This window comes from Hirundo rustica (assembly GCF_015227805.2).
Source record: "Hirundo rustica isolate bHirRus1 chromosome W unlocalized genomic scaffold, bHirRus1.pri.v3 SUPER_W_unloc_1, whole genome shotgun sequence".
Taxonomy (NCBI): Eukaryota; Metazoa; Chordata; class Aves; order Passeriformes; family Hirundinidae; genus Hirundo; species Hirundo rustica.
The window spans coordinates 480,293-552,381 of record NW_026690191.1 but is presented as its reverse complement, the minus strand read 5'-3'; positions in this window follow the sequence as shown (position 1 = coordinate 552,381).

Genomic DNA, 72,089 nt, shown 5'->3' with positions numbered 1-72,089 from the left:
CATATATTTGGCATTCCTTACTCTCCTACGAGTCAAGGAATGATAGAAAGAACACATCAAACTCTAAAACGCATTTTAGATCAACAGAAAGGGGGAGAAGACCAGGCTTCACCTCAAAGGAGGTTGAATAAAGCCCTGTATGTTTATAATTTTCTGAACAGCTCTGCAGAAGAGCCTGATCCCCCCCATTTACAGACATTTCTTAAACAATAAGAAAGCAAAACTGAAAGAGCACTCCCCAGTTTTGATTAAAAATTTAGATTCAGGACAAATAGAAGGACCATACAATCTTATAACATGGGGGAAGGGGTTTGCGTGTGTCTCCACAGAAGTAGGACTCAAGTGGGTCTCAGCGAAGAACGTGAAGCCCTACCATGCATCGAAGCCTGCTGAGACCCCCACATCAGCCAGTACTTCTGCAAGCCAAGAAGCAAGCACCCAGACCTGAGCTGCGCAGAATCATCAGGAGAAAATGATCTGCCAGGAACAGCCCAAGAAAAGACTGGAGTTTTATTGTTTGGGCACGTGCATGCTACTTTTGTTCTTTTGTTTTAGTTTTTGTAGTGAAGCTTTACCTGTAAGTCAACCAAAGACAAATGTCTAGGTTGCTTTAGCCAAGTCTGCAGGCTCTGATACCATCTGTCTATCAGGCACAAGCCCTGACAAACCTTTTCCAACCTGTTTAGTTGGAGTACCTTTTCCAGAAGATTTTGAAGGTTTATGCTGTATGAATTTATCTGATCATTCTGTTTTTATTCATAAACAGTTACAAGATTTGAGAGATTTAGCTAACCAAATTACAACAGATGACCCATCTTGGCTAGACAATTTGTTTGATGGTTTGAGCTTTGCACCTTGGCTAAAGGAATTTTGTAAGATTGGCTTGATTATTCTAATAGCAGTAATTGTAGTTTTAGTAGCGGTACCCTGCATACTTCAGTGTGCGCAAAAAATAATGAATAAGACAGTGTCTAGCATTTTAGTTGTTAATAAGAACGGGGGAGATGTTGGGGAGCATGAAGCTAGAAAGCCTTATAAATATGACTGCTTGGATTCTGAGAATGTGAAACCTATAGGTGGGATAGAATTGAAAGCAAATTTTGATGTTTGAGATGTCCTAGCTACTGGATGTCTGGGAAAACAGTTATATGGCCAGCCAAAGGTCAAATGGAATGTTCTGTCTCACCCCCCAACATATGGTCCATCCCACATCTGTAACCCTCCCCTGAAGTATCAGGCATCTGTAACCCCATTGGCCCAAGTCTTGCTCCAGCCCACCTTGAAGCCCCCTGATAAGGGGTCCCCAGGGGGCTGGACTCCCTCTTTGCCTGGCACCCTTCCCTGAGGACTTTTCCTCTTGGAATTTCCTCTCCCTACATCTCCCTTCCCCCACTCCATACCTCTCCCTTCCCCCACTCCCTAGGCCTTGCCACGAGTTGCGCCTGGCAGCTCAAAGCAAGGCCTCACATCCTTTACAATAAACCTCATCTTCTAAAACTCAACTTCGGAGATCTCTCGTCTACATTCATCCACACCATCCCGGAGTCTGCAGCGAAGCAATATCTACACTGGCCCATCTAGCCCTCTGCTCTGAGTTCCAGCCACATGTTTTTCAGTTTCTCTGAGTTGTTTACCTAAGGCTATCATATAAGCAGTCAGCCTTTCTTCCCCAATTTGGGAAGATATCCCTTTCTGCACACCATATGGTCTCCTGTAAAGCATTTCGAAGGGGCTCAGCTTTTCTTTAGTTCTGGGCTTAGTCCGAATTTGCAGCAATGCTAACAGGAGGGACTGGGGCCAAGGCAAATTAACCTCTTGTCCTAGCCTCACAATTTGTTGCTTAATCAAATGATTCATTTTCTCAACTTGACCGCTTGACTGGGGATGGTATGGTGTGTGAAGTTCCCAGTCTATGCCCAGATATTGACTGATCTGTTGAGCTATTTTTGAAATAAAATGTGGTTCCCTATCTGAAGATATTGTGGCTGGAACTCCAAAGAGTGGTATTATTTCTTGCAACAACACCTTGGTTACCTCCTGGGCTTTGGCAGTCCTGGCGGGGAAAGCCTCTGGTCATGCTGAAAAGGTATATGTTAATACCAACAAATATCGATACCCCCTTTTCTTGGTGATTTTGAAAAATCAATTTGCCACTGCTGACCGGGTCCATGGCCTTTTCCAATTTGGCCAAGGTTTGGTCTAGGGGTATTCTTTGTAGAAGATGACAGTTTCAGAAGGATGTGGGACATCAGGCAGCTCTTTAAGGTGCTGTTTATTGCTTAGATGGTATAACAGCAGTCCTGGGTCATGGGGTGACAGAGCCTAGCCCTCAACTGCCAGCCCCAGATGATAGGCAAGCCTGAAGCCACATTAATTCTGGTTACAAAGCATTATATATTTTCTTTACAGAGCATCAATACATACAACCAATCAGCAACATACACAGTACCTATACCATAACTTCTAACCTATCATAGCTATTAGCATCACTATACTGGAGTTACTACTATCCAGTCACCTGACTTAGTATGTTACAGTTTTAACTTAAGGTGGTCTTTTTGTCTTCTTGCAGTGGAAAAATCCTAAACCTTTTCTCTTCTTGCTACATCAGCATGTGTGTTTAGCTATTGTATCTTCTGCTTCTCCTGAGATTTATCTTTACTTGGTATTTGTTTGTGGTTAAGAAACCTTAGCTCTAGCCGAAACCCTAGACTCAGCCTTTGTTTCATTAGGTTATTCAGTAACTTCTGCTTCAGCAGTTTTTTAGCTTGAAATGTCTTTTATTCTTCTATATCAAAACTAGCTTTCATTTCTAGAGAGCCTTCTGCTAAACATTCATATCTGTAGGATTTTTCTGCTAAGTTTTCATCCTCTCCAACAATTCTTGGGGTTAGTCTGGAGGCAAAGTTCATACTGCCTGGCCACTTGAGTGATAGTGGCATATAAGTTCCTGTCAGTGATTTTTCCAATCAAGTAGTTATACAAAGCATCAATTACCCAGTGTGTTTTCTGATGTTCCTCTCTTAGTAATGGCCATAGTAAATGGGAGGGGATAACCAGTTTTCCTTCTGCTGTAACAGCCCATCCCTCCTGTTTATATGTTCTCTTTTGATCTTCAATTAGTTTTCTGTCCTTTTTATCATACACTTACCTTCTAGGGAGATTTGGCCATCGATAATCAAGGCTCCTTCTACTGTCACCTCACCTTTTGCTGCTTCTTTTGCCTCTCTGTCCACCAGCTGGTTTCCCTCTTCTAATTCTGAGCTCACCTTCTGATGTTCCCTAATGCGCATGATTGCCACTTTTTCAGGCAATTGGACCGCTTCCAGCAGTTGTATTATTTCTCGTGCATGTTTAATGATCTTCCTTTGTGAATTTAACAGTCCTCTTTCTTTCCAGATAGCTCCATGAGCGTGCACTACCCCATGAGCGTGCACTACCCCAAATGCATATCTTGAATCTGTAAAAATGTTTATTCTCTTTCCTTTTAATAATTCTAATGCATGGGTTAGGGCAATTATTTCTGCCTTCTGTGCAGAGGTACCTGCTGGTAATGGTCCTGATTCAATCTCTCATGTGGTAACTGCATACCCAGCATGTTGTTTTCCATTGATGACATAGCTGCTTCCATTGGTGAACTAGGTTTCCGCATCATCTAAAGGGGTGTCCTTCAGGTCTGAGAGGCTGGAGTAAGTAGCTTCAATGGTCTCCAGGCAATGGTGATGAATTGGCTTTCCTTGATTCCTACTAAGGAAAGAAGCTTGGTTGACAATGTTAGTTACCACTCTCTCTACATCATCTTGTTCTACCATGATAGCTTGGTATTTTAGGAACCATTATGGGGAAAACCAGTGGCCTCCCTTTATTTCCAGTACTGAGGATACCGTATGTGACACTATCACAGTCATTTTCTGGCCCAGGGTGAACTTACAGGCTTCCTGAATGTTCAGCACAACTGTGGCTACTGCCCTGAGGAACCCTGGCCATCCTTTAGCTGCTGCACCCAGCTGCTTAGAAAGATAAGCAACTGCCCTTCTATATGGGCCCAGGTCTTGTGCCAGTATTCCCAGGGCAATTCCTTGTTTCTCATGAGAGAGGAGGAAGAATGGTTTACTTACATCTGGAAGTCCTAAAGCTGGAGCTGACATGAGGGCCTTTTTCAGTTGCCCAAAGACCTGTGTGGCTTCCTTTGTTCCACTGGAGGTCTCTGCTCCCATTTGCAATGAGAAAATACAGAGGTTTCAAGAGTAATCCGCAGTTGTAAATCCATAATCTGCACCATCCTGTCATTCCCAGAAAGGTTCTCAGTTCTTTTATTATCTGGGGTTTCAGGGTTTGGCATACTGATTCTATGTGCTCTTTCCCTAAAGTCCGTTGCTCAGCACTGATCTCATAGCCAAGGTAGATCACCTTTTGTTTTACCACTTGAGCTTTCTTCTTTGTCACTCTGTACCCCTGAAGCCCCAAAAAGTTTAAAAGGCTTACCATCCAGTCCATGCACCCTTCTTCTGTCGGGGTAGCTATTAGGATGTCATCCACATACTGCAACAGTTTTCCTTCTCCTGGTGGAGCTTCCCAGGATTCCAAATCCTTTGCAAGTTGTTCTCCAAACAGAGTGGGGCTATTTTTGTACCCTTGGGGAAGAACGGTCCATGTGAGCTGAGCTTTGTGTTCACTTTTGGGATTCTCCCACTCAAATGCAAAAATTTTCTGGCTGGCTTCATGGAGAGGGAGGCAAAAGAAGGCATCCTTCAAATCTAAAACAGTAAAACAAGTTAGCTCTGGTGTTAAACACTTTAACAAGGTGTATGGGTTAGCCACCACAGGGTAGAGATCTTCAGTTATCTTGTTAACAGCCCGTAAATCCTGCAATACCCGGTATGACCCATCGGGTTTGCAGACAGGCAGGATAGGAGCATTAAAATCAGATTGGCACTCCTTCAGAAACCCCAGCTGTAAGAAATTTTCAATTATCAGGCTAATTCCTTCTCTGTCTACCTTTCTTAAGGGATACTGCCTGATTCTGACTGGTTTTTTCCTTCCTTGAGCTTAATTTGTATTGGAAATGCATTTCTCGCCCTTCCTGGAAGGAACACTGGAAGCCCATACTCCTGGAAACACTTGGTTCAGTATCTCCTCACTGATTTCCTCTTTAGCCTTGGTAGCTGTCAGTATTAAACTCAATACTTCTATATATTTCTGATCATTCACCTCCAGAGTAACTTCTCCATTTTTAAACTAAATGATTGCCTCTAGTTTCTCCAATAGATCTCTCCCTAGGAGTGAATCCAGGGAGTTGGGCACATATAGAAATTTACGGATGCCCCACTGTTTTCCATATTTGTATTTGAGTGGCTTGCAAAAAGATGCTATTTCAGATTGGCCAGTTGCTCCCCTCACCCTAACATAATCGTTCCCCACCGGCACCAAAGCTTTATTTAAAACTGAAAATGTTGCCCCTGTGTCCACCATAACGTCGGGGGCTCCTTTTCCCTGGAGTTTAACTTCCCCAGCATTCAGGTGGTTTTAGAGTTCTGGCCCTCTGCAAAGCTCTGTGCCAAACGCAGGAAAAGACGGAGTCTTCAAGGTTACATGCTTCGTTTATTAGTTCTTATCTTACAATTTTCTCAGTGTCCAAAAGATGTTTGCCGCGGCTCGGACATCTGGTGACTCCCCCTGTCTCTGGGCTGTCCTTATCTTTTATACTAATTGCTACATATTCTTTATTTACTATTTATTACCAATGTCTATCACTATTACTAAAAAGGTCATCTTTACTCTGACCCAATCCTCACTAACTACTTTGTGCCAACGTCACTGCAGAAATGGAGTGAGGGAACAAGAAGGAAGAAGAAAGAGACAACGCCCTAAATTCTCCATCTTGCCCCATTCACTTCAATGCCAAGAATCCCAAACTCACTGTTTTTTCACCCTGTGATATACTAAACTACTATTTTTCACACTCTTGTGGCCTGCAATGCTTCCTGCAGTGCAAGAAGCCTCTCCCATGGACTGAAATCAAATCTAGTGTCTCTCTGAGCTCTGGGCTCTGGGCTGGGGTCCCAGACCCCCCTGCCCAGGTCCCTGACCCTCCAGGGCAACCAAAGGAATGCCCTGGACTCCAACATCTCCCCCTCCTGTTTGAACCAAGAATACCTCCTTGGCCATTCTGTCTATGGTTTGCCGTATACATGGAAACAAACACGGCAAAATCACGAGAAGGATTACAAGCCCTACTAAAATATATATAACTATCTTCAAAATTTCCTTCCACAATGGTGAAAGGTTAAACAAATTGAAAACTCCATCCATCCATGTCCCAGTTACCTCTTCAAGTTTGTTCACATTCTCCTGTAATTGCCTGATGTTCTCATGAATGGATTTGGAATGATCTGACAAATTCATGCAGCACATTCCCTCAAATTTCTCACACCCATGCCCGTGGGTCAGCAAAAGATCATCAATCGCTGCCCTGTTTTGGAGACTTGCTCATCTTACACTGTCAATGTGTAACAACATGTCACTCAGTGCAAGAGAGACAGCTCGGGCATGTTTGCTCAGCCAACAACCCACATGATCCAATTGTGTCAAGGCTGCTCCTGATGCTGCCTGTGGTGAAAAAATTGCAACTGCAATTCTCTGAGCCTTGCTCCATGTGTGAACTTCATCACCACAATTTGGATCATACATTTGAACCCGATCTTTTCCCTCTATATTTTTGTTCTCTCATCAGTGTCATGTCGGGTGTTAGCAATGAAAGCATTCCACTGCTGCATGGATCACCCGTGGCATTTGCAGGGATTGCGGGCCAAATTTTGTCCCCACAAATGAAAAAGTTTCCCTCGGCAACTGAGATGGAACACGATTGGATGTTTTTTCCAACATCTTAGTGTAATTACACCAAGACGATGAATTTCTATAAAAACTGAGGTTTGGAGTGACGTCTGTAGTTTTATTTTGTGCCACTCCAGAAAGGCCGAATTTCACACAGAATTGCATTTGGACTGATCCAAGAATTTCCAGTTCCTGGGGTTCAAAAGGAGCCACAGGAAGGAACTTCATCCAAACATCCCATTGGCCCACTGGATCTACAATGGACTTTGAAATCTTTGGAGGGATGTTTTCAGGAATCGGTCATTTGCTCACTGGCAACTCCACCAAACATGTTGAAAAAGGTTTCCTCTGGCTTTGAGTGTGTCAGGCAGATGGTATCCAAGCCTGATGCATTGCCTAGAGTTTCCCAAACATTCTCTTTTGGTTGAGCCATGGGCAAAACTGCCGCATTGCTCAAGGCAACCAAGGAGAGAATGAGGCACAAGGATAGTTCTTTCATTTCCAATGCCCTCTTTTCCCTGGGAATTCCTAAAAATGCAACACCACCCAAGCCCCAAAGAAAACTCAGGTCCCAGAGTCTCTTTTGAACGTAGAACGAAGGGATGTCTGCTGTCTTGACATCGGCTCCCGTCTGAGTGCCCACTTCTCTTCCTCCAGTCTTGGGGTCTGTCTCTGCTGTCTGGACTTGGTACGGTTTCACGTGCTTTGCTGCCAGTCCAACTGCTGTGAAGACACAAGCAAATCCCTTGCCCCAAGTTATTAATTTGAACGGCCCTTCAATTTGCCCTGTTTCTGGGTTTCTGATCAGAACCAAAGGATTTTCCTTCAGTTTTGCTCTTGGATTGACCGCTCCCTTGAATGCAGAAGGCTGCACAAGCTCACAATCTGGACAAGCACTAATGATTTCCTTTGCCTGACTTTTGGAAATGTGAAAACTTCCCATTAGTGCTTGAGCATTCTGATGAAAGAATGCATGATTCAATTTTGCTTGTTCGAAAATGTTTGGTAAAGTCCTTGAAACTGTCATGGTCAATTTGTCTGCGTGTGCATTGCCTTCCACCAAAAATCCCAGGAGGGATGAATGTGCCCTCATGTCAGAGATAAAGTATTTATGTTTTCTGTTTTGCAACAATGTCCTCATGCACAGCAAATATGAATACAAATTTTCACTGTCAACCCCTCTCAAAAGTGAATCTCCAAGTCTCCCGACTACACCAGCTACACAAGCTGAGTTTGTGATCAAACCAAAAGGTTGCTGAAACAGCTCAAAAGCTCTGACCACTCCTGCTAATTCCACTATTTGTGGTGACCCTTGTACTATTCTTATATCTGATTTCCATTCCCCTGTGATGTCATCCTTTGGCTTTTCCCTGAAACTTATTTTTGCCTTCAACAATCTGTGACTTGGGAAATGAATAGTACAAACACCAGAGTGATCTAACAATGCAATCTGCAAGTTCTCTGATTTCTGCAATGCCCAATCAAAATATTCTTTTTTCAAAGGCAGGTAAATTGTTGTAAAATCTTTGCCTGCCATTGTTTGCAGCCTGGTCCTAGCTTTGATGATGATCTGAGCTATCATCTCCAGACTTGAGAGGACCGTCCTCGGAGACCTGTAAGATAAAAAATTCCACTCTAAAATCAACAATGGGTCTTTTTGTGATGAATCACACTGAAAAATCAACCCATACAACAGTATTTTTTCCCCCAACACTGCAAGAAAGAATGGCAATGATGTTACAAAACAATCCCCTTTCAAGAGATTCATCAGATCCCTGACAACTTCACTGTTACCTCCGCTGAGGCATAGCGACCTGGTTCAGGAACGACACGGCAGCCACACCCAGGCTGCTCGGACCACCAGCTCACAGACACCAGTGTGGTGGACGGCTAATGGCGTTTATTAACTGGTTACATGGAGTTATAAAACCTCTGTTTGCTACATCACTTCCGTCTGCTTACGTTACAAGTTACGTGTTGCTTACCTTATCAAGGACACTAACCAACTAAGAATTGAGGGAGGGGTTGTGTCTGCCCGTACAACACGATATCTTCCGACCGCCTGTCCCTAATCTCCCACACTTCACGATCCAAACTCTTCCATCTCGGGTTTACATTCTGTATACCATAATTCACTGGCATATCCATGCCCTTTGCACCCATTGAACATTTCTTTATGTCTGCCTCTGAAACTGTCTCCTTTGTTTGTGGCTTTGCTGCCGCTTCATCCCCTCCAGGATGTTTTGGAAGCTGCACGTCATTTGGTCCTGTTTCTTTTTCTTTTTCCTTTTCTTTTTCTTTCTCTTTCTCCGGCTGAACAGGAACCAGAGTTTGCTGAGCATCCTCAAATTTTTCTGCAGCTTCTTTCCTTGGAAATACCTGGAAAATCTGAGATATTTTTGGATGTGCCCCCGTCCGTAACATCCCTGCAGCTGTCCCTGATTCTCCATAAGCAGGAGATTCAGAAACAGGCAAACTGCCAGTGGGCGGGGTCTGGCTCCGCAGCCTGTGCTGCCTGGGGGTGGTACCTTCGAGGCTCTCCCCGCCTCGGCCACGCCCCGTCCCTACCAGCTCCGTCACCGCCCGTTCCACCCCTGCCCGCTCCGGCCCGGCGGTCTCCGGCGGGATATCCCGCCCCCTTTCATGCTCAGAACTCGTCCTCCCTGCTTCGTCATTTGAATCTGCCCCCCTCTGAACAGAATTGTGCCTTGGGCCTTTCCCTGCCCCTGCCACGCCTGCGTTTGAACATGCCGCATGGCTTTCTGGGGTTTGTAGTTCTCGACTCTGTACTTCCGTGTTCGGCAGCCCTCTCCCGGCGCTTTGCGACGCGAATGTGTTTTGAGCTATGTGTCCCCTAGCTTGCGTCATCAGCGTGCGCCAAGTCGCCTGCTCGGTTCTCGGGTCTCCCCCCGCTCCAGCTCCGTTGCTCGCTGTTTCACACCCCCCACGCTGCGCAAACCGACCTCCCCCGCGGTCCGCCTCTATCCCGCCCGACGCATCCTCCGTCCGCGCTTCCCCGCGCCCCGACGCGCTCTGACGAGATGAGTTAGGACCGGCTTCCTGCACACGCCGCTTCCCCAGCGTCTCGGCCGCCCCACCTTCCCCCCCCGCGCTCCGTCCCTCCATGGAGAGGGAAAGGAACGGCGAAATGATGTCGCGCGGTGTCTTTGGGTGTGCAAAGGGACTCCGCGGCGGGTTTCTCCCTCCCCCCTCTTGGGAAGGATGTGGGGTGAGCTTTGGAACTGCCTCAAACAAAAGCATGTCCAATTTCCCCTGTTCTTTTGGGTGAATTAAAAGCTTCCCTTTTCCTGGAATTAATTTTGGGGTTTTTGACGAATTTCCTGACGAATCTTGAAATGCATGAGAGTTCCCCCTCCTCCATACCCCGGAGGAGCTATTGACCTTGCAGATAGCATTCCTCTGTCTCCTGGCACTCCCTGCCCCACAGATAAACCTCTGCTATCTTGCTTTTCGCTGCTATTTTCTGTTATAACTTCTAATTTAATTTTCCCCGCTGCGGTTACAAACCTCGCAGCTATCCTGCCTTTTTTCTGTCTAGAAATCTTTTCTTGTGAAATGTTTGACCACATGGTGTGTGTTTTCTAAATCTCACTGTCTCACCAAAGCCGAAAGGCTTGCTGCAGCTGTGTCCAGTCCGCCTCAGGGTGTGTCCTGATCACTGCCCGCAAATCTCAGGGTGACGGGTTCCAGGGCCCCTTGGAAAACCGTCGTCTGGGACGAATTGAAAATGAGCTGTTCTTCCTGGCCAGATAGGTGTTTTTTCTCTGGAGTTGTCTTGGTTTGGCTTTGATCTTCTGAGAGCTCTGATGTTGCGGCAGATGTCTTATTTTTCTCGTTCAGAGATGCCAGATGTCGTGCACCCAGAGATGCCAGTGGCTTCTGTCCCATCTGGGTCGCCAGTTGTTTCCTGTCCCATCTGGGGTGCCAGTTGTTTCTGCCCACTCAGGGACGGCAGTTGTCGGGGGCTCCTTTTCCCTGGAGTTTAACTTCCCCGGCATTCAGGTGGTTTTAGAGTTCTGGCCCTCTGCAAAGCTCTGTGCCAAACACAGGAAAAGATGGAGTCTTCAAGGTTACATGCTTCATTTATTAGTTCTTATCTTACAATCTCCAACACCATAAGTTCCACCTCTTTCCCTTCCTTCCTGTCCTAGGGTGACTTTGTGATGTTTGTATCCCCAATTGTCTGTTCTGTTTGTGCTGTATATTGAGTTCTGTGCTTTTAAGACTGGTTCTAAGAGCAAGGAGAAGAACAGCATTTGTTTTGAGAAAACGGTCTAACTCCTACACATTCTTCTCCGGACGGGGTGTTCGGCGGAGGCTTGGAGAGACTGCAGGACAGAGATCTTTTTGCTTTTAGTTAGTTTCAGCTAGCTAGGGCAGAGAAGTTCCCTGGACTGGTTTTTTTTCCTTTTTTCTTGGAACTGTTTAAACCTGCTCTGGACTGAAAAACCCAGGGGAGCACTGGGGGCTTGCACCTGCAGCCCACCAGGGCCTGGACCTTGGCATTTTCCAGCAGCGCCAGAGGGACTGGAACTGATGAGAGACAGAGAGAGCCGAGCTACATCCATGGCAAGAACTTTCTCAATTTGCCATCTCACTCCAGAATGAGAGGTTTTATTATTTCATATTATTCATTCTTTATACTTGTATGCACTTTGTTAAGTAAAATAGTTTTTTCAACTTTTCTCCGAAGAAGTTTTTTACTGGACCAGTTAGAAGGAAAAGCCATTTGAGGTTACTTCCCAGAGGGATCCCATTCAGGGGTTTTTGCCCAAATTTGTCCCTAAACCAGAACACTTCCCCAGTTTCATTTTTATAACCAGTAGATCTCCTGGGGTAAAATCCTCCTGTCCCCTTCAGTCACTTTTTGTGTGAGCCAACACCACATCCCTTCCTTGGTTCCCTTTCCCATTTTTCTTTGTTCAGGACACTCATTTTTCCAGTGTCCAAATTTTCTGCAATTTGCACACTGATCTCTGCCCAGCCGGGGTGGTCCTTGTCTAGGCAGTTCTTGTCCCCGCCTCCCTTTCCCTTCTTCTTTTACTATTGCCATTAGTTTTCTCATCCCTTGCTTATATCCTTCTTCTCAATTGCTGAAAACCCTCCATGCCTCATCTAATAAGGCCTCTAAATTCCTTCCCTCTGGTCCCCAGAGCTCCTGAAGTTTCCTCCTGCTATCTCCCGTAGATTGCCCTAAAAATAAATTTACTAGCTGCTGTATCCCTATCTTAGATCTGTGATCTAATGGTGTATGGCAACGCATCACATCTCTCAGGTGATCTAGAAACTCAGAAGGAGTTTCAGAGGGAGCCTGCTTAATTGCATACAAAGTGGACCAATTTATAGTTTTGGGGATGGTCTGTTCCATCCCCTTTGTTACCCATTCTTGATAATTTTGTATTTTTACTAAGTGCTCTTCATTATTTGGATTCCAATTCTGATCCTGGAGAGGAAAAACATCCTTAACATCCTCTTGTGTTGTCCTGGAAAAGTTTTCTGCTAAATCCCCTGCTGTTTTCAAAACTAGCTATTTTTCCATCTCTATTAATGCCTCCAGTAATAACTGCAGATAGGACCAGTTGGGTTTATGCTGCTTGATCATATATCTTAACCTTTTAGCTGTTCCTATTGGGTCAGTCCTATAATTCTTGGCAACTTCTTCCCAGCCTTCTAGGTCAATTGTAGAGAAAGGGACTTTAACTAACACCATTTCCCCACTGCTTCCCATAAAGGTGCTTGTATTACTTCCTTTGTTTGCTTTCTAGTCCAAGATGCTATGGGACTGCTTGTGCTCTTGGAAGGTTCCTCATCATCACTATCACTGTCAGGCAATGGGGGATACAATGTTGTTTGTAAGTCAGAGGTACGTGGAGGAACAGATGGTCCAGCTTGTCTCCTTTCTAAGGAAACTGAATCTGCTCCCCTTTGTCCCCTTTGCCTCTCACGGGGTGGCTCAAATAAATCCAGTAACTCTTGCGTGTGTGTGTCTCTGCTTGGTAAACCTTGTCATGAGGAGTGCAATGCTGGTTTATTGAGCAAATACTAAAACATCATTTAGGCCTCCTTCTATTAGCTTTGTTTTCCTTTTCAAGGGCTAATACCAGGGGATCAGAGGGGGCTCTGATCCCACAATCCCTCTGTCATTCAGGGTGATTTTGGAGGGAAGAAAACATATCCGCATATGAGACTTCAGACCATTTTCCCTCACGCCTGAGGAAAAGCATAAGCTGCAATAATGTGTCATATTCTAAACTGCCATTTTGTGGCCACTTGGTTCCACCTTCTAGCCGATATAGGGGCCACCACTGGCTGCAGTACTTCACAAGGGTGCATTTGGATTCTGTACCTCCCGAGCCTGCAATTTCCTTCCAGTGAGCTAGAATACAGCCCAGTTGGCTTGCCCTAGGGATTCCCTTACTTTCTCCCGATCCCATTATTTTCCTCTCTTGTTTTGTTTTCACCCAAATCTCTTCTTACACTCTCGTACAGTCTTTTCCCAATCTTTCCTTTTACACTCCAAATCCCTGGGACTACATGTGATCCTCCATAAAAATACTCTAAAATATCTCATTCAGAGTCCTCTTCACCCTGTTACCCCACACTGAGCACAAGCACTGTCTTCTACTCAAGGAACGACACCACCACTCTCCACAGGACCCACAATTAACCAATGCCCACGCTAAATGCCTGCCCTTGCTTGCAAAAAACAGATGGTCCCACTCCTGTTCGTCTGGGTATTCAGGTCTCTTTTTGGTGCAGGCTGCTTCCAGTCTAATGCAACCACATTCCCTGCAAGACTTATATAGTCCTAAATAAACTTGCTGGTGTCCCCCCTATCACGCAATTACTTTCAGGGGTTACAAACTCCCAAGAGTCGAGCCCAAACCACTGGGGGAGAGGGACTCATTCCAGTCCTCTTGCAATGGTCAGAATGATCGTCACCAATGCACTATCTACGGCAAGGCACACTAAACAAAAAGCAATACAGCAAAAACATTAAAACAAACAGCAGTAACAAAGAAAATACACTTTATCAAATAAACCTTAAATACAATACTCACAAGAAACAATCCCTATAGAAAGCACTCCATCAAAGTAGAATGCAAAAACCCTTAAGAACAGAACTCCTGGCAAGCAACACTAAACAAGCCCTAAAGCAACATGCCGTAAAGAGAAAATATTGAAAAATAAATCTCAAAGAGTTCAAAGAGTTCCCTCGTTCACACGGTAAGGGATATATAAGCGGTAGTTTGATGCAATTATGGCTTTTGACACGAGATGGCAGTATTACCTCAGAAATACACCACAGCTCCCAAAACCATGGTCACCTCACACAAACTTTCAGGCACGCACAGAACTAAACACAAAACACATCCGAACTTTTAAAACTCACACACACAACCAAATAGCAGCAATAAAACAGGAATTCGTTCGATTCTCCCCCAGAACGGCTAGTGGCAGATCCACGGTCAACGAACCCCTCCCTGCTGCCTTTCCTTCGGTCAGTGGTCCATCCTGCTAGCTGCACATTTGGCCAACGATTGCTTGCAAGCCTAAAACCCACCAAGACTCTCTGTGAGACTTATCAGTGGTCTCTAGGGGGCCCCCTTTCTAAAGAAATACATACCGTTTCTCTGCTGTTTAAGAGGTCGTTGTCTGTCCCTGCAGTGAGCGACCTGAGAAGCAGAATTCCTTCCAGAGAAAATACTGGGGATGCCTTAGGAAGTCCACCCTTCAGTTATTCCTATGGCTGGGCAGAGAAAGTCCCATCTGGGGTGCCAAAATGACACATAGAAAGACTCTAAAAAAGACTCTAAAACTCAGAGACAAATTATGTTTTAAAGTAGGTTGTCCTAAGCTACAATGTAAGATGTGTCCAAAGCATGTATTCTATCACCATCTACATGAGCTGTTGAAACTAGGTTGGGCAGTGTTTCCCTTGCCCCCTCCCTCCAGACTATCTTCTGTTAATGGCCCATCAATGCCCTGCTGCATGACTCATAGATAACTCCCTCCAGGAGCTATCTCTGTTTAATGGGCAATCAAGGACCCATTGCAAGAGTGATAAAATGATATCAGCTCATTGTGAGATGCTCCGCCCAGGGGGAGGAGCCAAGCATTCCCACCTGGATATAATCTGGGATTTGGGACAGCACAGGCAGTCATACCCACTGGATTCCCAGAGGACAAGAGCTACCAGACCTTTCTACAAGATCACTGCTTCAACAAGACCACTTCATCTAGACGGTTGCCACCACAGTGTCAGGTTGTATTCTGACTCTGTCAGTGATCTTTTGTACTATTGCATTTGTTTTATTTTATTTTATTTTACTTTGTTTTTTTCTCTCCTATTAAATTGTTTTTTTCTGACTTGGAGTCTCTTGCTGGTTTTGCCTTCAAGCCAGCACACCATCGAAATATAAACTTGGGAAACAATGGGGAATTCACAGGTTTTTATATATGCCCAATGCTTCATCAGCACTTTTGGGTAGGGATCTATTGGAACTATTAGAGGTAAAAAAAAAAAAAAAAAATTTGAGAGATTACTTTGGAGGTTGAGGACCAACAATATGCGGAATTGTTAAGCTTGATGTAGATAACGAATGCAGCTAATGTTGAAAGTGAAGGTGAGATTTACAGGAAAATAATAGATCAGGTATTTTCTAGGGTTTGAGCTTCTAACATACCAGGAGAGCAAAGAATGCACCCCCAGTGCAAGTTAAGTTTAAAACAAAAGAAAACAACTAGTTAGAGTTAAGCAATACCCCCTGAAAAAAAGAAAAGTTAAGGGATTAACCCAGAGATTGAATTTTTTTTTTTTACCTGTTAAAAAGCCTGATGGATCATAGCTGTTAATAGGATAACTGAGGATTTATACCCAGTGGTTGCCAACCCTTACACTTTGTTAACTTGTTTAACACCTGAACTAACATGGTTTATTGTTTTAGATTCAAAGGATGCTTTATTTTGCCTTCGTCTCCATGAAGCCAGCCAGAAAATTTTTGCGTTTGAATAAAAAACTCAACTCACATGGACAGTGCTTCTGCAGGAGTTAAAAAAATTGCCCACCTTGTTTGGAGAACAACTAGCAAAAGATCTGGAATCCTGGGAAGCTCCATCAGGAGAAGGACAGCTGTTACAGTGTGTGGACGACCTCCTGATAGCTACCAAAACTCAAGAGGCACGTCTGGAGTGGATGGTAAGCCTCCTAAACTTTTTGGGCCTACAGGGGTATCACATATCCCAGAAGAAAGCCCAGATGGTGAAGCAAACAGTTATTTATTTGGGCTATGAGGTTAGTACTGGACAAAGAACCTTAGGACAGGATCACAAGGAAGCAATATGCCAGACCCCAAAACCCCAGACAGTAAAAGAACTGAGAAATTTTCTAGGCATGACAGGGTGGTGCAGACTGTGGATTTATAACTATGGGTTACTTGTTAAACCTCTGTATGCCTTGATCATGGAAGGGAACAGGGATCTCCAAAAGAAGCAACGCGAGCCTTCGACCAGCTAAAGAAGGCCCTCATGTCAGCTCCAGCCCTGGAACTTCCAGATGTGAGTAATGTGGGAGATTAGGGACAGGCGGTCGGAAGATATCGCGCTGTACGGGCAGACAGAACCCCTCCCTCAACTCTTAGTTGGTCAGTGTCCTTGATAAGATAAGCAATACCTAACCTGTAACGTAAGCAGACGGATGTGATGTAGCAAACAGAGGTTTTATAACCCCATGTAACCAGTTAATAAACGCCATTAGCCGTCCACCACACTGGTGTCTGTGAGCTGATGGACCGAGCAGCCTGGGTATGGCTGCCGTGTCGTTCCTGAACCAGGTCGCTACACCTCAGCGGAGGTAACAAGTGGTGCTGAAACCCGGGAGTCGCCCTGGACATTGGGAGTCGCCCTGGACATCGGGAGTCGCCTGGACGGGTGAACGACGGCCGAGCGGCTGGTCCAGCTCGGCGGGAGGGACGCCTCCGGACCCACGCAGAGGATGGAAGCTCTCGTGAAGGTCGTTTCTCAGATTCATAAGCAGTGGGGAATTGATTGTAAAGCAAAAGATTTTACCCTCGCAGTGACGAGGCTTTTGCAACTTAGTATTATTGATCGTCTGGTGGATATCCTCCACCCAGATGTTTGGGATCAATGTACTAAAGCTCTTGCCGAAGACACAATGTCTTCCAGCTCAGGGAAAAATCTTAAAGCATGGGGGAGGGTCGTAAAATCTTTACAGAAGGCGTTGCATGAACAGGACACCTGGAGAGCTGCGCGAAATTGTTTAAAGGTTTCCCCCCAATTAGGTATCGCAGCAGCAACGCAAACTTTCTCAGAGGGAACTGTTGTTGAGAATTTTCAGAATGTAAAAGAATGTACTCAGAATGTTAGTAATAATGCTCAAAGTGTTGATGAAGTCAGTTTGGCTGAATGTATGGGCTCGGGATCAGAAGGTCAAGAGCTTGCTTCGAAGCCCCCGGGCTCAAGGCCGCTCACTGAAGAGATAAAACAGATGCAGTCATTTTACAGCGGTCTAGCTGAAGAAGCTAGGAATGCTGAAAAAGTGGGGGAGGGACCTCCACCTTATGCGCCTCAAGATAGCGCTGAAAACAAAGAGAGCTCGTTTGCGAATGCGGGGGCGCGCGAGCAGAAAAAGGGAGGAGAGCACAAAGAGAAAGCTGAAGCCAATCTTTGCCAAAAAGCACGTTTTTCTAAGGCAAGAAGCTCCCACAGCAGGAGGCGGGGGTAGCGCAGGTACAGGAGGCCCAGGGGGAAGGAGTGGCTCAGCCCCGAGAGAAAGGGGCAGGGGCCCAGAGGGAAAGGACGGCCCAGTCCTGAGGGAAAGGGGCGGGGGCCAAGAGGGAAAGGGCGGCCCAGTCCTGAGGGAAAGGGGCCGGGTCGGAGCCCGACCAAAAGGGTCCAGAGCCCGGAAGCAGCCAGTCAGTCGACTTCCGGCTCTGACTCGGACTCTAGCTGGGACTGGGACAGCCGGTCCTCTGCTGCCGGCTCTGACTCCGGCTCTGACAAAGAAGAAGTAACAGTATATAAAATCAGTAACAACAATGTTTCTACTTGGGCTGAGGGGAAGTCAGAACAAACTCCCCTCACAGACTGGAAGAAGATAAAAATGGCATGCTTTAAATGCAGCCAGGCATTTAAATTGGGCAAACATGCAAATTATCAGACTCACACCTTCAGTGCCCCAGTCATTCAAACCCTATCAGATTCTCACAGCATGCAGACACAGGAGAGAGGCCACATCTGGCACCTCCTCCTCATTCAGTCCTTTAGCTATCTACCAAAAACCTAAGTCAGATCCTTACAATTTGTTTCTTAGTGTGTAAATGCTACCTTTTTGTCCTTGAACCAATCCAATCCAAACTTTACAAAATCATGCTGGTTATGTTATAATGCAGAACCTCCTTTTTATGAGGGTGTCGCCCTTGATGCTCCTTTTGAATACTCTGCAGCAAACAATCCACACAACTGTAAGTGGGACACCCCCCGGAGAGAAATTACCCTGAGTCAAGTCACAGGCCGAGGCAAATGCTTTGGCAGTGTAACCGTAGCAAAGCAAATGGGAAATATCTGTACTGAGTTCATCCAACCTAGTCAAAAGACTGACAAGTGGGCAGTTCCGTTCCTATCAGGAATGTGGGTCTGTCAACAAATTGGAATAACCCCCTGTGTGTACCTTAACAAATTCAATAACCTTGCTGACTTTTGTGTCCAAGTTCTGATTGTTCCTAGAGTCCTGTATCACCAAGAAGAAGAAATGTATCACTTTTTAGAAGAAACCATCCTGCTCCGCAAAAGAGAAGTAATGACAGGTATAACCATTGCAATGCTCCTTGGCCTAGGAGCCACTGGCACAGCCACAGGTGTTTCAGCTCTCGTCACCCAACATCAAAGACTTTCTCAGCTGCAAATGACAATTGACGAAGACTTACTGAGAATTGAAAAATCCATCTCCTCTCTGGAAAGATCTATCTCCTCGCTTTCAGAAGTCGTCTTGCAAAACAGGCGAGGACTGGACCTCTTGCTCATGCAGCAAGGAGGCCTGTGTGCCGCCTTGAGAGAAGAATGCTGTTTTTATGCAGACCACACCGGAGTCGTGAGAGACTCCATGGCCGAACTGAGAGGAAGACTGGCCCAGAGAAAGAGAGAGAGAGAGGCCCAACAAAGATGGTTCGAGTCATGGTTCAATCAGTCCCCATGGCTAGCCACCCTTGTTCCCACATTAATAGGCCCTCTCACCATGATACTCCTGACATTGATTTTTGGGCCTTGCATTTTGAACAAGTTAGTGTCGTTTGTTAGAAGACGTTTAGACAAAGTCGACATCCTATTTGTCGAACGCATGCAATTATCGTGAAGTGTGTTTGTTACTAACATTTTATATTATTTTTGTATCCTATTATACTAACTTTAACAGCTTTTGTATTTTTATGACATTTATACTTTTATAACATTTATACTTTTATAACATTTATACTTTTATAACATTTATACTTTTATACTTTTATACTTTTATACTTTTATACTTTTTTATTTAGTCATGAGAGGGGGGGGAAATGTGGGAGATTAGGGACAGGCGGTCGGAAGATATCGCGCTGTACGGGCAGACAGAACCCCTCCCTCAACTCTTAGTTGGTCAGTGTCCTTGATAAGATAAACAATACCTAACCTGTAACGTAAGCAGACGGATGTGATGTAGCAAACAGAGGTTTTATAACCCCATGTAACCAGTTAATAAACGCCATTAGCCGTCCACCACACTGGTGTCTGTGAGCTGATGGACCGAGCAGCCTGGGTATGGCTGCCGTGTCGTTCCTGAACCAGGTCGCTACACCTCAGCGGAGGTAACAGAGTAAACCATTCTTTTTGTTTTCACATGAAAAGCAGGGGATTGCCTTGGGAATACCAGCACAAAACCTGGGCCTGTATCGCAGGACATTTGCCTAAGCAGCTGCATGTAGCAGCTAAGGGATGGCCAGGGTGCCTCAGAGCCATTGCAGCAGTGGCAGTGAACACCCAAGTTCACCCTAGGCCAGAAGATGACTGTGCTAGTATCCCACACAGTGTTTGCAGTCCTAAAAGTGAAAGGGGGACATTAGCTCTCCCCACAGAGATTCCTGAAGTACCAAGCCATAATGGTAGAACAAGATGATGTTGAGATTGTGGTAGCTAACATTGTGAATCCAGCTTCCTTCCTCAGCGGGAGTATGGGAGAACCAGTGATCCATGATTGCCTGGAGGCCATCAATGCCACCTACTCCACTTGCCCAGATCTGAAGGATACCCTGCTTGAGAATACTGAGACCTGGTCCACCAATGGAAGCAGCTATGTCATCATTTTGGCGAGCCAGGCAGGAGGATCTCTGTCCGGCTGTGGGAGCGGCCGAGGAGCGGATTCCCTGGCGCGCCCCCAGGACCTTCCCGGGAGGGACCCCGGACCTCGGCTCGCTCACCGCGGGGACAGACAACGACCTGCTGGCCTTGCAGATAAAGGTATGAATTAAATATCGGGGAAGGGGCAGCTGATAAGTCGTGCAGAGACGTCTGACGGGCAGCACAGTCCCGGTGGGCTTGCAAGCAGCCGGCCAGGGAGAAGCCGGACACAGAGGGGGAGGGATCGATCCCCGGCCGATAGCGCGGCCGATGAGAAGGGGTCTCACTGAGCTAATAGAGCAGCCCGCTAGCGACTCTGGGGGTGAGTCGAGTGAACCCTTGTTTTGCTGCTATTTTGTGTGAATGCTAAGTCCGGACACGTTGAGTCATTGAGTATGATCAGTGAGTGAGTGAGTGAGACGCACCAGAGGTGCGGAGCGATTGTGGAGCTCTATCCGCGTTTCCGACCTCGGGCGACTGAGGCGGCCAGAGAAAGGCAAAGCGACTGGAGTCAGTGTGGGGCAAACCCGAGTGTGAACGAGGGGCGTTATGTTTGAGTGTGAAGTGGTTAACATTTGTTCCAACCGTGAACAGACAAATTGACGGAGTCTCTCCTCAGCAGTGGTTTGGGCTTGATCCTTGGGAATTGATTGATCCAGTGAATTATTGGCTAGGAAGAGGGAATAAACGGGTCTATCTAGGAAGAATATACAGAACTTCTGCAGGGAGATTGGTGGCCTTGGACTGGGAATAACCTGCAGTACAGACCCTAAGTATTCCAGGGGAGGTGAATGGGATAGCCTGTTCTTGTGGGAGACTTAGAGCTGTCAGAGAATCAGGACATTGGCATCTGGCATGGGTATTATTGCAGTGTAGAGATTGTGAAAAATGTTGGTATTGTTACTCTAATAACCAGCAGGGCATATGCCCCCTGTGTAAGCTGAAATATTATCTTAATCAGGTTGACGTTGAACCTAAAACTTTGAAGGTTGCATGTGGAAAGTCACATTGTGTGCCTGCAAATTGGGGCTGTGTGTGGGAAGATAATTGGGAAGTGACTCCGAAATTGTGTGAGGAAAAGTTTGGGCGAAAACGGGACGGAACAAGGAGGAGGAGATAATGGGTATTGAACAAAGCAAAGAGATCCCCAAAGCGAGTCCGCGAGGTTGTATTATTGCACATTGGAAAAATATTGCTGGACGTGGGGGAACTGAGAACAAGAGAGATCTTATCAGATTTTGCAGATTGGTGGCCACGCTATAAATTAGATGATGGAGCGAGGTGGCCACCTAGCGGAAGTTTGGATTATAACACGCTATTGCAACTCATGCTATTTCTCAGGAGAGAAGGCAAGTGGACGGAGGTGTCATATGCCGATATGTTTTTCTCCCTTCGAAATCACCCCAAATGGCAGAGGGATTGTAGGATCAGGGCTCCATCTGACCCTCTGGTGTTAGCCCTGGAGAAAGAGAATAAGACTAAGAGAGGAGGGCTTAAACGGTGTTGTTCAGCATGTAGCATAGGGCAAAGATGTACAAAATCAGACAAGGTTTACCAAACTGTGGCCCAGGAACAAGACCTGGTAGATGATTTGCTTAAGCCTCCCCACATAAGACAAGAAAGGGATGAGGAGGAGGATGTAGACTCAGAGGGTGCAGACACTTTCCCGATTGCACACCGGACTAGACAACAGACACACATATTACAGGCACCTCTGCGTGAGGCAGTGGGAGCAGAGGGAGGAGTGGTATTAGTTAAAGTTCCCTTCTCCACAATTGATTTGGAAGCATGGGAAAAGGTCGCTAAAAACTATCGCAGTGATCCAGTTAACACAGCCAAATGTCTGTGATATATAATAAAACAACACAATCCAGATTAGAGCGATATGCAATTATTATTGGATGATCTGACTGAGACAGAAAAACAATTAATCATAAAAACGGCAGGGGATCTGGCAGAGGATTATTATAAAACCCAACAGCTGGATGTGAAAGATTATTTCCCACTCCAAAACCCACAGTGGGATCCAAACAGAACAGCAGAATTGAAAAAATTGGAAAGCTATCAGGAGTGGTTCGCAAAGGGGATGGAAAGAGCCATTCCCAAAACAATAAATTGGTCAGCCTTATATGCAATCAAACAGGGGCCCTCTGAGTCGCCATCTGAATTCCTTGAGAAATTAAGAGATGCCATGCGTCATCACACATCACTGGACCCTGGGTCTGAATTAGGGATACAGCAGCTAGTTAATCTATTCCTAGGGCAGTCTACAGGTGACATAAGGCATAAACTTCAAAAGCTTCGAGGAACAGATGGGAGGAACTTAGAGACTTTGTTAGATGAGGCGTGGAGAGTCTTTAGTAACCGGGAAGAAGGATATAAACAAGGAATGAGGAAGCTTGTAGCTGTTGTAAGTGAAAGAGAGAAGGGAAAATGTGGGCAGAGACCACCTAGGCAAGGCCCGTCCCAGCTGGGCAGAGACCAGTGTGCGATCTGTAAGAAATATGGTCACTGGAAAAATCAATGCCCAGAACAAAGACGGGGTGGCTTTCAGGACAAGGTAAACCGAGAGAAAGGAAAGGTGACTGCATATGTGGAAGAAGACTGAAGAGGACCAGTAGATCTCACCCCAGAAGATCCACTGGTTATAAAATTGGAACTGGGGGAAAAAGGGAAAGAAGTAGAATTCCTGGTTGACACAGGAGCAACGTATTCAGCCTTAAATAAGACTTTGGCACCTGTGGGGACGAATTATGTTACAGTGATAGGAGCAACTGGCCAACCTGAAAAAGCATATTTTTGTAAACCATTAAAGTATAAGCTTGGAAAGCAATGGGGCATTCATAAATTCCTATATCTGCCCAGCTCCCCGAGACACCTTTTGGGGAGAGACTTGCTAGAACAATTACAAGTAGCCATTAAATTTAAAAATGGGGAGGTCACTCTGGAGGTAAATGATGAACAATATATAGAGGCATTAAGTTTAATGTTGACAACCGTTCAGACAGAGGGGGAAATTAGCGAAGAAATAATAAATCAAGTGTTTCCTGGAGTATGGGCCTCCAGTGTACCAGGGAGAGCGAAAAATGCACTTCCTATATTAATCAAACTTAAGGAAGGGAAACAACCCGTTAGAATTAAACAGTACCCCCTGAAGAAGGAAGATAGGGAAGGAATTAGTCCCGTAATTGAAAACTTTTTGCAATTAGGGCTGTTAAAAGAGTGCCTGTCTGAGTTCAACACTCCCATTTTGCCAGTCCGGAAACATGATGGATCATACCGGATAGTACAGGATTTAAGGGCTGTTAACAAAATAACTGAGGACCTCTATCCTGTGGTAGCAAATCCATACACTCTGTTAACATGCCTAACACCTGAGTTAACTTGGTTTACTGTTTTAGACTTGAAAGATGCCTTCTTTTGCCTCCCTATCCATGAGGACAGCCAGAAAATTTTTGCATTTGAATGGGAAAACCCCAAAAGCGGGTGCAAATCCCAGCTCACATGGTCAGTTCTACCTCAAGGTTTTAAGAACTCTCCCACTCTGTTTGGGGAGCAACTTGCCAAAGATCTGGAATCCTGGGAGGCTCCCCCAGAAGAGGGAAAGTTACTGCAGTACGTGGACGACATCCTCATAGCTACCCGGACGAAAGAGGCATGCATAGCCTGGACAGTAAGTCTTCTAAATTTCCTGGGACTACAGGGGTACAGGGTATCAAAGAAAAAGGCCCAGGTAGTGAAGCAAAGGGTAATCTACCTGGGTTATGAAATCAGTGCAGGACAGCGGACCCTAGGGCAAGATCGCAAAGAAGCGATATGCCAAACCCCAAGGCCTCAAACGGTAAAGGAACTGCGAACATTCTTAGGAATGACAGGATGGTGTAGGCTCTGGATACACAGCTATGGGTTGCTTGTGAAACCTCTGTATGCACTCATTACAAATGGGAACAGAAACTTCCAGTGGACAAAAGAGGCCACGCAAGCCTTTCATCAGCTGAAGAATGCTCTAATGTCAGCCCTGGCTCTCAGACTCCCGAATGTAAGTAAACCGTTTTTCCTGTTCTCCCATGAAAAGCAGGGAATTGCCCTGGGGATACTGGCCCAGGACCTGGGTCCATACCGGAGAGCAGTTGCTTACTTCTCCAAGCAACTTGACACAACAGCCAAGGGATGGCCAGGATGCCTCAGAGCTGTTGCAGCTGTGGTGCTGAATATTCAAGAGGCACGCAAATTCACTCTGGGCCAGAAAATGACCGTATTTGTGTCTCACACAGTGTCTGCAGTCTTGGAAGTAAAGGGCGGGCACTGGCTTTCCCCACAAAGGTTCCTGAAATATCAAGCCATCATGGTAGAACAAGACGACGTAGAGATAGTTGTAACTAACATTATCAACCCAGCTTCTTTCCTTAGTGGGAATCAAGGGGAGCCAGTACACCACGACTGCCTGGAGACCATCGAAGCCTCCTGCTCCAGCCGCCTGGATCTGAAGAATGCCCCTTTGGATGACCCAGAAACCTGGTTCACTGATGGGAGCAGCTACGTCATCAGTGGAAAGCGACGTGCTGGGTATGCAGTTACCACCTGCAGAGAGGTAATAGAATCTGGACCCTTGCCAACAAATACTACTGCACAAAAGGCTGAGATAATCGCTCTAACCCGTGCTCTAGAGATCGCGAAAGGAAAGAAAGTAAACATTTATACAGACTCAAGATATGCATTTGGTGTTGTACACACACATGGAGCCATTTGGAAAGAAAGGGGACTGTTAAACTCACAAGGGAAAAACATCAAGCATTCTCAGGAAATATTGCAGCTACTGGAAGCAGTCCAGCTACCTGAGCAGGTAGCGATTATGCACATCAAGGCACACCAGAAGGTGAGCTCTGAATTGGAGGAAGGAAACGAGCTGGCGGACAGAGAGGCAAAAGAAGCAGCAAAAGGTGAGATAACGATCGAGGGAGCCTTAATTCCTGATGGACAGGTCTCCCTGGAAGGTAAGCCAGTATATACCAGAAAAGATAGAAAATTAATTCAGGATCAAGGAGGAAAGTATAACCAAGAGGGATGGGCTATTACTGCAGGTGGGATAATAGTCATCCCTTCTCATTTGTTATGGTCTCTAGTAAGAGAAGAACATCAGGGAAACCCACTGGGGAATAGAAGCCCTGTATAACTATCTAATTGAAAAGATTACTGCCAGGAATTTATATTCTACTGTCATTCAGGTAACCCAGCAGTGTGATATTTGCCTCCAGACCAAACCCAAAAATACTCCCAAACCAAAACTAGGTCAAATTGGAAAAGGCCACGGGCCTGGACAACAGTGGCAAATTGACTTTTCAGAACTCCCAAGAAAAGGGGGGTATCGATACTTGCTGGTTTTAACAGATACCTTTTCAGGGTGGCCAGAGGCTTTTCCCACCAGGAGTGCCAAAGCCCGGGAGGTAACCAAAGTATTACTACAAGAGGTAATACCACACTTTGGAGTTCCAGCCACAATATCTTCAGATAGGGGGCCACACTTTATTTCAAAAATAGTACAGCAAATCAGTCGTCACCTGGGCATAGACTGGGAGCTCCATACCCCTTATCGCCCCCAATCAAGTGGCCAAGTGGAAAAAATGAACCATTTAATAAAACAGCAAATTGTTAGGCTGGGACAAGAAGCTAATTTACCCTGGCCTCAATCTCTCCCACTGGCATTGCTGCGGATCCGAACCAAGCCTAGAGCTAAAGAAAAATTAAGTCCCTTTGAAATGCTTTACGGGAGACCATATGGCGTGCAAAAGGGATTGTCCACCCAGGTAGGGGAGGAGAGGCTGACTGCCTATATGATAGCCTTGAGCAAACAGCTCAAAGCAATTGAGAAACATGTGGCTGGAACTCGGAGCAGAGGGCTGGATGGGCCAGTGCATGACATACAGCCTGGAGATTATGTGTATGTTAAGTCTCTTGCAGAAAAAACTTTGGAGCCACAGTGGGAAGGACTGTTCCAGGTGCTTCTCACCACCTTCACTGCAGTTAAAATCAAGGAACAGAGCGCCTGGATTCACCATTCTCGAGTGAAGAAGGCTCCAGAAACTCCTTGGAAAGTAACCCCGGGTGACAATGAACTGAAATTAAAACTTACTCGGGCATAATGAATACATTGTGGTTGAGAATATTCCATAATTTAGCATACAGGAATCCAATCAGTAGAATTGTTTTGTTTGTTTTGCCTGTAGCTATAGGTGCAACCCAAGAATTGGAAAGTGTCTCTAACCAGAAAAATGTTGAATGGCCTTGGTCCCAGGCTTTCATTCAGTATACTGGATCCATGGGAAAATATTCCGACATAAAGGATTTAAACCTATCAACCGTGGTTATGCATGAAAACCAGATATATGAAAGGCGAGAATGGCAGAAACAAAAGCTGTGGACCCTTCAAGGGACTATAGGGGAGGTAGTCAGAGTAGGATGCCGAATGATTAACGGGACTAACTATGAAAAGGCAATTCAAATTAGTGTCTCGACTTCTCCTGCAGATTATCACCGGGAAATTTGTGATCGTCTAAGTAAATCGGATTGTTGGTATAATTTTACGTTAGTACAGACGGTGAATGTGATCTGCCTTTGGGGTCGTGGTAACAAAGGGCTCTCATTTAAATTTAAAATAACAACTACACCTATTGCAACAACCAAATCAACTGTAACCCAAGCTCAGGCCACACTACCTAAAATTGAACACAAAATTTATGAAATTGGCCCATATGTAATAAGGAATACGGGGCAACAACAACTGTTATTTAATCCAGAGTGGTCTCTTAAGCGTATTGAAGTACTAATGCAAACAAACATTTCTGAGATTCAGCCAGCCTGTTCCTCTTTTCTAAGAACATCATCCGAGGGCTGGACAACATGGTTACAAAGGCAAGTGCACTTCAGAGGCAGAATGAGAAGAGATTTAACTGGAATATTAGGAACAGGATTGGGGGTCTTAAATGGAATCGATTCAGAAATATTAATGAACAAATTAGCCACTGCCACAAATGATTTGGTAAAACTAAGACAACCCCTGCAATCCTCTTTATTAGCACTAGGAACTAGCCAATGGGAAATTTCCAAAATACTACCAAAGTAGAAAGAAGCTGAGGACCAGGACCATAAGCTAATAATAAACGCACTAAATATAGCCCAAAACAATGTGTCGTTAGCCCTCAGCTGCATACAGGCACAATTATGGATACAATCAATCGTTGCTCTAGTAGTAAGAGAGGGAAATGAAGGTACTTTTCCAATTGAAATTCGGAAAATTGTCTGGGACAATGCAAGCAACCTAGAAAGAAAACTTCAGTCTTGGTGGACTCTGGTAAATTTTACCTACGACCCTACCACCGAAATAGCTACTACTTTTGTACTGACTATACGCAATGCCACAATTTATAATATCCACCCTATTATTGCATTAGGATTAAATCATGAAAAAACAGTGCTCTACCCCTCAGAACATAGAGCATGGGCCCGGATAATGAATGAAAAGTGGCAAACTGTGAATTTGGAATCGTGTGTTACCCGGGAACAGCAAGGGTTCATCTGTGACACTAACATGATCGATGCACAAGATATATGCCTAGACACTGAGCAAAACATTTGCCACTTTGAGATTCACCCAGATACTACTCAAAAGACTATGCTTGTATATATTGGCCTAGGCTGTGTATGTTTAAGAACTGCATGTGTTTCTGTAGAAATAGATGATAACAATGTAACCTTGACTACTAGGAACCATTCCAATTTTTGTGTTTGTAATTTTGTTAGGATTGTAGGGTGTGATTTTTCATATTTAGCACCAGTTACATCCCACCAGTTGATAAGATCCAATTACACAATGTACCATCAGTTATCACCAGCACCCATTGGAATGAACCTTACATTAGTAAGACAACTAATGAACCACCAAGACCTGACAGAAATCCTGAAAGAGATTCAAGAAAAGGGGCAAAACACTCTGGTTACTGTCTATCATGATGTAAAAGAGATAAGCAAAGTATTACAAAGGGTAAACCAAGACACAAATCACCACTGGTGGGATGCACTCTTTGGATGGTTGCCGACTGCAACTGGGATTTTGAACACACTTTGCCACCCCATCATTGTCATACTGACATTAGTAGGTATAAGCCTGGTGCTATCAAGTGCAATGCTTGTTTGGAATTGGAGAATGTTAAAACGGATAGCGGCACTGACTTCCCTAGCAGCAGCCTATGGTAATGCAATGAGGGATATGTATCGAGATGGGCGGGCTGCTGAGGTGGATTGGGAAAGGAAAAAGCATCAGTATTGCTAAGTAAAAGAATTTACTGATTTTCTAGAAAAGGGGGGACTGAGACAGAGAAAATAAAGCAAGGGTGCCTGGCAAGAGCACATGATATTAACAGAGAACTCTTCTTTAAAAGCACCAGTCTGTCACATATTAGTTTCAAGTCCCCCAGCAGATCAATCTTCTCTCTGGCCCCAGTGGACCTCTAAATTCTTCCTTTAGGGCTCGGGTCACTGTTATGCCCACCTGGTACTGATTATCTACGCATTCTTTGGGCCCCAAAACGGAAACATGATATAGGAGATGGCCAAAGGAACAACAGAGCATGCGCAAGGAGACAAGTTGAAAAGTTCAACTCAGAGGATGACTATGTGCTTCATCCCCACAGACCCCCGACGACCACCGGAGTGATCAATAAGGAGCAGTGCGCAGCCTCAAATAGGCGTGGAACTAATTTTAATACGAAGCGGGGACAGGCGGGGTTAGGAAATAAATATGTATTAGGCGTATCGTATAACCCTAGTTTGTAGAGATAAAAAGGGAGAAACAAAGCTCCCAGGTGTGCGTGTCTTTGAGGAGTTATCCCCATGCACCTCAGCGCTGAATAAATTCATACCTACTCTCATAACCACTCTGTGAGTTATAGAGTCTTCTCTCCGCACATCACCAGGGCTAGCCCTGCCAGTACTGCAGAGACCACTGCGATATCGGGCAATGTTGAGGTGCCTCCCATTCAGGCATCTGGCCCTGTTCCCATAGAGTCCACGGGACAGGGCTTGGCAGATACAACAGCCTTCCCGGGAGGATACCAGGCTTGCCCTGTGTTTAGGGAAACGGAGCACAAAGGGGAGACGCACTCAGACACAAAATTCTCTCCAAGCCCCGATGCCGATGGAGATCTGCTTGGCTGGCTTACAGCCAGCACCTGTGGCTCAGCAGGTCTCGTTGTCTGCACAGCAGCAACGGTCATCTTAGACTCTTGAGAAATGCACAAAGTTCCCCTGGATGCCTTTGGTCCTGTGGGTGAGGGCATAAGTGGTTTCCTCATGGGGAGGTCTAGTGCCACTGCCCAGGGTATCATGGTGCACCTGGGACTCATGGATGCAGATTTTACGGGACAGATTTATTTATGTCATGGTTTCCCCCCCCCCACCCCACCCCCATCACTATCCCCGAAGGGATGCAGGGAAACGGCGGCTTCAGATCCACTGGACTGCCTCAGGTTCCCTGGACTGCTGTCCTGACCAAAGACTGTCCTGAGAAGGTGTGTACCCTGTCCATCCCTGGTGCGATACCATCAGAGATCCACCTCCGCGGGCTCCTCGATACTGGTGCGGACATCACGATTCTCACCCTTGCCACTTGGCCCCCAGAGTGGCCATTGGATTTGGTGCAGACGTCTGTTGCAGGGTCTGCAGGAACAGCGCAATGCTACGTGAGCCAAAGGCCTGTGATGATCACGAACACAGAGGGACAGACGGCCATGGTTTGGCCTCATCACAACCGAAACTCGTACCAAACTCTAGGGGACAGATGGTCTGGCTGCGTGAGGGGGTGCGCATCAGGACAGGTTTTTGATGAGGGTCACTGTGATGAAGGGCGCAGAGTGACCCACGCCTCCTATACGGTGGCTGGTGGACAAACCTGTCTGGGAGAACCAGTGGCCCCTTCCTCAAAACAAGATAGTAGCCCTTTGTGATTTAGTTCAGGAGCAGTTGGACCAGGGGCATCTGGAGCCTTCTACCAGTCCCTGGAACACTCCTGTCTTCTGCATCAAAAAGAAATCTGGGAAATGGAGGTTGTGCCAAGACCTCCGGAAGGGCAGTGCTGTGAAGGAAAGCATGGGGATGTTGCAGGCTGGTATGCCGTCGCCCACCATGCTTCCCGCAGATTGGCCAGTCCTCATTGTGGATCTGAAGGATTGTTTCTTTACAATTCCTTTGCATCCTGATGACAGACTGAAATTTGCCTTCTCGGTGCCAGCTACCAACAATGCTGAGCCCGCACAGCGATATCAATGGAGGGTTCTTCCCCAGGATTGTCACAACTCCCCAGCCATATGCCAATGGTATGTGGCCAGAGCGTTGTCATGAGTTTGCAAGTTTCCTGATTCTCATTTTTATCACTATATGGATGACATATTGGTGGCTGCGTTCAGCCAGGATGAGTTGCTGAGGATACAGCCTCAGTTGCTCAATGCTTTGCATTCTCATGGGCTGCAGATGGCTCCAGAAAAGATTCAGCTACAACCTCCTTGGAAATATTTGGGAGTCAAAATTTTGGAACGAACGGTCCAACACCAAGAGGTACAATTTGTACATTTGGTGAAGACACTGAATGATGCCCAGAAATTGGTGGGTGTTATCAATTGGTCGCATCCGTATTTGGGGCTGACCACATGTCTTGGTTTTGAAAAGACAGGTGTCTGCTATGGAGAGGCAGGCCCCTCTAGGAAATGAGGAATTTGAATCCTTCCCTCCGTGTTACTATAATTTGGAAGATTAAAAAAAAAAAAAAAAAAAAATTTCAGTCAGAGCTATGGGGAAAAGGAATAACAATCCTTTACTAGTAAATATAACAGGACAGACAAAAACCAACAGCAATTATAACAATAGTAGAACAGAACCAAGAACCCCGAGGGCAAACGGTGGAAGCTCTGGCGCTGATGGCTGGAAGCCGGGCGTGGTGGACTGTCCTCCGCAGGCAGGGGGTGTCCTCGGCAGGCAGAGGTGGCAGTGCCGGAGAAGCCGCAGCGGTGGGACCCGGGCTCACCCAAAATCCAGCAGGACAGCGAAGAAACTCCGAATTCCTGGATACTCCAACAGATGGTAGAATTCCCAGGACCAGACTCCTTCGTTAACCGTGGACTCCAGCAGCCAGCAGCCCCTGATCTCTGCTCCCCGGAAGACCAGAGACACCCGACCCCCACCCTCAGCTCTCTCTCCATGAGCTTTTTTTCCCTCCCCCAAACTAAGTGATCAGCTTCTTTTTGTCCAGGTTAAGTACTCAGCATTTAGTCTCCTAGCAACTTGGGGGGGGGAAAAATTCTACAGGAGACTTAACCCTCAACACCACGACACAACTGTCTCCTTTGTTTGATTTGTTAAAGGAAGACTCTGATTTGAAGTCACCTCGCACATCGACCCCTGAGGCAAATCAGGTGCTGGAGGAGGTTCAGTGAGCTGTTTCTGCTCACCAAGTTTATCGCATTGACCCCTTTGTTGATGTCACTGTTTTCATCACCACTCCAGATTTGCATCCCACAGGCATCATTGGCCAGTGGAGTGACAAATGGTCTGATTCCTTGCATGTCTTGGAATGGGTCTTCCTGCCTCATCAGCCACAGAAGATGGCAACTGCGTTGTTTGAGCCGATTGCTCATTTGATAATCAAATGCCAACAGCGGTGTTTGCAATTGATGGGTGCGGATCCCGCAAAGATCATACTCCCGGTACAGAGGGAGGACTTTGACTGGAGCTTTGCAAACTGTATTTCTCCGCAAAGTGCTCTGGAAAACTTTTCTGGGCCGATCACTTATCATCTGCCCAGCCACAAGCTATTGCAAGTGGCAAAATTCACAGAAATTTCTTTGTGGTCCAAAACTAGTCAGGAGCCTGTGCAAGGACCCACTGTTTTTACTGACGGTTCGGGAAGGACAGGTAAGGCCATTGTTACTTGGAGGGATGGATCTGAGTGGCAGGTTCTGGAAGGTCATGAGGATGGGTCAGCCCAATTGGTTGAATTGAGGGCTGCTGTCATGGCATTTCAAAGATTTTCCCAGCAACCTTTCAGTTTGATCACGGATTCCGCCTATGTGGCCAACATGGCACAGCAGTTGGGTCATTCAGTTTTGAAGGAAGTCAGCAATGCTGCTTTGTTTCATTTGTTGAAGACCCTGTGGTGTGCCATTCAGGCCTGGGTTCATCCATACTACATTCTGCATGTGAGGAGTCAAAAGAATTTGCCAGGGTTCGTAGCGGAAGGTAACACGAGGGCCGACAAGTTGGCTAACCCAGCGTGGGTTGCACCTCAGCCTGATACACTCACGCAGGCCAAGGCATTGCATGGGTTTTTCCATCAGAACGCACATACCTTGCAGAAGCAGTTTTAGTTGATGCCAACTGAGGCCTGTGACGTTGTCGATTCGTGTGACAACTGTCACGTGCTTGCTGCGCCTTTGCCGGCAGGGGTAAACCCCAGAGGTCTTAGGGCCTTGGAGATTTGGCAGACTGATGTCACTCAAATTGCTGAGTTTGGCTGGCTCAAGTATGTGCATGTCACTGTTGACACTTTCTCCTCTGCAATGTGGGCTTCTGCTCACACTGGAGAAAAGACCTGCTATGTCATTGCCCACCAGAGGCAGGCCTTTGCTGTTCTAGGCACACCTTCTGCTGTGAAGACTGACAATGGTCCTGCTTACGCCTCCCAGAAGGTGCGGCAGTTCCTGCAGCTGTGGGGTGTGTCACACAAGTTCCCTCATTCTCTGACTGGTCAAGCTATTGTAGAATGCACCCATGGTACTCTAAAGCAGGTTCTTCAAAAACAAAAATGGGGAATGCAGGGTGAAACCCTGCACAGTTGGTTGGCAAAAGCTCTGTATACCATCAATCACCTTACGGTGCCGCAGAATTCCAATAATCCTGTCATTTTGAATTATCATCTTTCGTTACAGGCTTCAGACGCGACGCATCAGCCTCCAGCGAAGGTTCGGGTGTGGAATTTAGTCACCAAACAGTGGGAAGGTCCCTATGACCTTATCGCTTCGGGGCGTGGGTATGTGTGTGTATCCACAGATACTGGGGTACGCTGGGTACCTGCGAAGTGTGTTTGTCCTGACCTGTGACCGCTAAGGGAAAATCCAGCTGATAGGCAAGCTGGAGACCGTGACCAAAATGACCGTGGCCGATGATACCTGTAGGATGTAAATCTGGAGTGGTAATGAACACAGTGATATCAATGGAAGGTTCAATGCGGTACACCTGGTGAGTCGAAACAGCTTGCTGAACCTCCTCCAGCACTTTTTGTGCCTCAGGGGTCAATTCACGAGGTGACTTTAAATCAGTGTCCCCTTTCAACAATTCAAACAAGGGAGACAGTTGTGCTGTGGTCAGTCCCAAGTAAGGATGTAACCAAGTGATGACACCTACCAGCTTCTGAGCATCATTCAGTGTCTTCACCGATTGCATAAATTGCACCTCCTGGTGACGGATTGTCCGTTCCGGAATTTTGACCCCCAAATATTTCCAAGGAGGTTGTTGTTGTACCTTTTCTGGAGCCACCTGCAGTCCATGTGAATGCAGAGCATTCAACAACTGAGGCTGTAGCCTCAGCAGCTCATCCTGGGTGGGCGTAGTCACCAAAATGTCGTCCATATAATGATAGACGTGAGCATCAGGAAACTGCTTGCGAACTCCAGACAAGGCACGGGCTACATACCATTGGCATAACACTGGGGAATTTCGCATGCCCTGAGGCAAAAATTTCCATTGATATCGCTGCGTAGGCTCGGCATTATTTATTGTTGGTACCGTGAAGGCAAATTTTGGTCTGTCATCGGGATGCAGAGGGATCATAGAAAAACAATCCTTCAGATCCACGATGAGGACCGGCCAGTCTACGGGAAGCATGGTAGGCGATGGCATGCCCACCTGCAATGGCCCCATGCCTTCCATCACGGCATTGATCTTTCGGAGGTCTTGTAGCAACCTCCATTTCCCAGACTTCTTTTTGATACAAAAGACAGGAGTGTTCCAGGGACTGGTTGGTTGTTCCAGATGCCCCTGGTCTAACTGCTCCTGTACGAGTTCACGAAGGGCAACTAGCATTTCATGAGGGAGGGGCCACTGGTTCTCCCAGATGGGTCTGTCCACCAGCCACCGTAAAGGAGGCGTGGGACACTCTGCGCCCTTCATCACTGTGGCCCCGATCAAAAATCCATTCCCATTTGCAACCCCCATGCTGCCAAAACACCCCTCCCCCACAGGTTCTGAGCAATCTCAGCAACATGAGGCCAAATTATGGCCATCTGTCCCTCTGGGTTTGCGATGACCACGGGATTCTGGCTCACAAAGCATTGCTTCGTTCCTCCTAAGCCCGAGATCAATGTCTTTGCCAGGCTCAAAGGCCACTCTGGGGGCCAAGCAGCCAGGGAGAGAATGCTCACATTGGCCCCGGTATCTAGGAGGCCGCGAAGGTTAATCTCCGACGGTGTAGCACCAGTCATGGACACGGTACACAGTGTCTCAGGATGGTCTTTGGTCAGGACAGCAGTCCAGTGCACTTGAGGTGGCCCAGTAGAGCTGAAGCCGCCGTCACCTCGCAACCGGTCCTTGGTCCTGGAAACAGAAGACTTAAAAGGAACAAGTTGAGCAATTCGTGTGCCTTTTGGGATAGTCAGAGGGGGGGTGGGTGTGGAGACCATTGCGTGAATCCGCCCTGAAAAATCCACATCAATCAGTCCCAGGTGCACCATGATACCCTGAATGGTGGCACTGGACCTCCCCATCAGGAAGGCTCTCATGCCACCACCCAAGGGACCAAAGGCATCCAGGTGAACCTTGTGTATTTTGTCCGAATCAATCATGACAGACTCGGCTGTGCAGACATCAACACCTGCTAAACCGGAGGTGCTGGCTGCAAGCCTGCTGAGCAGATCTCCATAGGCTGGGGCTGAGGCAGAGACATTTGTGTCAGCACGTGTCTCGCCTTCGCACTCCGCGTTGCGTTTCCCAAACTGACCAATGAATGACCATTCACGTGCACTGTTGCCTTACATGTGTCCGCAGCATGATTCAGCCTTCCACATCGTGCACAAAGAAACAAGACAGCCATAGGCTTCTGTGCCTTTCTGTCCTGTTTCTTCCTGGCCTGAGCACCCCATTGCTGCTGTTGCACACCCTGGGGGACAATCCAGGCAGGCTGCACAGAAGCAGCTACAGCCGGCTGCACAAAAAAATCTGAAAAAACCCTACTATAATGTTGTAATGTATTAATATTGTGTTTCATCAGATTTGTAATCACGTGGTTTGTCCTTGCTCAGCTGTAACCCAACTCTGTTCCCCACCCACCTTATCCCTGATTGGGTAGTGGTTTGTCCCTGCCTCTGGGCCCTGCCCCCTGGGGAAAATGCCCCCATACGGGCGGGGCCTAGGTGTCTCTGGCACCGGCGAGCTATTGGGAAGATCTCTAGCCAAGCAGGGCAGGACTGGAGAATAAAGCAATATTTTCCCTCCCAGACAAAGAGCAGGCTCTTTCTTTTTGCCATCAGCAGTTGTCTAGTCTCGTGAAGAAATACCACACTATAATAACTCTAAAAAAGAAAAACCTCATTACAATAAGCTAAACCCTAACATATGCTTATCGCACACTACTAAATACTGCAAAGCCGGAAATAAAAGCAAGGGAGCAGGGAGATAAATCAGCAGATACCCCAGTCACTCAAGCTACAACCAACACGACAACTACTCATGTTTTAGCTAAACCAAACAATAAAACTAAAACAGTGGCAATTACTACAGTAAAGGAAAAAAAAAGCACACACACAAAATCAATCAACCAGTAGACAATAATCCAAGTAAAAGCCCCTCAATACCTCCTAACACCCAATCAAAAACCAAACCAAGTAACACACAATCAGAACCCCAAACAACTGTAATGGTCTTAATTTAATGAAACCGGGCGGAAACACCAATTAATGTAGAAGTTTTAGTATTTATTCTTTTTCTGTGGGAGGGAGAGATTAGGAGAAAAGGCAAAGCAGGCTTAAGCTTAAAAATGTTCAAAAATAGTTTTATTAACACACACTGAAAGAATGAAAAAAAGAGTCAAGAGAAAGAAAACAAACTAAAACAGAATGACACTTTAAAACATGCTTCTCTCCTCTTACAAACTATTAACTTCCTTATTAAACAACATAGAAAGACACAACTTGTGATTTTCTGTCAGTTTCACTATTTAGACATAATCACTCATTACTTTAGGAGAAGAGTCTCTCTAGAGTTTTCATGGGGACGCTTGCTACAAGACAAAATAGTCCAGTGACTCTCAAATGGTACACATCTGCTACCACCCGGAGTTTTTGCAGACTGTGATGTTCTATTAGCAAGGCCTCTCAGTGTATCTGGGGTACTATTTATGAATAATTCTTCTAGTATAAAATCATCTTAGTCTCAAAGGGTGAGACCTCCTTTTAACCCAGGAGTGGGGGCTTTAAAGTTCTCAATTAAATCTCAATCACATCAGTCCTCAATTTTGATTAGAATTAGCATCGTCCCCAACAACACTAAGATACTACAAAGAAGTAGTCTATTTCTCCATAGTTTTTACCTCAGAGAAGTCTGGTTAAAAATGTCCAGTTTTTCAATCCTATTCCAATATTATTAGTTCTTTCACTTCTAATCCACTGACTTCATACGGTGTCTGTTCTACGTACCCTCTGTTTTCTTTCTTCTTTCTCTCAAGGAGGAGTTGTGCTTTAGAAGTTCCATGTTGCTAGGAAAGGGTTAAATCCACCCAGGCCTGCAAGGGCCACGTGCAGGCCCCGGGCTGCAGGGCTGAAGAAAATGCAAAGCTGTGCCAATGGAGGAGACTGGTAGATGCCCTTTTTTCCACCCCTTGGTCTCATCCAGGGCAGCCCGGCTCAGAGCTGCTATAAAGCTGCAGGCTTTCCTTCTCTGCTGCCAGCGGCGATTAATTTGGGCCATGGCTTAGCCCCTTCTGCTGCAGTCCTGAGCACGTGGTTAGCACTGCCAAACTGCAGCCGCCCCTCTCCCCCCCTCCCCCGCTGGCAGGCAGGGAAAAGGGGGCTCAGACGGCCCAGGCCCTCCCTGTGCGGGCAGCGGCCCCCTGGAGGCCCGGCTGGGCTTGGCCCGGCTGCCCAGAGGGGCAGCAGGGCTTGACCCAGGCCCACCCGTCACCTACGATGTTACCCCATGGCTGATTCTGAAGCAAGAGAGCGATCTGCTGAAGATGAGAGTTTTAAATGTCCTTTCCAAAGTCTCATTGGCATCCTTATTGGTCTAACTAGCTGCCAATATTTTGGCTAGCTTTCTGATAGGTCCCTGTCCTCCCCCCACCCCAAAACCACTCCACGGTCTTGGAAGGGAAAAACATTTCACATTTCTCTATAACCAGAAAACAAAACTGTGCCAACCCATGATAACAACTAACACACAATTAAAAGCCAAACCAACTAACACTAAATCAAAAGCCCAACCAACTAACACAAAATCAAACTACAAAAATAAAAGTATCAAAAATAAACTTAAATTAACAACACAAAAAAAGTTGTTCCTTACTCAATAAACGCATAATACCTCAAGTCATCAACATAGAAATACCACCTATAAGTAAGCACAAAACCAAAAAGTAAATCTAACCATAAACAGTATTTCTCAAATTATCCATAACTATAAAACATGTACTACAATCAAGCAAACCAAACAAATAAAGCCCCTATAATATAGTAAGCAGTAGTGCGAATATAAGTATAAGGAAACATAACAAATTAATTATATTACACTACCCCAAACACACCAAAGTAAACACTATATACTCACAATAATAAAAACCACCACTAAATAACTAAAAACCTACCCTGTACCTCATACTACAACCTGTAACACCATTCTAAGCCTTAAAAAACAAATTCTTTAGAAGCATAATACCCCTAAAAAATTTAAATCAAACAATGAGTCATTTCAAAAACAACCTCATCAACAACTAAACTAAAAAACATAGCATTAAATAAGTGTACCATATCCCCTACCATACACCAATTGCAAAAAGAGTAAAAAAATACAATAGACTATTAAAAACCACCTTAAAAACACTAAATAAAAGGTCTTTCAAAAATTAAAAACAACTAACAAAAACCACCTGTTAATTAACACCCAAAGTTCCACCAACAGAACAAACCCTACTCAATCCAAACTCCTACATACAATAAGTAAAGATAAAACCCCAATAACACATATAAAAAGCTTATTTTAAAAAACCAATTTAAATCAATTCTACTTCAAATACAAACCCATTCATAGAATTGCCTTTACTCAAAGACAAAGTTACACATAAAAAATAATGCATAAAAATAAAACCACACAATGTGTACCTCAGAAAAACCTAATTCTTAAGAACTGTATGTAAATATCACTGTGTACTAAATATCACTGCCATTATCTATATGTAGCTGTATATGATATATTATTTTTATATTGATAATGTATAGTGTATGCATGTGTATAGCTAAAATATATATTAGTTTTAGTAAATTAAGAATATAAGGATAAGAGGTAGAATGTCCTAGGGTGACTTTATGATGCTTGCATCCCCAATCGTCTGTTCTGTTTGTGCTGTGTATTGAGTTCTGTGTCTTTAAGACTGGTTCTAAGAGCAAGAAGAAGCACAGAGTTTGTTTTGAGAAAACGTGTGGTGGTGTGAGAATTGTTTTTATTAAGTTATTAAGTTATTTTTGTACGATTTTAAAGTTATTTTTATAATGGTTTAGTTCACTGTATACCCCTGTGTTCTGCATTGGTTTTCCCTTCTGCATTGGTTGTTTTGCCTATTGTAAAACCCGATGTTTTCTGTCATTCATCCCTTCCCTGCACCTGTCGCTGTCAATCCCCCCCCCTCCTCGTGGTCGCCTGCCTGCCACTCAGAGACCCTTCCCTGGCTTCTAGAATCCTCCGGGAAGGGTGCCGAGTGATAGGCTGGGGCCCAGGAGACCCCCCTCCCCTCATTTTGTGATTGGTCCCCAGTTCCATGGTTCACACCCCCGGTTAACCCCCCCGATCCCTGTGACTGGCTGACCGGTTGTCGCCACCCCTGTTTCCACCCTGGCCTCGGGGTCTCTTCTGGGCGGTGGGTCAGAGAGTGCTGAGCCCCGTGTTGCCTCTCCCCCTGAATGAAATCCTGTTTAACTGAGCCCAGAGGAGTCCGCCTTTTGATTGGCTGCCGTGGGTTGCATTTGCCATCTGCTGGCCGTCGCTGAGAGGGGAACCAAGACCCCACAGGGAGGAGGTGGCTCGCCTGGCTCGCCACCCCGACGTCATACGTTGCCGCGGTGCACAAGACTGAGCTAGCCCGTGGCCGCGCTCATCAGCGCGAGGAACAGCACCGCGACAAAAACGGTCTAACTCCTCCACATTCTTCTCTGGACTGGGTGTTCAGCTGAGGTTTGGAGAGACTGCAGGACAGAGATCTTTTTGCTTTTAGTTAGTTTTAGCTAGGTTAGTTTGAGCTGGCGAGCCAAAGGGTCATCAGCAAAACCCACTCACCCTTCAACAGCCCCGTTTTGCCTGTGTGCAAATCTGAAGGAGGATTGAGATTGACTGTGTTCTATTGTGCCTTGAATGAAGTGACTCCTCCATTGAGCGCTGCTGTGCCAGACATGTTTGAGCTCCAGTATGAGCTGGAGACCAAGGAAGCAAAGTGGTACCCTACTATTGACATTTCCAATGCATTTTTCTCCATTCCTTTGGCAGCAGAATGCAGGCCTCAGTTTGCCTTCACGTGGGGGGGAGTGCAGTACACCAGGAACCGATTGCCCCAGGGGTGGAAACACAGTCCTACCATTTGCTGTGGACTGATCCAGGCTGCACTGGAAAAGAGTAAGGCTCCAAAACATCTGCAGTACATCGATGACATCGTTGTGTGGGGGAACACTGCAGCAGAAGTGTTTGAGAAAGGGGAGAAAATAATTCAGATTCTCCTGAAAGCCTGTTTGGCTATCAAGAAGGGCAAAGTTAAGGGACCTGCTTGAGCGATCCAGTTTCTGGGAGTAAAGTGGCAAGATGGATGTCATCAGATTCCCACTGAGGTCATCAACAAGATCACAGCAATGTCTCCACCAACCAACAAGAAGGAAACACAAGCTTTCTTAGGTGCCATAGGCTTTTGGATAATGCATATTCCTGAGTATAACTGTGGTGTTCTGTTGGCATAGCAGGAGTCCCAGCCATCCTCTAAGTTCTTTGCTGGACTGGTGCCAACATGCTCAGCTATTTGAACAACTGGGCTATGTATAGAATACATTCATTTTACCCTATGGTTTCAACTTTTATGTTATCAAGTTCACCTCTTATTTGTAGGCCTGTGACTCCAATGATGTTATCAGTCTGCACGCAGAAGAAATCTTTAATTCTGGGACAGCCTCAGAAAACAATGTGGTTTCTGTAAACGATAGTCCTCCAATTTTGTCATATAAGTGGGTTTTCCTTTCAGAGATTTGGATTGAAAATTGCTGTAACCTGTAACCTCAGAAAAGAGAAGATATACAAAAGATGGGCTTTCCAGGAGAAATATTCTGACCTGGTAAAATCCAGCAGAAATAGAAAGCCTGCAGAATGTTTTAGGCTAAGCAGTAATAGTGAGAAGAGGGGGAAAATGAGCTTTAAGCTATTTAAGCCAGAAATATTTCGCTTTGGTTTTCAGCCCACTTCTGTCTCTCTGCCTCTCCAATGTTACCAAATTATAGATGCCCCAGCGATCAGAGCTTTGCTGAACTGGAGCCTGAGAACAGAGCACCCTGTAAGGCAGACCCCACCCCGAACAATTGGAGCAGGGGCCTGGCTTCATCCTTGCTCTTAATTGGTACTTGCTGATAGCAGGAATGGTGAACTACTCAGAGGTACCTGTGGTATACCAGGAAACATTGTTATAATTACATATTATATTATTGATTTTTTCAAATATTAAAATGAATGCTATATGTATAATGTTGGAAAACTTTGCTGTATTAATATAGTTTATTTTATTTCTGCTATAAACAAAACTCGGAAATAGTAGTGTGATAAAGATATATATTTCTTGGGCTATAGCATGGTATTAAAATGAAGACTGCTTTTGTTCATGTAGCTAAGAGAATGGTAAAGATAATCAGGAAATTCCTCACATTCTTGGATTATTGTATCTGGATGAAGATGACTGACCAGAGCCCCAGGGGAAGAATTTATTGACCCTCTGTTATCAGGGAATGTGGGGAAACACAGGATGGAGCCACAAGGGGAAATAAAAATGTTGACTTGGTCTGCAGGATGGAATCAGGGCAGGTTGGGGGTTGAAACCAAGTAAAAGAACATCTAAACTCAAAGGAATGTTTGAATAATGCATGAGGGGCTGAGTTGTTGAAAACCAATATAATCACGGACAAAGACCCTCAAACTAATTAAAGTTAGAAAGTGGTATGTTTATTCACCGGCGGGCGGCACGAGAGTCATCTCCAAAAGGCGTGGCCATGCCAAACAAGGCTCTTTGCTCTCTATTTATTCTCCAAGATCTTACATAAAATACATATGCATAACCCCAGCACCTGCCATCCCCATTCTGTATTAAAATGAGGTTATTAGTCCTTCACGCGTGCTCAGTTCTTCTCTTGAATTGGGTTGGTGGTTTTAAAGGATGAAGTCAGGAGAGTCTTCATCAGGTCTCTGTGACCTCCTGACACAATCCAAGGTCCCCTGCTTCGTTATTGATTGATATGAAGTCCAGGTGCTGGCCATTGTTCTTAGTGGTTTCAATCTGTTCTTATAACGGTTCACTTACTCCACTTTTTCTATAAACAAGCTCATAATATAACAGTTAGCTCTAGCTTAGACATCTAATAATCATTAACCTACCATTCACTAATCTAACTTACATCTTGATCAATATAAATTGCTTCTAACCCTTAGCTAAGATCTTAACTCTTTAAAATCATGTTTCAGGTCTATGAATATGTTACAGACTGGTATGTGGCGGTGCAAGAATTGTTTTATTAAGTTTTTATAAGAAGTTTTATGTTATGGTTCAGTTCACTGTGTCCCCAGTTTTGTAACAGTCCATCCCCTTTTGAGTTTTCTGTATAACAAGGTGTTTCATGTCAATCATTCCACCCCCCACCTATCCTTGTCAATCCTCTCTCCCCCCCCTCTCTGGGGCATCCTGTCTATCACTTTGGAACCCCTCCCCAGATTGGGAAATTACCAGGGAGCGCGTCGAGTGATAGGTCAGCCGGGGGGAAATCCCCTTTGCCCTTTGTATCAGTGGTCAGAGGCTTAGAAGTGGACACCTCCTGTTGCCCCCTGAATTCCCTGATTTGCTATCCTGTTGTAACCTCCCCTGAACCCTCCCCCGCTTATAAGATCAGAGAGGGAAATTCAAACGCTCTCTGGCCGGCAGTCTGGATGAGCTGCGGACCTCCCGCAGCTCGGCTTGAATAAACGATTTCTAAACCTGCTTAGCCAAGAGCCATCCTTTTATCTGCTGCCTTCGTCACAACACTATTTGGACCAGCCGCTGCTGAGGAGCCGAGTCCAGCAGGTAAAGATAACCTGTTTGCATACCCGGACTGAAAACGCTCTGGCAGCTGTGCAGATCTGAGCCAGCCAGGGGCCTGCGTCTGCCCGGTGCGGAAAGACACAGCCACACTGGTACATTTAAGGAGTGTTTCTTAGTAGGTGTGTTCTTGGCTGAATGCCAAGTATCTTTAAACCCTTTTGCTTTTGTGTCTCTTATTGTCTTTTTTTTTTTTTTTTTTTTTTAATTAAAGGTTTTAAATTTTACCAGAAAAGGGAACCTCATTTTCCACAACATCAAAGAATTCCTACCAAGGGAATTTCACCTAAGTTAATGACAGTTTTACTGTTGCTTTCAACACAGATGTCATTTCATTTGGTTTCCTTGCCCAACTTTTTTATTATCCAATTTTTTATTATTATTTTTATTTCTCCTTCTTTATTCTGTGTCTGGGTTTGAAAGACAGGTATCTGCTAGGGAGAGGCAGGGCCTCTCTAGGAATGGGGAATTCCAATCCCTTCCCTCCAAGTTATTATAATTTAGAAGATTAAAAAAGCTTTTCAGTCAGAGCTATGGGGAAAGGAATAACAGTTCTTTACTAGTAAATATAACAGGACAAACAAACAACAACAGCAATAATAATAATAATAATAATAATAATAATAATAATAAACAGAACCAAGAACCCAGAGGGGCTTTGTCTCACAAGCCCCAGGCAGTCTGATCTCTTGGGATCCTGAGAGCACCAAGCCGAAAGGGTGGAAGAACTCCAGGCTGATGACTGGAAACTGGGTTGTCTGGGCAGGCAGGGGGGTGTCCCGGCAGGCAAAGTGAGCAGTGCTGAATAAGCAGTGATGGCTGGACAGGGCTGACCCATCTCCAGCAGGGCAGGAGAGGGGCTCCGAATTCCTGGGTGCTCCAGCAGTTGATAGAATTCCCAGGACCGGACCCTCCGTTAACAGTGGACTCCTCATGCAGCCAGCAGTCACCCGACTGTCCTCTCTGAAACCAAGAGCAGAAGAAACCACCCTCAGCTCCTGGAGCCCCCGAGCCTTTCCCTCCCCCGCCAACTAAGTGATCTACTTCTTTTGTGTGGGTCAAGTACCCTTTAAGCATCAGTATTTAGTCTCTTAGCAACTTATGGGGGGGAAAAATTCTATAGGAAAACTTAACCCCCAGCATTCTGCAACAATGCTTTTTCTTTGTGAAAACTGGAAACAAATTTAAAATACAACTCAGTTTCATTAGTTAAAAATGTTCTTTGAAAAAACCTTCATGGATTGAGCGGGGAACCCTGAAATTTAAGGCGTGCCAGGCGTGTACCCCATGCCCTGCCATGCAATGCGGGTGTCTGTGTTTTCCAGTCCCCTGCAGAGCCAGGCGCACACGGTGTGGATTGGCCACCTGCCTCCGCTCTCTAGACAGCTGATCTGGACGGCCGTGTGCCAGCGTTTCGCTGAGCTCCTGAGCGGCGGGGCTGTCCTGCCTCTGCATACCGCTGCTGGGTGAAGCCGTGTAAGGATGCGGTGGGCCGGGGGGCCCCTCTGGACCCCTGCCCATGCTGGGGCTACTGCTGTTGCTGCTGGGGGTCCTGAATGGTGCTGCTGCAGCTGTGGGGGAATGAGGAGGGGAAGGAGTGAGGGTAAGAGGGAAGCACACCCAGGGTTGCCCATGGAGCAGGTAAACAGTGGCACTGCTGGAGCCACCCTGAGCCCCTGGGCAGCCCCTGGGGTGACAGGGCTGAGTGGGGGTGGGGGGGTACATAAGTCACAAATGGTTCTTCGCTAAATACCAGAGGCGGATTATCAGAAGGTTCTAAAGGTGGGCTATCTTAAGGGAAAATACATCTGGCTCCTTTCCAGGATTAACAGGAGCTGACAACAAAACATCCTCATCTGGTTCTGAAACCCATAACTGAGCAAGAAAATAAAACTCTATAGTCAGACTGCTACGGAGCATGTATTTGTTTATTCAGTGCTGGGAGTGAATGGGATCTTTCCACCAAAACCTCAGTTTTCTTTAACCTTCAGTTGCATTTAAAAGTCCTTTTGCACAACATTGTGATTACAACATATCATTAGCATTCTCATATTTGCATAAAGTTGTGCCATGGTTTTACAACTGTTGCTTTCACGCATGCATCAGTTCCTTCTGTGGTGGTCGTCAGTCTTCTGGTGGTCTTTTGATGAAGGCTTCTGTAGTCTTCCTCATGTCTGAACTTTTTACTTCTATCTTCAGCGCATGCTTGGTGCTTCTTGTTTTTCAGTCTAACTTGGTTTTAGATAATTTTGCAGTTTGCAAGTTCCATTAAAACTTGCTATCTTGCTCTTGATGGAGTTTGTTATCTCACTTGCCCTGCTATCTTGCTTTCTTTGCTATCTTGCTTTCTTTGCTATCTTGCTTGCTTTACCTGCACATCTTGTTACAATGTTACTTGTGGTTAACTGTTGGGGAGGATGAAGCTAGAAAGCCCTATAAATATGACTGCTTAGATTCTGAGAATGTGAAACCTATAAGTGAGATAGAATTGAAAGCAAGTTTCGATGTCTGAGATGTCCTAGCTACTGAGTGTCTGGGAAAACAATTATATGGCCAGCTGAAGGTTACCTGCAGATAGATCCAAAGGCCAAATGGGATGTTCTGTCTCACCCCCAATGTATGGTTCATCCCACACCTGTAACCCTCCCCTGAAGTATCAGGCATCTGTAACCCCATTGGCCCAAGTCTTGTTCCAGCCCACCTTGAAGGCCCTGATAAGGGAGCTGAGAGATCGGCTCTCTCTTTTTGCCTGGCACCCTGCCCCTAGGATCTTCCTCTTGGAATTTCCTCTCCCTACATCTCCCTTCCCCCACTCCATACCTCTCCCTTCCCCCACTCCCTAGGCCTTGCCAGGAGTTGCACCTGGCAACTCTAAGCAAGGCCTCACATCCTTTATAATAAACCTCATCTTCTAAAACCCAACTTCAGAGATCTCGCGTCCACATTTCATCCATACCGTCCTGGAGTCCGGCGAAGCAATATCTACAGTTAACCTTTTGTTACATACCACTTAGGTAACCATTCCGTTCATTATCAGTATCCTTTTCATCACCCCCTGCCTCAGCTACTCCCAGGGGCTCTAAAGCACTCATGAAAAATCACCACATTATTATCACTGAATCAGGAATCAAGAAATCAAAGTCCTTACGTCTTCAAAAAGACCCTTCTACTTTAACATCAAAGCTTCTCTCATTTGGAAACCAGCTACAGTGGTCTTTAACTAGTAATAAAAGTTGTTCTAATTTCTTGTCAGAGATTTTATGTCCTGCAGTGTGAAGAATCTGTTGTAATACCTTTAAGTTGAGCCAATGCCTCTGGGACACCCCCCCATTCCATAATATTAGACTACGCAATCCCATGGTACTTTGTGGCTGTGCCCTTCCACGCCGAGCGGGCGCGGGCCCCTGGCTGGCTCAGATCTGCACAGTGGCCAAAGCGTTTTCGGTCCGGGTATGCAAACAAGTTATCTCTACCTGCTGGACTCGGCTTCTCAGCAGCGGCTGGCCCAGATTGTGTTGTGACAGATAAAAGGATGGCTCTCCGCTAAGCAGGTTCAAAGATGGTTTATTCAAGCCGAGCTGCGGGAGGTCCGCAGCTCATCCAGACTGCCGGCCAGAGAGCGTTTGAATTTCCCTCTCTGATCTTATAAGCGGGGGAGGGTTCAGGGGAGGTTACAACAGGATAGCAAATCAGGGAATTCGGGGGGTAACAGGGGGTGTCCACTTCTAAGCCTCTGACCACTGACAAAAAGGGAAAAGGGGATTTCCCCGGGCACCGACCTATCACTCGACGCCTCTCTGGAAATTTCCCAGGCCTGGGAGGGGTCCCGAAGTGACAGACAGGATGCCCTAGAGCAGGGGGGAGAGGGGATTGACAAGGATAGGTGGGGGGTGGGATGATTGACATGAAACAACTCAAAAGGGGATGGACTGTTACAGAACTGGGGGCACAGTGAACTGAACCATAACATAAAACTTCTTATAAAAACTTGATAAAACAATTCTTGCACCACCACAGTTCTTCATCCAGCAAATACCACTGTCCTAATTTTACAGGATTTGCTAGCAACTTACTGTGGCAAGACATGGGTACCCCCCACCCTCCCCCCCTCCCTAGTCCCCACCACAGATGGTTCGTGCATATGGAAAGAGAGAATTCAGAGGCTGAAAAGCCCGGCAAGGAGCCATCTCTGGTGCCAAAAGGGCTCAGGCCTCAACTAAGAGTAAACATCTTAGTCTGGAGAGCAGAAGTGGGGAGAGATAACGGAAAATAAATATTCCTGACTGAGAGACACTGTTTTACAATCTATAAAAGCACACACAATTATCACAGAGGCAGAAGGCTCCTACATGCATACCCTGAAGGCATAAGGGATTTCTCCCCAGAGTTTGGATGTAGATTCCCCCATTACTTTCCTTGGAATTGAGGGGAAGGATCTCAATGTGTGCTCCACCAACAGTTGAATGGTAAGATACATTGAATCCTGAGCTTATACTATTTCTTCGCTAGCTGTAACCGAAAAGGGTACCTTATCATGCACTGTATGTCAACCTACTAGTAGTCTTGTCGTAGATATTGGGGTACATAGGACAGGGTACTGTGGATTTAATTAGCATAGTCAGTTTGATAACCAAGATGCCTTGGCAAGAACAAACAGAGCTTTGAAGATTACAAGATTGGATCAAGACTGGCAACAGGAAAAGAAAATTGAATCAACTTCTGCAAGCAAGAGATGTTGCAAAATGTATAAGTTTGTGTGACAGGTGAGCCAGGGGAACTGAAGCATGGGACAGAACATGTCCAACAAGAGAGACGTTAATGAAACCATGCTTGCCCTTCTGAGCAAGCATGGATCCCCCATCCTAAAACACGACCTTAAGTCACTTCTACGATGGGTGTCATGTGTGTTTTCCAATACCACCCCTTCTTCTATTTTTACCCTCTGCTACTGGGACAAGGTCAGCTTAAAGCTCTACAACCTCTTTATGCTACCTGGCCACGAGCCAGAGCTAAGAATGCTTCCTGCATGGAGGCCGGTCATGGATGTGATTAAAAAGCAGGGAGGGAGCAAGGCAGCCTGCAAGGCTGCCACTGAGATGGCCACAGCAGCCATGCCGGACTGAAACCTGCCCAGGTCCCACTCCCCATCCCCCATCTGCATGCCCTCCCCGACAAGTGCCAGGTATAAAACCCAGTCGCCACCTACAGTCCCACCATTATACCACCAGTGACCTAAGAGCTGCAGAATGCTTATCGCTTATGCGGTGGACCCTGACTCTAGCAGTGACAGACTGTCCCTAGAGGACACGAAGAGAAATGATACTCACACTCCAACTCCAAGGCAAAAGAAGGCTAACTTTATTTAGATTACTTCATTTATATAGATTCTGGACAGTGACCAGGGATTGGAGAACAAGGTTACCACCTCTCCATCCCATTGGCCAGGCTAGAAGTCAACCAATTTTCCCTCATCAGAGAGGAATTTGAAAAACAACTCTTGTTTATGTTATAAGCTTTAGAAGACTCCACTACAAAATGTAAACATTCACAGAAAGCTAATATAATATAGCAACAACAGACAGTCTTTTGACCCCAGCCCCAAAAAAAGATCCGGATATTTTCCCTTTGGATACGCATAATGATTGATTACAGATAAAAAAGAAAGCCCTTGTCCTAGGGTAACTTAATGATGCTTGTATCCCCAATCGTCTGTTCTGTTTGTGCTGTATATTGAGTCCTGTGCCTTTAAGACTGGTTCTAAGAGCAAGGAGAAGCGCGGAGTTTGTTTTGAGAAAACTGCCTGACTCCTCCACATTCTTCTGCGGACAGCGTGGTCGGCGGAGGCTTGGAGAGACTGCAGGACAGAGATCTTTTTTTGGTTTTAGTTAGTTTCAGCTAGCAAGGGCAGAGAAGTTCCCTGGACTGTTTTTTTTTCCCTTTTTCTTGGAACTGTTTAAACCTGCTCTGGACTGAAAACCCAGGGGAGCACTGGGGGCTGCACCTGCGGCCCACCAGGGCCTGGACCTCAGCATTTTCCAGCAGCGCCGGAGAGACTGGGACTGAGGAGAGACTGGGAGAGAGAGCCGAGCTACACCCACGGCAAGGACTTTCTCAATTTGCCATCCCACTTCAGAAGGAGAGGTTTTATTGTTTCATATTATTCATTCTTTATACTTGCATGTACTTAATTTGTTTAGTAAAATAGTTTTTTCCACTTTTCTCCAAGGAGGTTTTTTTTTTTTACCGGACCGGTTGGAGGGAGGGGCCACTTGGGCTTGCTTTCTTAGAGGGATCCTCTACAGGGGTTTTCTCCCAAATTTGTCCCAAACCAGGACAGCCCTTAAGGACAGAGACTTTGATACCACAGCAGAAATTTTTGTAGCACTCAGCCCGAGGAGGGAAAATCCACAATGGGAACCCTTGGGCCACTCAGAAATTAAGGAACTATGCCATACTGTGTCAGAATATGGTCTGGGGTCCCCTTACTTCAGTAATTTATTAAGAGCAACTTTCACTACTCACCTCATGACTCCTCATTATGTTGTCTTTGGCAAATCTTTTGCTCACACTGACACAATATGCAATATTCATGGCGCAATGGAAAAAAAGACTGGAGAATTTAATTGTAACATATGCAGGACACACTAACCAAGCCCTGGCTACCTTAACTATTGACCACCTAGCGGGGGAGGGGATGCATACTGATCTTAATGGGCAAGCCTCCTTACCAAGAGAAGCCCTAGAGGGGATCACAGGGGCAACCCATTTTGCATTTCCCAAAGTTCCTGATGCCAAAACCCCCACAACAGTCCTTCTTAAATATTAAACAGGCTTCCCAGGAGCCCTATATGCAGTTTGTGGACAGATTAAAACAAACACTGGAGAGACAAATTGATAATGATCAAGTAATGGAAGTTGCCTCAAGCTGGCTATAGAAAATGCTAAAGAGGACTGTAAGAGTCTCTTGAAAACCCTGCCCCTGGACCCTGAGCCCATGTTGCTTCAAATGATAGAAGCCTGCAATCGTTTGGGGACATTACAACATACCACCACAATCACCTATCAAGCCATGGGGCAAGACATAGCTGATGCTTTTTCTGCTTTGAAATTAGTACCTGGAAAGCAGTTGGTTTGTTTTGGCTGTGGGGAATCTGGGTACATTAAAAGAGACTGACAAAAGGCACAAAAACCCAAAGCCTCAGGTATATGCCCTTGCTGTTGGAAAGGTCCTCACTTCACTAATCTATGCCTCTCTAAGTTTCACCAGAATGGCCAGCCTTTACAGGGAAACTCATCTCGCAGTGCTGGATGGCAACGCACAAAGACGCAAATCCTACAGCTGGTGCAACAGCTGATGCAGCAACCAGGAGCAACTTTCAGCTTCCAACTGACCAAGCCTCCACCCACCAGACCGTCTCTAACCTACGTGCAGTCACTCCAGGAAGCCCAGGACTGGACATATCAACCAATATCACAGTAAAATTTTCTGATCGCTCAGTTTTTTGTCTCCCTACAGGAATTTATGGACCCTTGGAACCCGGTTACCATGCCTTGCTCATAGGTAGATCATCTACCTAGGTAACAGGACTGTTTGTCCTGCCAGGAGTCATTGACTCTGACACGGCTGGGGAGATAAAGATCATGGCTTGGACCCCCCCAGCTGCCCTGTATGGTCCCAGCTGGGAGCAATATAGCCCAACTCATACTTTTCCCAGCAGCACCCCTATCTGCACCCCTGATGGCTGAACAAAGGGGAGGCAGGTTTGGTTCCACAGGCATCCCACAAATTTTCTGGACATAACATATCACATCTCAGTGTCCCACATGCCAATGCAAAGTCACTCTGAAAGGAAAAGACTTTATTTTAATAGGTCTTATTGATACTGGTGCAGACATGACTGTTATCTCAAAAAGCCAATGGTGATTGGCAATTAACAACTGTGCCTCAGGTACTCTCAGGCATGGGTGGATGCAGCCAAAGCCTGCAGACCGAACACTTAGTGCAAATCACAGGACCTGAAGGACGAATTGCTACAGTCAAACCTTTTGTGCTGTCTGTCCCTCTGGTCTTGTGGGGGAGGGATGTCCTAACACAGTGGGGAATTTTTATGCAGTCAAATTTTGTATAGGGGTAATTGGGATGCGCAACACCCCTAAATTGACTTGGAAAATCCCTGACCCTGTGTGGGTGGACCAGTGGCCCCTATCATTAGACAAGCTGCGTGTATTACAAGAACTTGAACAAAAACAGCTGGAAAAAGGGCATATAGTCCTGTCTCATAGCCCTTGGAATTCACCAGTGTTTGTGATCAAAAAGCAATCTGGGGGGTGGAGGCTGTTGCACGACTTGAGGAAAAGAAATGAGGCAATGGAGGAAATGGGAGCTCTCCAACCGGGGCACCCTTCCCCTTCCATGATCCCCAGAAATTGGCAAATGACAGTAATTGTTTTAAAAGATAATTTCTTTGATATTCCACTGCATCTGGATGATGCACCAAAATTCAGCTTTTCTGTACCAAGCATTATTATGCAGGCGCCACTAACTCAATATCATTGGCTGGTATTACCCCAAGGCATGTGCAACAGCCCCACTATTTGCCAGTGGTACGTTGCAAAGACCCTGAGCTGATCCGAGAACATATGCCTGATGTTCTTTTGTATCATTATATGGATGATATTCTTATCTCTGCAGAAACTGTGGTACGAATGGAAGAAGCAGTGCTGGCCATCAGCCAGGCTGTTACATCAGCAAGTCTGAACACTGTTTCTGAAATGGTTCAAAGGACATGCTCGTGGAATATATCTGGGCTGGCACATAGGGATGCACTCTATTTTAGCACAACTTTTGCAAATTGTAACTGAAATCAAAACTGCACCATGCACAAAAATTGCTAGGGACCATAAGTTGGACTCATCCCTTGCTCAGAATCTCAAATGCAGATTTGGAGTCATTGTTTGCCCTATTAGAAGGAGATCCTGACCACTTATCATCTAGACATTTAAACACAAAGGCACAAGCTATGCTTCAAAAAGTAGCTGATGCTATCTCAGAGGCAATCAGCTTGCTGGGCTTCAGAGTTACCACTATGGTTAATCATTTTAAACCATGATAGGCAGCCAGATGCCTTGATATTTCAGTGGGACTCAGAAAAACTAGACCCCATGCTAACTATCAAACAGATCTTTTTACCTAATAATATGCCCAAGACTATTTCCATGAAAGATGAACTTATGGCCATATTAATTGTCAAAGCTCATCAAAGACTGATCTCCTTCACTGGAAGGGATTTTGACCGTATCTTTTTACCTCTTACAATGTTCTATTTGAATTATTTGCTACAAAAAGCTGAGAAATTGCAAATTGCTTTAGCAGATTACCCAGGGCAGATATCTATCCATCTGCCTAAGCACAAAATGTTAAGCTGTTCTTTTAATTTGCTCCCAAAGCCAAAGAGAAGTGATATTCCCTTGCAAGCTATGACAATATTTGTTACCGAGACACGCAAAGCAGTCACACGGAGAGAGAGAGATTTTCCAGGGCAGAGGTTCCTCAGTCCTGACTCAAGGCTGAGTCAGGGCGGAGAGCGAACCTCTTTGTTTATTTCTGACTTTTTATACATTTGTGGGTCTGGCCAAAGATTGGCTTTTTTGGGGTTTCCACCCCTCAGCCTCAGTGGCCAGCCCAGTTGTCAGTTACAATTGTTTTCAGGTTAGAAATATGCAAACAAAGGACAGAGAATGAAAAACAAAGGATTTGTTTATGTTACATATGTGGGAAAAAGGTAGAACTGCTTCTAATATTGTACAGTAACTAAAAGATCTGAGTCCATTTTTATGAAAATTCAAAAGGCTTTAAAAAACTCAGAAAAACCAGGGTAACAAATATTCACAGATGGCTCTGTGAAAACCCATAAATCAGTGATTACATGGAGGGATTCTGAAACCGAAGCCTGGCAATCTGACATTGCTGTTGCTAAAATATCCTGCCAAATTGTTGAACCTGCTGCTGTTGTCAGAGTGTTGGGGGTTAAGTTTTCCTGTGGAATTTTTCCCCCCATAAGTTGCTAGGAGACTAAATACTGATGCTTAAAGGGTGCTTGCCCCGTACAAAAGAAGTGGATCACTTAGTTTAGTGGGGGAAGAAAAGGCTCCCGAGAGCTGAGGGTAGTAGTCTCTCGGCTCTTGGTTATTCCGGGGAGGACAGTCGAGCAATGGCTAGCTGTGTGGAGTCCACGGTTAACGGAGGGGTTTGGTCCTGAGAATTCTATCGTCTGCTGGAGCGCCCGGGAGTTCAGAGCTCTTTGCACTGCTCACTTTGCCTGCTGGGACACCCCCCCGCCTGCTGGGACAACCCACTGTTTCCAGCCATCAGCCCCGGAGTTTCCACCATTTCGGCTTGGTGCTCTTGGGGGCCCAAGAGATCAGACAGCCCAGGACTTGTGAGACAAAGCCCCTCAGGGTTCTTGGTTCTGTTTATTATTATTATAATTGCTGTTGTTGTTTGTCTGTCCTGTTATATTTACTAGTAAAGGACTGTTATTCCTTTCCTCATAGCTCTGACTGAAAAGTTGTTTTTTTTAATCTTCCAAATCATAATAACATGGAGGGAAGGGATTGGAATTCCCCATTCCTAGAGAGGCCCCACCTCTTCTTAGCAGATACTTGTCTTTTCAAACCAAGACACAAAGCTTTTAAAAAAAAATTCTGTTCCTTTTAATCTAGTAACAGTTTCAGCTTATGTTGCAGGAATCATGATGAGAGCTGAAGCATCAGCCCTGAAAGAGAGTATAAACAAACTGCAAGCAGATGATGGGTTTGATTGGCTGAATCGACTCCTAGCCTTCCTAGAATGGTATATAAGCATATGTGGCTCACAGTAAAACACCGATTCTGACCACCAGTCTTCCCTGTCTCTCTAGCAATCATTGATATAGTCTCTTTTGTTTTATTCCTGTGAAGTATATAGTCTGTATTAAGTCTTATGTCTGTTAATTTTGTGTCTATTAAATAAATAACTCATTCTATAATAAACTGAATCAGCCATTATTAAAGAACTTGGGTTTTGGGGTGTTGGCCACCTAAATAAAGCTACTGCCTGCTGCTGGAGGCCTGGGCAAAAGGGAGGGACTTATCTAAACCCCCACATCTATTCATAACTTACCCGCTGTCAGATTGTGGTTCACCAAAAAGTCACCCATCATCGATATCATGGCTGTGATGTGTTCACACATGTAGTAGTTTTACATTTGTTGAATTTTGTTTGCTAAATTTAGTGTAGTGGTCTTAGTGTTCACTCTTTTCTTTGTGGAATTGGATCAAGAGAAGCAAAGCATACTCAAGCTTAAAGATAAATAAATAAAGCTTAAAGATAAACAAATAGTTTTATTAACACACACTAAAAGAAAAGGAAAAAAAGTTGGAAAAAGAAAAAAAAAAATGAAACCTTAAAACACTCCTCCCTCCCCTTACAAACTGTTAACTTTCTTACAAAGCAACATAGACACAACCTGTGATTTTCAGTCAGTTTCACTATTTAAATATAATCTTTTATCACTTTGGGAGAGGATTCTCTCTAGAGTCTTATGGAGACATTCACCACAAGACAAAAACAGTCTGGTGTGATCGCGACATGCAAAGCAACCACACGGAGAGAGGAGATTTGCAGGGCAGAGATGTTCCTCCGAGAGAGCCCAAGGCTGAGCCAAGGCCGAGAGCCCCTCTGCCTGTTTATTTCTTACTTTTTATACATTTGTGGGTCTGGCTGTGGATTGGCTTCTGGAGTTTTCACCTCCCAGCCGAACGGCCAGACCAACTGTCAGTTACAATTGTTTTCAGGTTAGAAATATGCAAACAAAGGACAGGGAATGAAAAACAAAGGATTTGTTTATGTTACATGTGTGAGAAAAGGCAAAAACTGCTCCTAATATTGTACAGAAGCTAAAGAGACTGACTCCATCTTATGAACAATCAAAAGGCTTTAAAAAACTCAGAAAAACCAAGGTGACAGTCTGGTGGCTCTTAATGTCACAAATCTGCAACTGCCCGGAATTTTTGCAGATTGTGTAGTCTTACCTATTAGCAGCCTTTCCCCTGGTTACTCGTGGGCCTCTCAGCATATTGGGGTATTGTTTAAGAATGTTTTTTTCTAGTATAAAACAAGGATTCTCTTCTTCTATCTCTAAAATTGTCTCTATCTTAAAAGAAATAGAGATGTCTTTTTACTCTAGGAGCTGAGGCCCTTAAATCACTTTTTCTTTAAAATCATCTTTGTCTTAAAGGCTGAGACCTCCTTTTACTCCAGGAGCGAGAGGCTTCCTCTGTTTAAGATTCTCACTTAAATCTTAGTTATATTAATTCCTATTTTTGACTAGAACTAGCATTCCCCCAAACAACATTAAGATATTACAAGAAATAGTATATTGTTCTATAGTTTACACTAGAGAAGTCCAGTTAAAAATGTGACGTGGCTCTCTCCCTCGGAGCCTGTGCTCCGTTTTAGCCTCAGCTAGCTTGAGAGAGAATCCAGGCTGGAAGGAATTTTCCCTTCAGGGCCTTAAAGATCCCAGAGAGTCTGGAAACCTTTTTCTTTAGAGGGAGCAGATGTCTGTCGATGGTAAAAGGAAACAGTCTGCCCTTGGCCCGGGGGGAATCAAGGCTTTATACAGTCTCTGCTCCTGCCCCCGCAGGGTCAGGAGCCCAGTCCAGTTCCTGTCCCTGTTCCAGTCCCAAGAGCCAGATATTTCCACATGGTCCCATGGCTTTTACCCAGGGGGGTAGGGGCTAGAGGCAGGGACAAGTCACTACCCAATCAGGGACAAGGTGGGAGTGGAACAGACTTGGATTCCATTCCAGTGTGGGAGGATGGGTGGGGCAAAGGAGCAGGGACAAACCTCGTGATACATTTTCCAAGGGAACAGAATGGTACAGAAGAAATCGTTACAAAACCCAATATAAAAATGAAATACAACATAAACCCAATTAATGCACTACAACAAAAATGTCTATTTCCTCAATCCCTTCTTCTAATAATCTTTTTCAGTTCTTTCACTCTTGTTTTACTGATTTCATGCTGTGCTTTTTCTACATCTATTCTGTCTCTTTCTTCTCTCTCTCAGGGAAGGTTGGGCTTTGGAAGCTTCATTTTGCCAAGAAAGGGTTAAATCTGCCCAGGCTTGTAGTGGTTATGTGATCTCTGCTGGGCAGCAGTCTCTCTCCCTGCTGTACTTTAGATCAGACATGTTTCCCCCTGTCCTGGTTTGGGACAAATTTGGGAGAAAACCCCTGTATAGGATCCCTCCAAGGAAGCAAACCCACGTGGCCCCTCCCTCCAACCGGTCCGGAAAAAAACCCAAAACCCTCTTTGGAGAAAAGTGGAAAAAACTATTTTACTAAACAAATGAAGTGCATACAAGTATAAAGAATGAATAGTATGAAACAATAAAACCTCTCCTTCTGAAGTGAGATGGCAAATTGAGAAAGTCCTTGCCGTGGGTGTAGCTCGGCTCTCTCTCAGTGTCTCCTCAGTCCCAGTCCCTCCGGCGCTGCTGGAAAATGCCGAGGTCCAGGCCCTGGTGGGCCGCAGGTGCAGCCCCCAGTGCTCCCCTGGGTTTTCAGTCCAGAGCAGGTTTAAACAGTTCCAAGAAAAAGGAAAAAAAACAGTCCAGGGAACTTCTCTGCCCTAGCTAGCTGAAACTAACTAAAAGCAAAAAAAAATCTCTGTCCTGCAGTCTCTCCAAGCCTCCGCCGAACACGCTGTCCGCAGAAGAATGTGGAGGAGTCGGGCAGTTTTCTCAAAACAAACTCCGCGCTTCTCCTTGCTCTTAGAACCAGTCTTAAAGGCACAGGACTCAATATACAGCACAAACAGAACAGATGATTGGGGATACAAGCATCATAAAGTTACCCTAGGACATTCCACCCCTTGTATCCCCATATCGTCAATTTACTAAAACTAATATATATTCCAGCTCTACACACACATACATCTATATAAAAACAATATGCAATATACAGCTACATACAGTGGCAGTACCATTCAGCACACAGTGATAATTACACACGGTTCTCACCCAACAATCAAATCTCCCTGGGGTACACATCGTGTGGTTCCATCTTTCTGCATTACCCACCATGTGCAGCCTGGTCCCTGAGCAAAGACAATCCCACGAATGGGATCCTCTGTACTTGAAGCAGAATTGATCCAAACTGTCTTCCCTAACAAACCTCTTACATGTACTACTGGGACTTTCTCTCCATCTACTGTATGTAGGGACTCAGATTGGGCAGGGCCTGCTCTGTTGGTGGAACCTCGGGTGTTAACTAACCAGGTGGCCTTTGCTAGATGCTGCTCCCAGTTTTTGAATGATCCCCCACCCAGTGCTTTCAGGGTGGTTTTTAGCAGTCCATTATATCTTTCTATTTTCCCTGAAGCTGGTGCATGATAGGGGATATGGTACACCCACTCAATGCCATGTTCCCTAGCCCAGTTGTTGATGAGGCTGTTCTTGAAATGAGTTCCATTGTCTGACTCAATTCTCTCGGGGGTACCATGCCTCCAAAGAACTTGTTTTTCAAGGCCTAGAATGGTGTTACGGGCCGTAGCGTGAGGCACAGGGTAGGTCTCCAGCCATCCTGTGGTGGCCTCTACCATTGTGAGCACATAGCGCTTGCCTTGGCGGGTTTGGGGAAGGGTGATGTAGTCAATCTGCCAGGCTTCCCCATACTTATACTTGGACCATCGCCCGCCATACCATAGGGGCTTCACCCGCTTGGCCTGCTTGATGGCAGCACACGTCTCACAGTCATGGATAACCTGAGAAATACTGTCCATGGTTAGATCCACCCCTCGGTCTCGGGCCCACTTATAGGTGGCATCTCTGCCCTGGTGACCTGAGGCATCATGGGCCCATCGAGCTAGAAACAACTCTCCCTTGTGTTGCCAATCTAAGTCTATCTTTGACACCTCTATCTTGGCAGCCTGATCTACCTGCTCGTTGTTTTGGTGCTCCTCATTAGCCCGACTCTTGGGGACATGGGCATCTACATGACGGACTTTGACAGGTAGCTTCTCTACCCGAGTGGCAATGTCCTTCCACTCATCTGCAGCCCAGATTGGTTTTCCCCTACGCTGCCAGTTGGCCTTTTTCCACTTCTCCAGCCATCCCCACAGAGCATTGGCTACCATCCACGAATCAGTGTAGAGGTAGAGCTTTGGCCATTTCTCTCTTTCAGCAATGTCCAGGGCCAGTTGAACAGCTTTGAGCTCAGCGAGTTGGCTTGACCCACCTTCTCCTTCAGTGGCTTGTGCAACCTGTCTTGTGGGACTCCATACAGCTGCTTTCCACTTTCGTTTCATCCCAATGATGCGGCAGGAACCGTCAGTGAAAAGAGCATTGCGTGTTTCTACTGCTGGCGGTTGGTTATACAGTGGAGCTTCTTCAGCATGTGTCACTTGTTCCTGCTCCTCTTCATCCATGAGACCAAAGTTTTCACCTTCCGGCCAGTTTGTAATTATCTCCAAAATCCCAGGGCGATTTGGGTTTCCAGTGCGGGCGCGCTGAGTGATGAGGGCAATCCATTTGCTCCATGTGGCATTGGTGGCATAGTGGGTAGAGGGAACTTCTGCTTTGAACATCCATCCCAGCACTGGTAGTCGAGGTGCCAGCAGGAGTTGTGTTTCAGTCCCTACTACTTCTGAGGCAGCTTGAACTCCTTCATAGGCAGCCAAGATTTCCTTCTCTGTTGGAGTGTAGTTGGCTTCAGACCCTCTGTAGCTTCGGCTCCAGAATCCCAGTGGTCGGCCCCGAGTCTCCCCAGGCCCCTTCTGCCAAAGGCTCCAGGACAGGCCATTGTTCCCGGCTGCTGAGTAGAGCACGTTCTTCACATCTGGTCCTGTCCTCACTGGGCCAAGGGCTACTGCATGAGCGATCTCCTGCTTGATCTGGGCAAAGGCTTGTTGCTGTTCAGGGCCCCAGTAGAAATCATTCTTCTTGCGGGTGACCAGGTAGAGAGGGCTCACAATCTGGCTGTACTCAGGAATGTGCATCCTCCAGAAACCTATGGCGCCTAGGAAAGCTTGTGTTTCCCTTTTGTTGGTTGGTGGGCACATTGCTGTGATCTTGTTGATGACTTCAGTGGGAATCTGACGCCTTCCATCGTGCCACTTTACTCCCAGAAACTGGATCTCTCGAGCAGGTCCCTTAACTTTGCTCTTCTTGATAGCAAAGCCAGCCTTCAGGAGAATCTGGATGATCTTCTCTCCTTTCTCAAACACTTCCATTGCTGTGTTTCCCCACACAATGATATCATCGATGTACTGTAGATGTTCCGGAGCCTCACCCTTTTCCAGTGCAGCCTGGATCAGTCCATGGCAGATGGTGGGGCTGTGTTTCCACCCCTGGGGCAGTCGGTTCCAGGTGTACTGCACGCCCCTCCAAGTGAAAGCAAACTGAGGCCTGCATTCTGCAGCCAGAGGAATGGAGAAAAATGCATTAGCAATGTCAATTGTGGCATACCACTTTGCTGCCTTGGACTCCAGCTCGTACTGGAGTTCCAGCATGTCCGGCACAGCAGCGCTCAATGGTGGAGTCACTTCGTTCAAGGCACGGTAGTCCACAGTCAATCTCCATTCTCCGTCAGACTTGCGCACAGGCCAGATGGGGCTGTTGAAGGGTGAGTGGGTTTTGCTGACCACCCCTTGGCTCTCCAGCTCACGGATCATCTTATGGATGGGGATCACAGCATCTCGAGTTGTTCTATACTGTCGGCGATGCACTATTGAAGTGGCAATTGGCACTTGTTGCTCTTCCACCCTCAGAAGACCTACAGCAGATGGGTTCTCTGATAGTCCAGGCAAGGTATTCAACTGCTTAACACCCTCTGTCTCTACAGCTGCTATCCCGAATGCCCACCTAAATCCCTTTGGGTCTTTGAAATACCCATTTCGGAGGAAGTCTATGCCCAAAATGCATGGAGCTTCTGGGCCAGTCACAATAGGGTGTCTCTTCCACTCATTTCCAGTCAGGCTCACATCAGCCTCCACCAAAGTAAAATCTTGTGAACCCCCTGTCACCCCAGCAATGGAAACAGATTCTTCCCCCACATGTCTTGATGGAAGTAATGTGCACTGTGCACCAGTGTCAACTAAGGCCTCGTATTTTTGTGGTTCTGATGTGCCAGGCCAACGAATCCACACAGTCCAAAAAACACGGTTTTCCCTAGCCTCTACCTGGCTAGAGGCAGGGCCCCTCTAAGCCTGATTATCCTTATTTCCCTGGGTAACTGGAGCTGCTTCCTTCTTGCTGGAACTTCCTCTCATAGTCTTGCCATCCAACAATTCATGCAGCCGTTGTGTCATAGCATCAGTAGATTCTCCATCCCATCTTTTCATGTTTTCTCCACATTCACGCAGGAGGACCCACAGCTTAGCCCGTGGGATGCCTTTTCCCTCTCTATCTAGGGAACGTTTGCGTGTGGTGCCAGAGCCCCTAACTTGTACTGCAGAGATCTGGAGAATGTCCTGCTTGAGTTCTTTGTGATTCTCCTCTATCTTGTCTGCTAATCCCCGCACCTGTGTTTCCAGAGCTGCAATTCTTGCATGTGTTGGACCATGCACAGCATCTGCATATGTTCGTAGCTTCTTCGCCATATCAAGCACGGTCTCCTCTGTCTCATCCCGCTTCATTATTGCTAAAGCAGAGGAGTATTCTTGTGGCCCAAGTCGTACAAGTTTTCGCCACATCACAGGTGTACATGGTACCAAGTCGGGGTTCCTAGTGTTTATGTCATCTGAAAAGACAATCTCTGCCACTGCCATTTCCCTCAAGCGCTGGATCCCTTGTTCAATGGTTTTCCACTGGGTTTGCTGCATATAGAGATCGTCGGCACACAGATATCTTTGTGCCACACTTCCCAGGACCCGTTCCCAGAGACTGCAAGGACTAGCCTCCCTCATCATTTCTTGGTCAATAACTGGATCATGTGACAGGGATCCCAGATGTCTCGCTTCAGTGCCATCCAGTATTGTAGCCTCGCCTGCAGCATCCCAAAGACGGACTAACCAACTAATTATAGATTCATCAGGTCGTCGAGTATAATCCTTTCTTAGGCCACGAAGGTCCTTCAGGGAAAAGGACTCAATAGTATCTCCTGCTCTTGCAGCAGTTGGTCGGGCTCCTGCTCTTGCAGCAGTTGGTTGGGCTCCTGATGTTGTAGCAGCTGGTTGGGCTCCTGATCGTGTGCTAGTTGGTTGGACTCCCGATCTTGTGCCAGTTGATTTGGCTTCCGATTTTGTATCAGTTGGTTCGGCTTCTGACTGTGTATCATCAGTTGCTTCAGCTTCTGATTGTGTGTCAGGTGGTTTGACTCCTGACTGGGTGTCAGGAGGCATTGAGGATCCTTCACCTGAATCATCGTCTACTGGTCGATCGGTTTTGTCCGTGTGCTTCTTTCCCTTCTTTACTGCAGCAACTGCCGGTGTCTTAGCCTCACTGTCTGGTTTAGCTGCAGCCTGAATAGCTGTGGGGTTGGCTGCAGCCTGAGTGACTGATTTATCTCCCTGCTCCCTTGCCTCTATCTGCTGCCCTACAGTGTTTAGCAGTGTGTGACTCATTCTAGAAAAGCTATAAACCATATAGAGGAAAGTCACCAGGTGAAATACCAGGAAGGTGGTGTCTTTAACATTCAGGAGACGCTGAACCTTCTCCAAAAGTGATGTAACTGACTCAAAAGAGAAGAAGGAAAGAAGAGGCTGAAGAGCCTCATCCCCTACTCCTCCTCTAACAAACTGGGTGCAATTGTTGATAAATCCCCAAAACATGCTGCTGGAACTAGGACGCAGGGTAGGACGAAAAAACCATAAACTGAACATACCCAGAACAAACTCCAGTATCTTTATAAGCTTCTTGTAAACCATAATCACCGAACCCAGCAAAATAACTATTCTAATTTGTGCATCCCTAGTGTAAAAGCTGTATGTTAGGGACAATATTGGAGCTATTTCTGGGTAAGAAAACAAACCTAGGGACCAGAAAGGTATTAAAACCTCAAAAAAGCCTAGGGAACAGAAATGCAGAAAAGACTCCATTCTAAGAGACATTAGGAATTCAAGAAGCAACATGGCCACTGACTGTTTAATCCCCACCCAAAGGACAACCAAAAAATGCAGTTAATAATAATCAATACAAGTTTTTTCCACTCTCTCGTGCCCCGCAGTGGGCGCCAGTTAGAAATATGTCCTGGTTTGGGACAAATTTGGGAGAAAACCCCTGTATAGGATCCCTCCAAGGAAGCAAACCCACGTGGCCCCTCCCTCCAACCAGTCCGGAAAAAAAACCAAAAACCCTCTTTGGAGAAAAGTGGAAAAAACTATTTTACTAAACAAATGAAGTGCATACAAGTATAAAGAATGAATAGTATGAAACAATAAAACCTCTCCTTCTGAAGTGAGATGGCAAATTGAGAAAGTCCTTGCCGTGGGTGGAGCTCGGCTCTCTCTCAGTGTCTCCTCAGTCCCAGTCCCTCCGGCGCTGCTGGAAAATGCCGAGGTCCAGGCCCCGGTGGGCCGCAGGTGCAGCCCCCAGTGCTCCCCTGGGTTTTCAGTCCAGAGCAGGTTTAAACAGTTCCAAGAAAAAGGAAAAAAAACAGTCCAGGGAACTTCTCTGCCCTAGCTAGCTGAAACTAACTAAAAGCAAAGAAAAAAAAAATCTCTGTCCTGCAGTCTCTCCAAGCCTCCGCCGAACACGCTGTCCGCAGCAGAATGTGGAGGAGTCGGGCAGTTTTCTCAAAACAAACTCCGCGCTTCTCCTTGCTCTTAGAACCAGTCTTAAAGGCACAGGACTCAATGTACAGCACAAACAGAACAGATGATTGGGGATACAAGCATCATAAAGTTACCCTAGGACACCCCCCCCCCCCGATTCTTTTCCTCTCCGCCTGGGAATCACCGGGGGGGGGGTGCTCTGCCCACCCCTCAGTGACAATTGGGGTGGGCTTGGCCCAACTGCACCGATAGCTGATATCAGGGGCCCAGCAGAGATCCCTCCTGGCTCCAGGGCTCTAGGGCTCAGGGGAGATTTTAAAAGTAGCTGATGTTAAGTTGTAGCATCTCCTCCCCCGCCAGGAGCCGATGGAGCCCAACCAGGCTTTGGGGCTGGCTCCCCCGCCAAGAGGGGGAGTGGCAGGCCTAGCTGGCCAACAGAACAGAACAACAGAATGGCCTGACTTGATGTTACCTGTTTAACTGGCCAGGAGGAAAAGAAGATTAACTCAACAAAATCAGGATTTATATGGGTACTTCCTAAAGTCGTATTCAACATTCTGAGTGGTTAAAGCATATGTCAATATCTAAAATTAACTTCTGATAAGTTCCTGTCTTTTTCAAAACAATTCTAAAGTCCTGACAGGGCATTATTCTATATTCCTCTTTAACTGAAAACGAAACTGCATTAACTTATGACAGCACATCAGGGATCACCGAATATTGGTGACAGAATAAAATGCAAAGAAAAATCTAAATATAAAAATACATTTATCAACAATGAAAATAACACACTGATACAGTGTAATAGTGTTGAGCTTGGCTGGTATTGTTTTTCTTGTCTTCTTGTATCTCTCTTTCCCATGCAAGCTCCCTCTTAATTTTACTTCATTACGGATAATATCTGCCTTCTGATTGGTCCCTAGGGCCTCTGCTAATTTTGTAACACAAAAAACATGTCTCAAGCATTCCATGCATGTGATTGTTTTCAATCACAATATGCTACACACTCATACAGTGGATTTTTCCACCAAGATTCACAGTATCCTCAGCAAACACAGCAGGGCCTTTAGGCCTAACATTCTCTTGTTCTAATCTTGGTCAGGATGCCAGGTGTTTGGCATCGTTCCCACAGAGGGTCACACAGAGGTGGGGTTGCACTGTTCTGAGCCAAGTTCCTTTCTGCCTTTAGTTTCATGCTCAGTGCACCTGTGTCAACTTCTCCCCCTGGCCCCCTCTCCCCCAACTCCCTTCCTGGAGGGCTCAAAAGGAGTGGTTGCACATGTATGAATGAAATTACAAGAAAAATCTATTTTACATAAGAGGCATGCACCAGGTTAATTAGAAAAGGAAGCACATTGGTCCCAATGGCTCTCTTTTTTTCATCCTTCTATTTCTCACTCTCTTTGTTGACTGTGAAAAACGCCAATCACTTGTTTTAAAATTTTGAAAGTTTAATAGTAAATAAAATGGTTATAAAAATAGAATTAGAGTTAAAAAATTGAACAATTAGGGTTAGGACAATACGAGACAATAAAAACAAAGTTACAGAAGTCTGGGTGCCTCCCCGAGCACAAAAGCTCCAGAGAAGGACCCCTGTTAACAAAGGATTAACTCTTAAAAGCAATAGCCTGTTGAATATTCATACATTTCATACATGATGCATAAATTCCATTCAAACAAAGAACTGTCTCTGGTTAGTGTCACTTTTTTCCTTTAATCTCTATGGCATCTTCAGGGCTGAGCAAGGCAGAAGTTGGTCTCTTCTGATAAAGAAGTAGTAAATTCTTTTTTCTCTGAAAGATTTACGTTTTCCTGTGGTTGGTACATAAAAACTACATTTTAACTACAAAACTACATTTACCATACTATCAAAATATTAATAAAACATTAACAATCAATACAACATAATACATATAGTAAATATCTTGCGTAGAGCCATATAATATGCACTTTTCACAATCCTCCATCCTTCTTTTTATAATTAATTTGGCTCAAGCAATATTCATTGTTTTCTAGCCTTCATTATTCGCTCATTTTTTTCACAAATCAATCTCGCTTCTTTGAAGGGGTCTTCTATATTATTTTGTTTCTTTAACACCATAATCCTTTGTGGTGTTGTTGTTGTAGGCAACTTTTGGTCAATGTTCACTAATTGCATGCCTTGTACCACACTGGTGATGAGCCAAATGAAACAGGGGATCAAACAAGGACGAAATATTAGACCAGCTGTAGCACATAAAAGGAAGAAGCTTAACTTTTTTTACTATTCTACTCCCAACACATTATCCCACCAGCTAGTATTTAGCATTGATTCCCACTTTTGAACTGGTACGTGGGCAATTTTTTTGTTATCATTGACTATGTCCAGGACAGCATCTCCATTGTCATCTATTTTTAAACAACAATCTGATGTATTGAACTTTCCACAAACACCCTTCTTCAGCTAACAAATAGTCTAAAGCCAACCTATTCTTATACACTGCCGCTCTTGTTTGGGTTTGTTGCCTTGATACTAATTCCATTGCCTGACCAGTTTTGTTCTTTATTATCTCTACTGCAGCTTGAAGTCTTATAATACAATTTAGCATATAAATTGGGGTTTGATATCCCCAACTCCCATCTTGTGCCCAGGTGGCTGGCTCATATGTTTCTAGTATGCGTTCAGGGGGCCATTCCTCATCTCCCCATTTTTGGAATCCTCCAATCAATTCTCTTTTGTTTCTCTTTAGATCTTCATAAACTGGTATCCCTAACTGATCCCCATCAGGTCCTGGTAAAAGAAAAAATCTTGGCTGTATAATTCTCAGAGTACAGCTCCCTTTCCACTGAGAGGGGAGTTTTGGGTATGCTCTTTTTCCACATATCCAAAATAAGCCATCTGGAGCTTTTCAATAGTTAAATTTTTGTTGATCTATATTCTCCCACAATTTGGAAATTTCTGGGATGCCTTAGTAAGGATTTTTACCTGTATCATTACATTGAAAAAGTTTTATTTTGTTATCATACTTACAATTCACTTTTTTTGCTTTTTCTTGGGTCCAATACACAGTTGGTTCTTCTGGGACCCACCATACAGAAGTCCCATTACTAACCTTATATCTTTTACAGGGTGTTTTTCCTACTTCATAAAGGAACCTTTTCCCAGTGCACCAGAGACATTCTTCCCCTATCACTGTTGAGCTTAAAATCCACCCTTCTGGTCTGTTTTCTCCACTTGTACTTGCTTGGTTTCATTTTAGAAGCTCAATTGGGCCTAAGCTGCTGCCTTTCCATGGCCATTCTTCTGACATCAAAGCCCCTCCACAGACCCAACAACTGGTTAAGTTCCTTACTTATTCTTTCCCCCAATTCTACAAACTGATTTTTACCCATCCTTGAGATATCTATTTCTTTTTCTAATTGCTGTTCAAGTTTGGTATACAAATTGTTGATTGAAATTGGCACAGGTTTAGGTGGTTTTACTGACTTAGCTTTTTTGCTTATCAACTGCCTTTTACCAAATCTGATGCTTTTTTCCCAGTAATGTAGGTAAAACAAATCCATCTCTCCTCTTTTGGGCATTGACTTCCCATCCTGCTACCACTTGTTCCTAAGTTCTCTGCAATCCGGTACTTTTTCCCTTTATGTATGCAATTGCCTAATTTGGATGGGTTATAACAGTGACTGTTGACATGAGTGTGAGAAATGAAAAAAGAACCTCGGTGTCTTTCCATGTACAGCTTTTGGTAACACCTATAGCATGGCCTTGTCGATATCCTAAAAGGGAAAAGACAAAAATTGAGTGACAGAAAAAGGAGTAACAGAGGTCCAGTATGGCTTATACTCCCATCTCCCATGCCTACGGGGTTGCAACCCACAGCAGGTGTATTTGATCTTCTTGGTGGCGAATACTGAGGCCAATCTGGTCTTGCCCTCTATTTCCTTGTCACTTCCTCTTAGCTAATTTCCAGACAAATCGTTTCTGACACTCCTTAACTGTCGTTTCCACCATTCTTCAGGTATCTCCCATTCAACAGGCACTAATAATTCCCATCCACAAAACAAAGTTACTATTTCAGTTTCTTCGAATTCTACCTGGATAAGAGATCAATTTGGCCTTTGACACTTCTTGCAATGAGAGCGTCGATTGTGTGAACTACAATATCAATTCTTCCCACAATCTAAACATTTACATTTAACCCAGCTAACATGTCTGGTATTTGGGTGGATCAAACAGGGTATTTGGTCTGGCACTGATGGAAGTGGCAACTCCTTTTCTTCTTTGCATAAATCACAGGTTAAGGCATGAATACAAGAGTTCTCTATCCAAAACAGTCCTGATCCTCCTGTTTGGAGTGGAAGTATTCCTCCCCAAGGAGGGTATCGGAGGCATCTCAAAGCATGTCCAGGCAGTACTTGAAACCACTGATATAAGCTTGGCCTTATCTCCCAATTAGGTGTGATTCTGTGTATGTTTCTTGGATCATTTGGGTCTTCCTAGTTTATTACCACCCAGTCCCCGTTTAAGAGTCAATTTTGTATTACCCGGTTCAGATGTAATCGTCCACTCCTTAGGTTCTTCCACATGTCCTTTGATTCTGCTAGCGTGGATCCACCCTCGTTCCTTGGTCCGGACCGCAGCCTCGGTCGTCAGCAATACCTGAAAAGGACCTTCCCATTGAGGAGTTAAAGATTGTTCTTTCCAGGTTTTTACTAGCACCCATTCCCCTGGATGAACATTATGGATTTTAAAGTCTAAAGGTGTGGTTTGAGGGATTATTCCTTTCAACCGTAGGTTTTCAAGAGTTTTCGCAATGGTGTTAATGTATCTTCTAACACTCATTTCCCCTACCTCATAGGTACCATTTTCATGTTGGGTGGTTAAAAAGGGCAACCCAAACATCATTTCATAGGGTGACACTCCCAGGTCTGACCTGGGTTGTGTTTGTATCCTCAATAAGGCCAAAGGTAGGCATTGTACCCATGACATTTGGGTTTCAACTATTAATTTGGTCAAAGTGCTCTTTAAAGTCTGGTTCATCCTTTCTACACGACCAGAACTCTGTGGATGCCATGGGGTATACAGCTCCCATTTTATCCCTGAAGATTGAATTATTTGTTGTAACACTTTTGACGTAAAATGTGTTCCTCTGTCTGAGTCTATTCTATTAACCATTCCGTATCTGGGAATAATCTGTTCTAAAAGGGTTTTACTTACTATGTTGGCTGAGGCCTTGGTAGTGGGAACTGCTTCTACCCAATGAGTTAGATGGCCTGTCATTACTAATAAATACTTCCATCTTTGTACTTGAGGAAGTTCAGTAAAATCTACTTGGATACTTTGAAATGGTTGAAGAGCTAACTCACGACCTCCTAGTGTTGTTTTTCTCATCACCTTTTTGTTTATCCTTTGGCAAGTTATGCAATTTTCAGTTACTTGCTTTGCTACTCCAAAAATCCCAATGCATCCATAGTTCCTTAAAAAATGATCACACAAAGCCTGAGTACCCCAGTGGGTTTTCTGATGCATGTCTTCTACTATTTTTCTAGCCAGTATTTTATTAAGTAATTGTCTTCCATCAGGAAGTTTCCATTTCCCTGATTCAGCCTGTTCTCCTCCTATCTTGTTTCATTCTTTTTTCTCTGCTTCACTAAACTTTGGGATTTCCAATTTTTCCTCATTTGGAATTAATATTAACATAACTCTTTCAGCTCCATTTTCTGCTGCATCTTTAACTTCCTGATCTGCTAAATTATTTCCTCTTATTTCTGGGGTCACTCCTCTTTGGTGTCCCTTAATGTGTACTATAGCTATTTCTTCAGGTAGTTTTAATGCCTCTAAAATCTCTAAAATGAGTCCCTCATGTACTAATCCTTTTCCTCTTGAGTTAAGTAATCCTCTTTCTTCCCAAATTTTTCCAAAAGTATGTACTACTCCAAAAGCATACCTCGAATCAGTTGTGGTGGTTTCAGGCAGATTTTGGGAGAAACCCTCCCACGGGGCCCCCCTCCCCTCCCCCAACCGGTTCGGGAAAAGACTTCCTCAGAGAGAAGTGGAAAAAACCTGTTTATTAAACAGGCAAAGCACTCCCAGCACAATACCCGATGACAAGAGCTTCGTGCTGCTTACGGAGGGATAACAAACTTAAAGAAAGAAAGTCTCCTCTTGAAGATAGTCACTGTGCTCCACTGCTCCGACTCCGCTGACTTTGGGAGAAAAGGAGATGTGCAGGGCTGGTCTTGGTGGGGCGGGACCCCTGTGGAGGCCCCCGGTGCTTCCCCCAGGTCCTTAGTCTGGAGAGGTTGGAACAGTTCCAAGGAGAGGGCAAAAAAGAAAAAAAGGAAGGAAAAAAAAAGGAGGAAAAAAGAAAAAAAAAGAGAAAAAAGAAAAAAAAAGAGAAAAAAGAAAAAAAAGAGAAAAAAGAAAAAAAAGCTTCAGCTATTCTATAGGGTCTAACTACGCTAGCACTAAACTAACTGCCGGGGAAAAAAACAAGAGAGTTTCTTTCGTCTTGCAGTGTTACAACTCCCCAACTTCAAGGTCACTCCGAGGAGCAGAGTTTTCCTGGGGAAAAACAAACAGCGCTTCCCCTCCCCTTTGCACCCAATAGATGATTGGGGGGTACACAGTCACCCTAGGACAGTGGTCTACATCATGTTTAGAGTCAAGAAAGAGATTTCTAGAAAGGTCATTCAGAGATCTGCCCCAAGGGTGGATAGTCATGAGTGGCATGGAATATGGGAGGACACAGTCCAGTATTTGGAGGACTTCTCTCCTCCAGTGGTGTACAGACTCAGTATTTAAATGTAAGGACTTTACAGACATTCCTGTACTCTGGGTTAGACATACAGGAGAAATACCGACCAGATATTCTCAAGAGGTCAAAATTACTTTACTGGCAAATTATAGAAAATCAAGGAACTTTGGCAAAAGATGTAGTACATCATCCAGTCAACATAAAACACTTCTCACAGCATTAACTTAGTCCATTCAGCTTAGCAAACTTTAAACCAATTCGATGTTAAGTTACCCAGAATGTTCCAAGAAGAGGGAATTGGAAGAAGAAAGAGAGAAAGAAAAAAAAATTAAGAAAAGCACACATATAGCTACCAAGTCCTGGGTTCCTGTGGTGTCCAGATAGAAACTCCAAGAACAGGGTAGGGTCAAGACATGTGCTGGCCTCATGCTCAGTCTTAAATACCTCTGGGCCTTTATGGGCCCTCCCCACAGGTGGGATTTACTGTCCCTTGGCCACTCAGGAGGTGGGTTAGGCAGAGTGGAGCCCTGCCTCTGGTGTGAAAATCATTGACAGACACTAGATGCTCTGGGGCTGGGGGGGTGTGGTGCAGAGCACTGTCTCACCAGAACAAGGCCTGACCTGCCCCCTCCCACACACACAGGCATCCCAAAAAGCCTTGAGATGTCACAGTACAGATGGTCTGTAACTGGACAAGGCAAATCTGGCCATAACACAAATCCAATTTGGCTAGCCTGGTTTGTTCCAGAAAACAGATAAACAAATCCCCAGACAAGGCAAGGATAGGTTGGATTCAAACCTATACAGGGGACCCTCAGCCGACCTTGTTCAAGCCTAGATGCAGAAACACCACTGGCCAGAGATCTGGGCAGAGAGAGATCCCAACCAATCAGCTATCTAAGCCCAGGAAATTCAAACTCCCTTATAAAAAGAAGTTCCGAACAATAAAACAGGCTGTTTTGCTAATGATGCTCGGTGAGTTTGTGTTGCTTGTCTGTCTCCAACCAACAACCCCATGTAACATCTAGACATCAGTTTTTCCAGTCTCTAAAACATGGTTTGAAGTTCACCCCTGAACAACTACAGGACCCTGTTACCGGGATGAAATATGTGAAAGAAAAATATTGTGGTAGCTCCAGGGAGGCATAAAGTTATCCAGTGCCATGGGCCCCGGTTACTACTTATCGGACACTGCTGTCACTAGACAGCACCCTCAGGGGAGGGAGAGGGAAAGCAGACCCACAGGCACCACAGCCACTCAAACTGCAGCTGAACCAGAGGAACAACCCATGCTGGTAGCAGTCATACCTATACAGAAAAAGAAATCCAAGATAAAATCAGTTTGCTTAGTGAGGGATGAAGAGGAAAGAGGACCCTCACAACCAGAAGAAGCGACAGGGCCAGAGATAATCACCCAATCCTTATCCCCGAGTGAGTTGTGAGATACACAAAAAGATTTCAGCTACCAGTTGGGTGAGCCCCTAGTGACCTGGCTGCTCTAGTGCTGGGATATTACGGCCCACAATATGAAACTAGATGATAGTGAAGACAAGTAACCACGATCCCTGTCCCAGGATGTGGACATTGACAAGGGGATTGGAAAGATAACAGAATCACAGAATCACAAGGTTGGAAGAGACCTCCAAGATCCGAGTCCAACCCAGCCCTAACACCTCAACTAAATCATGGCACCGAATGCCACATCCAGTCTTTTTTCAAACATATCCAGGGATAGTGAATCCACCACCTCCCCGGGTAGACCATTCCAATACTTTATCACACTTTCTGTAAAAAACTTTTTCCTAATATCCAACCTATATTTCCCTTGGTGCAGCTTAAGACTGTGTCCTCTAGTTCTGTCATTTGCTGTCTGAAGAAAGAGACCAACCCTCACCTGACTGATCCCACCTTTCAGGAAGTGGTAGAGAGTGATAAGGTCACCTCCGAGTCTCCTTTTCTCCAGGCTAAAAAACCCCAGCTCCCTCAGTTGTTCCTCATAAGGCTTGGGTTCCAAGCCCCTCACCAGCCTTGTTGCCCTCCTCGGGATGCATTCAAGCATCTCAACATCCTTCCTAAACTGAGGGGCCCAGAACTGGACACAATACTCAAGGTGTGTCCTCACCAGTGCCAAGTACAGGGGAAGAATGACCTCCCTGCTCCTGCTGGCCACACCTGTCGAGGGTTAAGTCTCCTGTAGAATTTTCCCCCCCCCCCCAAGTTGCTAGGAGACTAAATGCTGAGTACTTAACCTGGACAAAAAGAAGCTGATCACTTAGTTTGGGGGAGGGAAAAAAAGCTCATGGAGAGAGAGCTGAGGGTGGGGGGTCGGGAGTCTCTGGTTTTCCGGGGAGCAGAGATCAGGGGCTGCTGGCTGCTGGAGTCCACGGTTAACGAAGGAGTCCGGTCCTGGGAATTCTACCATCTGTTGGAGTATCCAGGAATTCGGAGTTTTTTCGCTGTCCTGCTGGATTTTGGGTGAGCCCGGGTCCCACCGCTGCGGCTTCTCTGGCACTGCCACCTCTGCCTGCCGAGGACACCCCCTGCCTGCAGAGGACAGTCCGCCACGCCCGGCTTCCAGCCATCAGCGCTGGAGCTTCCACTGTTTGCCCTCGGGGTTCTTGGTTCTGTTCTACTATTGTTATAATTGCTGTTGGTTTTTTGTCTGTCCTGTTATATTTACTAGTAAAGGACTGTTATTCCTTTTCCCCATAGCTCTGACTGAAAAGTTTTATTTTTAATC